Source organism: Limanda limanda, chromosome 22, assembly GCF_963576545.1.
Source record: "Limanda limanda chromosome 22, fLimLim1.1, whole genome shotgun sequence".
NCBI classification, from domain to species: domain Eukaryota; kingdom Metazoa; phylum Chordata; class Actinopteri; order Pleuronectiformes; family Pleuronectidae; genus Limanda; species Limanda limanda.
In genome coordinates this window covers 1,941,652-2,002,599 of record NC_083657.1, presented here as the reverse complement: position 1 = coordinate 2,002,599, position 60,948 = coordinate 1,941,652, and the positions used below count along the sequence as shown (strand labels likewise).

At 43.5% G+C, this 60,948-nt stretch overlaps 6 protein-coding genes across 7 annotated transcripts; 1 reads left to right on the top strand and 5 right to left on the bottom strand.

Annotated features, from left to right (window-relative positions):
• Nucleotides 1-2,379: 2,379 nt before the first annotated feature.
• LOC132996256 (receptor-interacting serine/threonine-protein kinase 3-like) lies at nt 2,380-13,729 on the bottom strand. The gene is made up of 9 exons (XM_061066600.1): nt 13,679-13,729; nt 5,933-6,094; nt 5,674-5,839; nt 5,124-5,279; nt 4,622-4,770; nt 4,471-4,520; nt 3,612-3,773; nt 3,355-3,437; nt 2,380-2,475 (listed from the first exon to the last, which is right to left on the bottom strand). Exons 2-9 carry the CDS (start codon nt 6,085-6,087, stop codon nt 2,380-2,382), a joined length of 1,017 nt encoding a protein of 338 aa, XP_060922583.1. The 5' UTR covers nt 6,088-6,094; nt 13,679-13,729.
• An 832-nt stretch (nt 13,730-14,561) lies between these two features.
• LOC132996127 (protein KHNYN-like) lies at nt 14,562-26,297 on the top strand. 2 transcript variants are annotated; one of them, XM_061066450.1, is made up of 4 exons: nt 14,562-14,623; nt 22,783-23,042; nt 24,639-24,773; nt 26,087-26,297. In XM_061066450.1, exons 2-4 carry the CDS (start codon nt 22,890-22,892, stop codon nt 26,153-26,155), a joined length of 357 nt encoding a protein of 118 aa, XP_060922433.1. In that variant the 5' UTR covers nt 14,562-14,623; nt 22,783-22,889; the 3' UTR covers nt 26,156-26,297. The 2 variants fall into 2 exon arrangements, with proteins under 2 accessions (XP_060922433.1, XP_060922434.1); XM_061066451.1 differs by having other exon boundaries at nt 26,082-26,297.
• A 245-nt stretch (nt 26,298-26,542) lies between these two features.
• Nucleotides 26,543-30,183, bottom strand: LOC132996255 (receptor-interacting serine/threonine-protein kinase 3-like). Its single transcript, XM_061066599.1, has 8 exons — nt 30,002-30,183; nt 29,752-29,920; nt 29,232-29,387; nt 28,734-28,882; nt 28,523-28,572; nt 27,021-27,182; nt 26,764-26,846; nt 26,543-26,641 (listed from the first exon to the last, which is right to left on the bottom strand). The coding sequence occupies exons 1-8, from the start codon at nt 30,181-30,183 to the stop codon at nt 26,543-26,545; spliced, it is 1,050 nt and encodes a 349-aa protein (XP_060922582.1).
• A 286-nt stretch (nt 30,184-30,469) lies between these two features.
• LOC132996254 (receptor-interacting serine/threonine-protein kinase 3-like) lies at nt 30,470-37,410 on the bottom strand. The gene is made up of 12 exons (XM_061066598.1): nt 37,342-37,410; nt 35,203-35,364; nt 34,942-35,107; nt 34,397-34,552; nt 33,903-34,051; nt 33,752-33,801; nt 32,893-33,054; nt 32,636-32,718; nt 32,468-32,531; nt 32,017-32,081; nt 31,624-31,824; nt 30,470-30,481 (listed from the first exon to the last, which is right to left on the bottom strand). Exons 2-12 carry the CDS (start codon nt 35,355-35,357, stop codon nt 30,470-30,472), a joined length of 1,263 nt encoding a protein of 420 aa, XP_060922581.1. The 5' UTR covers nt 35,358-35,364; nt 37,342-37,410.
• A 4,909-nt stretch (nt 37,411-42,319) lies between these two features.
• On the bottom strand, nt 42,320-46,261 carry LOC132996253 (receptor-interacting serine/threonine-protein kinase 3-like). Its single transcript, XM_061066597.1, has 9 exons — nt 46,080-46,261; nt 45,830-45,998; nt 45,099-45,254; nt 44,840-44,988; nt 44,633-44,682; nt 43,697-43,858; nt 43,440-43,522; nt 43,218-43,242; nt 42,320-42,351 (listed from the first exon to the last, which is right to left on the bottom strand). The coding sequence occupies exons 1-9, from the start codon at nt 46,259-46,261 to the stop codon at nt 42,320-42,322; spliced, it is 1,008 nt and encodes a 335-aa protein (XP_060922580.1).
• Nucleotides 46,262-46,799: 538 nt separating this feature from the next.
• LOC132996252 (receptor-interacting serine/threonine-protein kinase 3-like) lies at nt 46,800-52,319 on the bottom strand. The gene is made up of 13 exons (XM_061066596.1): nt 52,171-52,319; nt 51,921-52,089; nt 51,310-51,465; nt 50,814-50,962; nt 50,625-50,674; nt 49,654-49,815; nt 49,397-49,479; nt 49,229-49,292; nt 48,923-48,987; nt 47,895-47,934; nt 47,603-47,778; nt 47,060-47,235; nt 46,800-46,941 (listed from the first exon to the last, which is right to left on the bottom strand). The coding sequence occupies exons 1-13, from the start codon at nt 52,317-52,319 to the stop codon at nt 46,800-46,802; spliced, it is 1,581 nt and encodes a 526-aa protein (XP_060922579.1).
• Nucleotides 52,320-60,948: the final 8,629 nt, after the last annotated feature.

The window sequence follows — 60,948 nt, the reverse complement described above, 5'->3', positions numbered from 1 at the left end:
GGCTGGCCCGACCATTATCCAAAATGGACGTCTTGTAGCTGCTCACCTCTGATGGTCTGTGGGCTCCTGCAAGGCACACGTCACCGACGACAACCCATCCCAGGTCCAGCCTTTGAGCGAACGGAGCGTTTCCTGGACCACTTATCTGTTCATGGGCCTTGTGGACACTGAGAATGTCTCTTCCCAGCAGGAGGAGAATGTCGGCGTCCGGATCGAGGGGTGGTATCATGTTGGCGATGTGCTTCAGGTGAGTATGGTGGCGAGCTGCAGTAGGGGTAGGTATCTCAGAGCGGTTGTTAGGAATTTGGTTGCACTCTAGAAGTGTGGGTAGAGAAAAACTAAGTTTCTCATCTGCTGACTCCACGGTGAACCCACAGGCTCTCCTGCCCGTTGTCTCTTTTTGTCCAGCACATGTTTTCAATGTGTACGGGTAGGAGGACCCTGAGATGTTGAAAATGTCAAAGAACTTGGAGCGTGCCAAGGAGCGGTTGCTTTGCTCATCCAGCATTGCATACATTTTCTTGGCCTCTCCTCTGTGTCCGGCTGGATACACGCTTACGAGGCATATCTTGGAGCATGCTCTGGAGCTTACTCCTTCACCACACACTTGTGTGCACCTTGATGTGACCTGCTGGATGTCCGCTTTGTCTTCCTCCCCGCCATGCTCTGAAGAGGGAGGAGACGTCTTGGATTTCCAGGCAGGTGGTCCTGGGTGGAGTGCTGTCACATGACCTGTGCTGCCACACTCCATACATTGGACTTCAGCTGGGCAGTTTCTGGCGAGATGCTCTGTGGATGAGCAGCAGCGGAAGCATACGTAGTTTTCCTTTAAAAGCTGTTTGCGTTCCTCTAGACTCTTCTCTCTAAAGCTTCTGCATTTCCTTAAAGGATGTGGTTTTTTATGCAGAGGACAATATTTGTTTGGGTCTGCTGATTTCTTATCATCTCTGAATTCAGATCTTTCTGATTGTGAAACTTGTGTCTTGTGCACGTATACAGGCATTTTCACAGGTCTGTCCCATTTATTCTTTCTCTCTATAGAGACTGGCGTGAATAGATTAAAGCTGGGATCAGTGCGAGTTTTTGCTTCTGTGCGAACAAAGTCTACCAATACAGCAAAAGGTGGGAAACTGACGTGATGATCTCGTTTGTACTTTGAACCAAAAAACATCCACTTTTCCTGAATGTTGTGTGGGAGTTTTTCGATGATTGGATTTACCCCCCTGGAGGTGTCCAAGTACAGCAGGCCTGGGAGGGAGCCGTCTCTCTTTGCGGCTTCCAGCTCTAACAGCAGGTCTGCCAGTTCTCTGAGTCTCTGTGGTTCTCTCGTTGTAAACTTGGGGAAGCTTTCCAGCTTGTTGAAGAGGGCTTGTTCAATAGCTTCTGGTGATCCGTAGATTTCCTCAAGTCTCTCCCACGCCATTAACAGTCCAGCATTTGGGTTTCTGACGTTAACTGCTTTGAGTCTTCTCACCTGTTCTGCTGACTCTTTACCCAGATACTTGGATAGCAGGTCGAGTTCTTCACCAGCAGATAGATCTAAACCAGCGATAGCCGTCAGAAAAGATGCTTTCCACGCCCAATAGTTCATTGGTTGGTCATCAAATGTGGTGAGGCCTGAGGTTACTAGGTTGCTGCGTGCAAGATATTTTGCCAGGTCCATAGTTGTTTGGGGCTGATTATAACTGGATCCGCAAGAGGTTCTCAGCTCAGGAAGTGGGGAATGATCATTGATGTTCTGTTGTGGTCGTGATCCACGATCCTGAGGGGCCTGAGATGTTTGATGAGGCGTGGTGTAGGCAGGAGCAGCAGGTTGTGATCTGGAAAAACCTTTGTATGGGGAATGCAGTGTTAACATCATCATCTTCATTGTTTAATTGTGGTTTGCTTTGATGAGGGGCAACAAGGTCATTTATTTTCATAGGTAATTCACCTGTGCTTGTGCCAGCTTGCCATTCAACATAATCAACAGTGCGTTGGTATTTTATTTCCTGAGACACTGGACCAGAACCTCTGCTGGGCACATTAACATCAAGTTCTAATAAACCAGCTTGTAACGTGTTAGCTTCAGCTATGGCAGCATCTCTTTCCTTTTCTTCCTTAAATGCTTCCAGAGTAGCTTGAATGCGTGCCTGCTCAACTTTCAGCTCGATTTCCCTCTTGGAGTGTGCTGTTCTGGCTTGAGCACCGTCAGCTTTTGCTCTGGCCATGGCTACCGCTAAACTTGCCTTGGAGCTGGATGATGCACGTGATGCGTGCGTGCACACGGAGCTGGCCGCTGAGCTCACAGGGTTGTCCATGTCGGTGAAAGTCTGGCTCCGTGTTAGCCGTTTGGCTCCGTGTTAGCCGCTTAGCTCCGTGTTAGCCGCTAGCTCCGTGTTAGCCGTTTAGCTCCCGGCGTAGCTCCCGCAGCTGGATGGCCTGGTCTCCGAGATAGCCGCTTAGCTCCCGGCGTAGCTCTCGCAGCTGGATGGCCTGGTCTCCGAGTTAGCCGCTTAGCTCCCGGCGTAGCTCACGCAGCTGGATGGCCTGGTCTCCGAGTTAGCCGCTTAGCTCGTGGCGTGGCTCCCGAAACTGGATGGCGTGCTCGCGTAGCGTGTTAGCCACTTAGCTCCGTGTTAGCCACTTAGCTACCGGCGTAGCTCTCGAAGCTGCATGTCGTCCTTCCCCGACGGGCTGTGATGCTTCCTTTTTACTGTGCAGGTCTCGCTAGCGCGGGGGCTAGCTATCCAGCCAGCTTAAACACACTCAAAGAAGTCCACGGTGGGTATTTTCATGAACTTTAATGAATTCTGTAAAAAGGAAATGCGTTAGCCGCAGGAGGGCGATACAACTTAAGAGATGCCATCTATAAACAACACAGCAACTAATTTGCGTCACTTCCGGGGGAATCACACTCTGACCCCCGGCAACATCACACACCTGAACTGCCCCAAGGGGGCGCTGTTGCTTAGCTCAACATAACATACATTGTGGGACAGAACAATAACAATATGAATAATTATCATAATTTTGATCAAACTCAAAGGAAGAGATTCATTATCTTCTGCAGTTGGATGAGAACATTGAGTTTCCTCTGCACATGTGAAGCTAAAGCCAGCAGCTGGGTTCTGCTCAAAGTGTTTCATCCAACTCTCGTTTCAGAAAAGTGGATGAAAAATCATCTTTTGAAAGTGAAAGAATTTGTAAAACCTTTGGCCGGAGGGACGCGAAGGCTCTGAAGATCCTCCGTCAGTTTCTCTTGTTCCTCCTGCAAAACAGGAAGTGACGGATCAGTCTCAAGTGGTTTTGATGAGTCATGTTAATGTTGTGCAGCGTCAGCGTGACACGTTTGTGGAGATATTTGATATTTACCAGTTTCTTCAGCACTTCATGGACGGCATCATGAATTCCACGTTTCTGCATCTGATACAGTTTCTCTGTGATCTTTGTACATTCTGCCAGAAAGATTTCATATTAGAGCACAAACGAGTAAAGGTTTAGTATTTGTCTGTGTTTGTTAATCCCCAAGTTCCCACCCAAACTAAACCGTCAAAGTGCACGTTAAATATATTGTATTATTTGTGTTATGCTCAGTAGCTTTCCCAGGCTAAATGAAGTGCTCTTCTCACCCAAGCATGAGGGTCTTTCGGTGGAACTGGTCTCCCAGCATCTTATCATGAGCTCCATCAGTCCCCTCAGCTCTGCCTGGTCTGCAGCCCGGATGCTGAGCTCTTCCAGCGATGGTCGTTGTCCCCTGGGGATCTGGAACATCACAACGCTGGGAGTTGCATCTAGATTAGATGAAATGTTTTAAGAGTCAACTAGAATGTAATTTGATCAAGTTTAGAATAAAAAAAACAACTAATTTAATTCTTGTATTAAAGCTGAATTGACCAAATATTAACAACAGAATAAACACGCCAAAATCTACATTTTAGTTCATCCTGATATAGGATCATTTTTTTACTCTAAACCCTTGTGGTGGAAAAGAAAAGTTTTTCTACAAATTATGAATTTTGAAAGATGTAAAGATTTAAACCCCCCTATTAAAATGTTTTTGTCTAATTAGTTTAATTTGTTCAAATAGTAGTTAATATCAAGAATACATGTGTATTGAATGTTGAATAAAATAAGACTGAAAATAGCAGCACGTCCTCACAAATTTTTTTTTCCTTTAAATGGAATTCAGCTGATTAATCATCAAAACAGCAGCTGATTATTTTTCTGTTGGTCGAATCTCAAACTTATAATTCCAGCTCTGCTAAGATCACTAACATTAACTGACCTTTTTATTTAGATAATTTCCTCAGATCAGTTTCTGCTAAAATCCAAATTGAACAGGCATGACTTCTGGTTTTCAGAACTACAAGTGGTGGGCGTGGTTCACACACGTGAAATCCTGCCGTCCTGGCAGCATGTGGCTCAATGACACACACAGAGAATACAAAGGATGAGAGAGAAGCTATGAAAGAGCAAATCATCACTTACGTGGATACGGTTGTTCCCCTGTGGCGATGGACCACAGCAGGATACCAAAGCTGGAACAAAAAGAAGGTTAAAGACCACGATCACCACACATAACATATCTCCCTTAAAGTTACACAACAAATGAAACAGTTACTCAAGCCTGGTTCCTGACCTGTAGATATCAAAGGCTCGTGAAGGTTTGTAATTGATGTCAAAAGCCTCCGGTGGCATGTAGTTGATCGTCCCTCCCCCGTCTACTTTATCCGTCTTGGAAACCTGAGCCTGAGTCTGACTAGGCTTAGAAAGGCCAAAATCTGTGAGCTGGAGAATAAGGAGCAGTGAGAGACACAATTAGCATTGGGACAATAACAGATGCAAATTACAGCATATAAATTATTCTGCAGAAAAGTAAACATAGTAGATGTTTCTGGAGGTTCAGGAGCTGCCTTTACTACAAACTTTGGGTTTTTCATCTTTGTAGAACTTTTATATTCACTAAAAACCTAAACAACACACGAGAATATCTGAAACAACTACATATGTCTCCAGTGAGGCCTGAAGTTTGTCAAGCTCTTTCACAACATTTTCAGTAATAACGATTATTGTCTCCCTCATATCTTCAGGTCTCCTTAAAAAACCATGCCATAACAATATCAAGTGAACCTCGCACTCACCTTGACATTGAGATCCGAGTCCAGCAGCACGTTGCTGGGCTTCAGGTCCAGGTGGAGGAGGGGAGTGGGGAGGCTGTGGAGGAAGTTTATCCCCAGAGCCACCTGGTGAGCCAGCCTGAAGACCAGCGGTAACGGTGGAACTCTGTCGAAAGTTTTCTGTTCACAAAATGTGAGGAATAAAGACAACTGGGTTCAGTCTCTGATAACAACGAGTCCGCAGGATTAAGCAAAACTTCCATTGAGGCGTATTTGCGTAATCCTGCTGAAAAGAAAAAGTAACAAACAGACACAGGTGAAAACATAACGTCACAAATGGAAGTAAACGCTGGGATCGTCCTGCAGAGCAAGATTCATCCTCGTGGAACCATCACAAGTCCATGTGGAGATGATTCACCAGGTAACAGTGAACTCACGTGATGATCTGACTTAGTAGGACTCGTCCTCTGAACATTTTTACCAAATATCATGACAATCCAACATGGGGAAGACATTATCCCAAAAGAACAAATGTCGACACACACACACTGACATGACTGAAGGAGTGTGTTACCTGTAGGGATTCCAGAGTTCCTTTCTCCATGTACTTCATGACCAGACCCAGCTGGGCTGAGGGTCCAGAGTTCGGTGGTCGACCATTGAAAACGCCGAGGACCTGCATAACATACTCGCTGCTTCCCAGAAGCATCATTTGGACCTCCTGCTGCAAAGCTTGGATCCTTTTTTCGTGTGTCTGTCTGTGTGTGTGCAACGTCAGTAAATCTCACTTATTTTCACTTGCAGACAACAGAAAATCCTCTGTAGCTACTCACTTGTCATCGTTGTGAAGCAGCTTAATGGCCACGTCGGAGCACCACCCTTGATGCCTGGCTTTGTAGATTTCTCCAAAACCCCCGGCGCCGATCAAAATCCAGCCCGTGAGGATGGAGTCCTTGATCACTGGAGGAGGAACTCCTTCAAGGTCCATTGTAATTCTGTAGAATATGTTGGAAGGGAGGTAACACCGAGGGAAGCAGTTCATTAGATAATTTCCACTCTTCACCCTGAACGTCTGAGTTCGATTCAAACAAGAGTTTATCTCCAATAAGGAAACTTTATAAATGTCGCTGTTGGGACTGAGGCCCAGTGATCTGAGTTTTCAACAAAGGCCCATAAAACGTGAGGCCTAAACGCGATCCTGAGACCAGCCCTAGAGTGTTCCGGGGTGTCGACACTCCAACCCCCCCCCAGCAGCAGGCCCTGGTGGGAGATGCTGCAATCAGCTCTGCTGAGATCCAAATGAAACCTGAGATGTCCGCTGAGGGCGAAGCCCGCCCCTTGGGGCCAAATTCTGATAGTTAATTGGCCGGGGGCCACACTGACCCCTGACCCCTCCTCCCAGGGGGGAGTCACCTGGAACATGACTTAAAAAGGCTGTGCTCCCAGAAACCTCTCTCTTTTCCACGCTGCTCAAGTTGTCTTCTGACCTCAAGAGGTCTAACCACACGACTCAGTAACTAAGGAGGCGATTAGACGTTTGTTTAATATCATTTTATTTGAAGTCGTTTCATTTTCTTCTTTCATCTCAGTCAAAGTTTTATCTTGATAGGATTTTTTGCTGTCTTAACTTGAAAGACCGAAACAGGAAGTGCCCCGCTGGACGGACTCCGACACTTCCATAGACTTTTCTTTTTTCCAACGATCCACAAACGGCTTCCACAAAGCCGTTCCCTGCAGAAGCGCGACGTTCATCCCGCTGAGGAGTAAGAGACAATCCAATCCGTTCCTGTAAACCAGCACGTTCTCCGCTGTTACAGAAGAAAGGCGAAGTTTCATTCCGTCAAGGCAGCAAGAAGAATTCGCTTCCTTTTCCGGTCCAGCGGCCGAGCCCGGAGCTCCGCTCGTGAGAGAGACCACGTGATTCACTGGCCCCCGACACATTCGCGCAGACGCGCAGGCACATCGCGAGGGTTGTACAGTAAGAGACTTGATTATCTGGGCAGATACGTAGCATATTGTTTAATATTTGAGTGTATTTGTTTGTGGGACCTCCGTGTCTCATTGTTTAGCCACGACGATTCGGCTACTTCCGGTTCATTTCCGGTTACGGCCTTGTGCCACAGTTTTTAAGCGCCGTGACTAAACGTCTCCGGCTGCACTTGTTCCCGTCTGAAGAACCTTACAGAGATTTTACCGTCAGACTTCAGCACACAACGCCATTTGAGTGCTGAGCGGTAAAGTAAATGTAACTTGTTTCTGACGGTGTTTTTAAGAGCTTCTTTGAACTCTCCTTGCATGCCTTCTCTTCTCTCTCTCTCTCTCTCTCTCTCTCCTTCTAAACCGACCTATACACCCGTTCCGATCTGTATTTAGAATACAGTTCATGTAACAGTTAAATCTATATTTAAAGGGCCTGAAAACATCTGGCCGCCATTTTGAAGCCAAAGCTAAACCAGAACAAAGAATCCTTTGTTCCACCTCCTCCTTTGTGCCTCACACGTGGTCCGGCGGCCATTTGAGATTATTCATCGGTAGACCCGCCCTCAATTCTGGCTCTAAATTCATAACGAACCCGCCATTTTGTTTTGTAGTTTTAAGCCTAACATTGTCGGCCTCCATCTTGGATGTGACGTCACTACGTGACTGCGTAATCGCCACGCCCCCTTCCTTTTCTCTCTCGCTCTCTCACACACACACACACCCACACACACACACACACCCACACAGACACTTTGATAGACACAGACAGATGCACACACACTCAGATACACATAGGTGGATACATGTGTCTTCTAAATTGTGATAAATGCTGCTGCTGTTGTGATCTTTGAAATATGGGAGTTTGTTAAGATGATGAATCATTAAATAACACTAACTTTATTTCACACACACACACATAGACACACACACACAGAGAGACATTTTGACACAGACACACACACACATAGAGACAGACATACATAGGTAGACCGCAGGTTGTCCATGTATTTTCTGAATTGTGATAAGTGCTGCTGCTGTGTTTATCTTTGAAATATTGGAGCTTGTTAAAATGAGGAATCATTGAATAACATTATAACTTTATTTCCCCTTTTTAATAAATACTTTTGTAATTAAAGTATCTGTAGTCTGTGATTATTTGTGCATAAGTGTGTGAATACAGCTGGATTATGATTGCCTGTGCTCGAACTTAGAAGCCTTCACTGTTTATTAAGTAATCGTTAATATTAAAATATTGACATTTATCATTATGAGACTAATAATTATAGCTTGACATCGTTGGTCCCTGGAAACCAGGGTGGTGCCCCCCTTTCTCAATTATTAATATAGATAGTATTATTCTTAAATTGATAATTTTATTGTTTTTGACTAATTATTTTCATTATTCTTGGTTGATAACCTTATCATTGTTAATTGATAGCTTGTACTTTCTAATTGATAATTCCTATTTTCTCATTAGTGGTTTTATTGTTATTTGATTACTGATCATCTTCAATTAATAATTTAATTATTTTTGATAGATAATTTTTAATATTTTAATAATCATATTTCATGATTATTAATAATTAGCCAACGTCAAGTCTACTCCTATTGCACAACATCGCTGACCAGCGTTTGGTGGATTGGACCAGTTTATTCCACATGAGGACGTGAAATTTCTCAATCACTATTTACAATCATATTTGCTGAATGACGTTTGACATATAAATGGTAGATGGAATGAATTCAAGTAGCTCTTTTCTTGTCTTATCGACCAATCTTCACATTCACACACAATAAAGCACTTGAGGCAGTTAATTGTTCAGGTTCTTGCAGATCATGTGACACAAACATATATATGTATTTCTTAATTGGATTATTTCTCAATAACTTCATTCTCTCTATTTATAAAAGGAAAATAACTTAGTTAACTAAAAGAGGCCCATGAAAACTTCCTCGAGCTGATTCCTAACTAAACTGTGAACGACAATCTAAAACCTAAGAACCACAGTGTTGTGCAATAATGCGTTAAAAATATTAATATTAAATCATAACCTTAAGTTGCCTCGGGGCACTGGAAGGATGTGACTGAATAAACTTGTGAACAGCTGTAGAGCTGGTTTTAACACAGGTCTAACCTTCTCTCTTTCTGTTGCATTCGGCACATCGCTTAAGCTGAGATCTAGTAAAGTAATTATCAATGTTGTTATCACAGTTGTCTGGATCAAATTGTTCAATATCTTTTAGCTAGAAACTCAAGCAACTCAAAACCTGGACACTTTGATGTCCGGGTGCTTGCATCACCTGCTAGAGGTCTCTCTGGTTGAGGGGGAGGTGCTAAAACATTCTTGAATGTTGAAGTCCCCCCTTGTGAGAGTTCTGCACAGAAAAATGTGTCATGCATCAGTGGATGAGAAGTATATGAGGAACAATGTGTTCTTGAGGATAAACTACATATGTCATCAATGTCGGTGTCAGAAAGATGGGAAGTTAGGAAGCTGCTACCCCTTCCTGTCAGTGGAGGATCAGAAGGTGACTTAAAGGGCCACTTTTGAAGTGCTTCTTTCTACATGTTAATTTGTGTATCTGGCATGTCTTCCGTCCCAAAAACTCTGGAAAAAAACTCCCACAATTTGTTGTTGTTTCTCTATGTCAGAAACGATACGCTAGAGTACGTTGAATGGGATTACGAGCGAAAAATACGTAATGTTCCAACCATGCCCATGAAGGGAGTCTCGCTACATGGCCTTGGACCACCCCCCACCACCGTCTCGCCGTCCCCAGGGAGACGGTGGAGCGCGTTTGCTCGCTGCTGCTACCCGTCAGACATCTAAGTGGCCGCATAAACATGCCGATCGTCGAGGTGGAGACCCCCGGGACACCTCTAAACGTTGACTCAACAGTGTGGAAGGATGCAGCTTCTGCGCCAGCTCCCACTGCTCCCACCGCGGGCCTGAGCTGGGGAGCTGGGCTCTCGCAGCCAGGCTTCGGCCCACCTGACTCTGGTTCAAAACGATATGGTTGCAAGATTGTATCTTTGTCTCCAGTAGCCATATTTCTACAGAGGTAATGGATAGCTAAAAATCTGGGCGCTTGTATCTCGTGAAGAAGGGAGGAGGGATGGGAGGGGGGCACTCAAAACAGGTCAATCTGAGGAGGTTGGTTTTAGACAGGGTAAAACGTGTGCTGTTTAAATGATCCTTGTGGTATTTTGACAAAAGTATGTTACAGACATTTCATTAAGACCCCAAGGAACCATATCAACTTGTGGTAAAATGGGCATACAATGGGTCCTTTAATTCCCAAAGACTTCGGGTCGAATGGGATTCTGTCCCATCTTGGGTGTGAAGAGGGAGTTAACCGTACACTATCGGAAGAGTTTGAATCGGAATAACCAGAATCACGTTGGTTCAAAATCTGATTTGAGGCCAGTCCTTCTAATGTAAGTTTTAACAATTCCTCCTTGTGTGAAACAGTGTTAATTTCGTTGACGAAAACTATGACGAAAAATATTTGTTAACGAGCTTTTTCCCGTGACTAAGACGAGACGAAGACGTAACGAAAACGGATCTTTGAAAATAAAAACTATGACTAAATCTATTTCAACTTTCGTTGACGAGACGAGACGAAAATGCTGATGGTTGACTAAGTCACAACAATTTTTTAAAAATCATCGTATCAGGCCGTCATAAAGTACCAGGAGCCGGCGAGTGTGTGTGTGTGTGTGTGTGTGTCTGTGTGTGTGTGTGTGCGTGTGTGAGCTCCCAGATAGCGCACTGGCCCCGCGGCTCCGCCCCGCGCACTCGCTCAGAGACACAGTGAGATCAGAGCTCGTTTACGTGAAGCAGGCCGTCACTGACTCACCTGCTGCTTCTTAACTATGGAAACAGTGAAAACACAGAGTTTCTCTGGTCTCAGCTGCTCTGAGATCAGCTCCGCAGCTTCTGGATCAGAGAATATGGGGATGACTCAAATAGCCCTACATAGTTCTGCGTTTAATTTATTTCAAAGTAGACCTACACTTGCCTGTGTATTTTCTTCTCCTCTTCATAAGCATTTGGTGTTTCCTTTTGTTGTAACAGGTAAAAATAGCAGTAAAATGTCAACAGTTTTCTTTATTTTTGGTATATAATTTCATAAATGCAACAATCTACAGTTTAGTATAGTATAACTTTATATAAAACTTTATTAGCTTTGTTATCAAATATGTTTTGCGGCTCCAGACAAATTTTATTTGGGGGAAGAGGGGGCAAAATGGCTCTTTTGATAGTAAAGGTTGCCGACCCCTGCTATAGACCTATAGGAGGGACATCTAATGGACAACCTAAGTACTGCAAGCTAGACTAGTACGCAGTTGTAGACACAACACAGGGGGTCCCTGGACCTGAGAAGGGAAGATAAAGAGTTTAATGTGGCTATTAAATGTGACTAAAACTAGACTAAAATGTAATTTGTTTTCGTCGACTTAAACTAGACTAAAACTAAGAAGGATAAAAATGACTAAATGTGACTAAAACTAATATGCATTTTCATCTAAAGACTAAGACTAAATCAAAAATAGCTGCCAAAATTAACACTGGTGTGAAAGTAGATCTGATTCTGCTGAGTGCAGGTCTTCCAAATAGTGCAGAGTTTTCTTACTAGCGGTCTGAACCTCCTGGAGGAGAAAAGCATTTTGTGCTCGTAGGGCATTTACCTCTTGTTCCATGGCTGCTTTGCTCTGACAGGCAATTTAGAATCATACATCTCAACAATGGACCCTTTGATGCTGTTTGTGCATCACATGTCATTAAGAAGTGAATCTATTTCTTTATTGCAATCATTGGAGTTCAACTTGCTGATGAATTCAGGATAGCCAGGGGTCAGGCTCTGTGCTAGGCAAGAAACAAATTGTTCTACACAGGGGTTCTCCTTTGTTGGATCTGAAATTTAAGGATTCGATTTTAGATTTAGTTTATGAATCAAAAAGCAGTGTGGTTGACTGGTGATGAACTGCCAGACACCTTGTAGTGTGGATTATATCTTACACTAGCCTAACCAAACTATGGTGGGTAAAACAGTTCACCAAACTTTTATGCTATGTCTTAATTGAAAAGCATTTAACAGTTACAGGAAATTTCACAGCTTGACCAGTTAACATTGAATATGTGATATTCAAATGTTAAAAGAAATTCTTAAAATTTCAACAAAAAACATTCAACTACAATTATTAGCAACAATAGCAATCTTTTAGCGTACCACTTTGAGGACTTAATGGGAGTTATAAATAATTAATTATTAATAAACATTTAATTTATGAATAAATCAAATGTCACCACAATGCACTTGTTTGTAAATATGGTTGAATGTCTACTCCGTTGGCAGACTAGTGGAATTGAATTCAAACCTTTGGCTTGACTGAAAATTTAAAATTTTCTGTTATTTCTGGCGTTGGCCAAAACTGAAAAACACATATATATTGCATGATTATGAACTTTTGCCAACTTTACTCTGCCTCACGCGGGGCGTCAAAAATGTTGAAAGTTAAAAATTAAAATGTATATTTAAACAACTAAACAATTACTAAACAAAGATGTGTATGTGAGTGTGTGTGTCTATGTAAATCAGAGTGCTCCCAGATGGCGGCTGGCCAAAACGATAACACCTTCCTGTGTGCTACTAAAATGGTGGCTTGCCACCCAAAAGATAACACCCTCCTCCTTATTGGAATGTTTACGAAAGGTAGCAGGGGCAAAGATAAATAGGTGAAGGATCATACGTGTGTCTGTGCGTCTGTGTTGGTGCTAAGTCCGAGAAAGAGTGTTGACTGAAATGCAAAGAAAGACTGTGAAGAGCCTAACAAACTAACCTTACTTTCGAAGAACTTATAACCCAAAATATCACAACACCTATCAAACTCGTAAACATCACACAGAATCGAATTAACAGTCTTGCTTAGCCTAGTATAATTATTAAGCCCAGTTGTGTTACCCGTCCGTGGAAAGTGGGAAAAGGAAGAGTTTGACAGACCTTCGCGGTCTGTCGAGCTGTGGGGCTCAGTTGCTGGTTAAAGTTCTCCTGCAGGACATCGAGTTGATACTAGGAGTTTGCCTTTGGTTTCACAAAAAACATGTCCCAACAGCAGAGAACAGGAAATCCTTAAGTTCTAGACCCAGAACCAGAAAATATTGGGCATTCTTTGGTTGTTGATTGACCTTAATAACCAAACGTAAAATATGTTGTTGAGAATCTCAACATATAAAAAACCTTTCTTTAACTCGTCCCCCCCCCCAAAATCTGTCATAATCTCTTTCTGTCAGTTCATTTCAGGAAGTAAATAACCCGAATCACAGTTTATGGTGTCATGGTGAAAAACATAATTTTTCCTGTTTTTTCCGACTCTTGAATCAAGATCGGGGGGGAAGAAAGGATGACATGACCTTTAGATTCTTCTTCTGAGGCCCGTTTCTAAATGTTGGGTGGTTTCATATTCAACGTTCTGTTTCTATAAGCAGTTATTACAGATAGAAACAACCTCACAGTTGGATTTCCTGATCAGATCAAAGCCGCAGACACTGATAAGAATATGAATATGATCTGTTAAGAACAGGGAAAGAACTCACCCTCGTTGAGAAAACCCTCCTGCTCGGTGATTCTCTCTCTCTCTCAGCAGCAGCTACATGTGAACAGATTAAAGCAGAAGAGAGAGAGAGCGACTCAGATCCATCCCATAACATTTCCTTTCACTTTTGCTCCTGGTCTGAGGTGTGTGTGGTCGCCGTGGTGACAACAGCATTTTCTTTTCTGATTTGATGTCTGTATCTCTCTCTCTCTCTCTCTCTCTCTCTCTCTCTCTCTCTCTCTCTGTCTGTCTGTCTGTCTGTCTGTCTCTCTCTTTTTTTTCTTGTTATCTAATCCTTTTAAAACTCCACTCCTTTACTTTGACAGAAACGTTTCGAGCAGCGCATGAAGTTTAATATTTCGCCAGCAGGGGGCAGAGTTTGTAATGACTGACAGTGGATTTAATAACATGTGATAAGCAACAGTAAACTTGTGCAGCACTACTGCAGTGCTCACTTTATTAGGAACACCTGCACCTGTGCTCCACAGTTCAACTAAATTAATAAACCAGAAGGACGTCATAAAGCTGAGGGTCGTTCTTCTCTGTGATTTGTGGACAATAGAAACAACAGAGCTTTGACAGACAGGAAGTGGAGGTCACACGTCTCTTCCTGTTCGAAAGACAAACTCGTTCCTCGTCTACCAGGAGACTTTCAAATCATAACATGGCTTTAAATAGATATTATGATATTATATATTATATTTATTTCTCTTTTTTATCTACAGAGTGATTTCAGAATCTCTTTTCATGCTGTAAACATGTGTTACTGATGTGTGTGACGTGTTTTAAACATTATGTCTTTAAGTCACAGAGTCAAACACAGAGAGACAGGAAACCCCCTTGTGACGTCAGTGGTGACCCCGGTGACCCCGCCCCCACCCCCCCGGGGTGGAAGACTGAGGCGGGCATCGACCCGTCTCCCGGTGAAGAGCGATCGAGCCTCGACGTAAGAACAACACACACAACAAGTTGTTTCCACACTTTTCCTCCTCGCAAGGCAACACAACTGTGTGTGTCCGTGTCTGTGCTGCACTTCCTGCTCTGGTTGCTCTGTTTCTACTGGTTTCTATTTCCTCTGTAGTCACACAGATCAGGGTGGAGATAGAGTTACAGCCTCAAACATCTACACACGAATTATGACATTTCAGATTTATTCCACCACGTTATGTTTCAAGAATACTTATAAGATCCAACACGTGTGAAACTCTGATCGTTGTGAACCCGCTGGTTTGTTGTGTGTTGTTGTGTAAAGGCTCTTATATACTACTACGTGTCCGTTTCTCGGAGAGGTCTCAGCGGGGGGCAAAGAGTCTTTTTGATTTTTACTTCTCCGTCAGTCTACGTCGGAAAAAATTCACCGCCAAACCCATAGGTGGCGCAACGGAAGACGAGCTCAGAGAAGCCTACCCCATTTGGGAAGAAGAAGTCCACGTGTCTCTGTTTACATGTCAGCTTGCGTCCCACACACTGAACCATGGCAACTAACAGAACTAAATAAAGTGACACCCAGCGGGTCAAGATGCTGATGTAATCGTTTCTTAGCGCAGCGGTTCCCCGGTCTTGTTTCCGAACTGTGTTGCTGATTCCACAGCTTGAATCTGCTTGAGGCTACATGTAGCTAGAAGCTACCCGGACCTAGCTCCCCCCAGCTTCCACACACAGTCAGCAGGACTCCCGACACTAACTACTACTATCCAGTGTTTGCTTCTAACCTGACGGTATTATAGAAACAGTGTCATGATAGAAGTGGAATTAAAGTCGTGACGGCAGGTTCTTGCACTGTTATCACCGCAGTTAGCATGGTGGCTAGCCTAGCCCGCTAGCCTAGCCTGCTAGCGCCGTTTTGAAAGCTCGTTATAACCGTCTGTGACCGTGCACACATGCCCTCAGTGCTCTAACGAGCCACCGTCAGCCGGACAACTCCGCTGGCTTAACACACACGTCACATTAATCGTAGAATCATAGTTGTGGTCGTGTTTGTTGCTACACGTAAACAGGAAGTTTGAGGTCCGGAAATACGGAAATGACGTCATACGGAAATGATGTCGTTCGCGGACCAATCACAGCCAAGAGCCGTCCGTCGGGTCTCCAACATGAAGACGGATAGTTAGAAAAATCAGACGTGTACGAAAAGCTGTCCGAAGCACTCGGAGAGGGCGTTTCACGACGGATAGGGCGGTCTTATCTGTCCGTAATAGAAACAACGGAGAGGCATAAATTGGCCTTTAGAGAACACAAACCCTCCGGTGGCTCATTTCCACAAAGTGTGAAGCTCTGGGATCAAACTAAATAATATATAACTTCATAAATAGTACAGGATGATAGAAACTGTTCATGTTATCTATGAAAGCTAGTTTACAATTTAACCATAAATTTGATTATTGTTACGGCTCCAGGATGTTAGCTTGCTACGTCTAGGGGGGGAGTAGGGGAACCATAACACATGTTACTGTTAGGCTGACTCGGAGAACAACAAAACAGGGCACAACAGCAAACTGGATCAGTAAGTGTGTTTTATTTAGCCAGCGATCCGCCAAGGGGAATAGGGAACTATAAGCGGAGCCAAAGCAAAGAAAACAAGATAAAGTGACAACTAACTAGTGCACACATACAACCTAGCTAATACATACAGAGGGTGGCCCCGCTCCTAACCTGATGTGATAACAGAGTATGGTCTACGTGATGGCAGTGTAAACCCAAGGGTGTCTTACCTATTCACCTAAACCCCGGTGGCATCTCACAAACAAAAGGCAACAGCTCCACACAGCCCACACACAGGCAGACAATGGCCTCTCTCAATGGAGACAAAACAGGTGCAAGTTATCAAGGCCTGACGACACTAATTGGCCAACAGACAGCTCCCAGATTGGACAGGGGGTTGGACGATGGTGGAGGAACAGCCAATGGTGTGAGACCTGCAGAGAATGAGAGGGGAGACACAGGAAAACAACCACACACGTAACACCCCCACCCATAAGAGCAAACATCACACACGAGAAAGGGCATCCGCACACATATTCTCGGAGCCCTTCTTGTGACGAATCACCAGGTTGTACCCCTGCACAATCAGCGCCCACCGCATGAGGCGCTGGTTCTGATTATACATCCGGTGGAGAAAAACCAGCGGATTGTGATCCGTGTAGACCACAATTGGCCTAGAACTCGATCCCAAATAAACTTCAAAAAACTGGAGTGCCATCAGCAAAGCCAGAGCTTCCTGCTCAATAGTAGAGTACCGTGTCTGGCACTCATTGAACTTCCGTGAGAAGTAGCAGACCGGATGGTCCAGCCCGTTGGAATCCTCCTGGATAAGAACGGCACCGGCACCTACATTGCATGCGTCTACCTCCATCTTGAATGGCTTCTCAAAGTCAGGAGCCACCAGAACAGGGGTACTACATAGCAGAGTCTTAACAGAAACAAAAGCGTGTTGGCAATCTGGAGACCACGCAAACGGGACCAAGGGGCTCAGCAGACTAGTCAGAGGGGCGACAACAGAGGAAAAATTCCTACAGAACCCACGATAATACCCAGCCATACCCAAGAAGCGGCGCAGCTCACGCCGGGTGATGGGCACTGGGAAGGCAGTGATAGCAGTCACCTTAGCCTCCACGGGGCGCACCTCACCACCCCCAACCTGTTTACCAAGGTAAGTAACGGTAGCCCTACCAAACTCACATTTTGCCAAATTCAGCGTCAAGGAAGCCCTCGCCAAACGCTGGAACACTGTTGTCAAGGTATCTACATGAGCAGCCCAATCAGACGAATACACAACTACATCATCGAGGTAAGCAGCACAGTGTGGGACGTCAGCTAAAACAATATTCACTAAGCGCTGGAAAGTGGCAGGTGCATTCCGCATCCCAAACGCCATCACTGAGTACTGCTGAAACTTGTCTGGAGTGACAAATGCGGAGATCTCCGAAGCACGAGCAGTAAGTGGGACTTGCCAATATCCCTTTAACAGATCCAGCTTTGTCACATACCGGGCAGACCCAATGGTGTCCACACAATCATCAATACGCGGCAACGGGTACGAGTCAGGAACCGTGACTGCGTTCACCTTCCTATAATCCGTACAGAAACGGAACGTGCCATCAGGCTTGGGTACCAAGAGGCATGGTGAACTCCAAGGACTAGAGCTCGAAGACGCCAGACTATTCTCTACTAAATAAGACACCTCCTGCGACATGATCAACCTTTTCGTAGCGTTAATGCGGTATGGATGCTGCTTGATAGGTGCTGCACCTCCCACATCTATATCATGCTTCAAAACGTTGGTCAGGGAAGGAACATCACCGAACAGACAAGGGAACCCACGTATTAGGGCTACCATGTCAGCCCTACGTTCCTCATCCAGATAGGCCAGATGCGAGTCCAGAGATGACAGCATCCGAGAGTTCAACAACCGAGGGGTCTGTTGAGGAGCACCCCGCAACTCCAATCCATCCTCGTCACCCTCAGGAACCTGGTAGGAGCCTGGAACCAATACAGCTGGAACGGCAGACTTGACTGTGGGACCCGTAGACCCTTCTACGGAGTCCTCAGGAGGAGTAACTTTTGCATGATACAACTTAAGCATGTTAACATGGCAAACTCTTGTCTTGCGCCTCCGATCTGGGGTCTGTATAACATAATCTGTGTCACTCAACTTCCGTCCCACACAATAAGGACCGGAGAAACGGGCAGAGAGGGAGGATCCGGGAATGGGAAGCAGAACTAGAACCTGGTCACCCGTCTGCAGTGAACGTGGGACAGCCTTCTCATCAAAGTGACGCTTCATCCGCTTCTGTGAGGCGGACAGAGCTTCCCTAGCGAGGGCACAGGCACTGTGCAACCGTTCACGGAACCGGCTCACATAAGTTAACACATTTTGAGAAGAAGCACTACCCGAGATAAGCTGGTCTTTCAGAACTCTGAGAGGGCCGCGTACCGTATGTCCAAAAACAAGGTCAGCCGGACTAAACCCTAAGGACTCCTGAACGATCTCACGAACCGCAAACAAGGCAAAAGGAACACCCTCATCCCAGTCTCTCCCGGTCTCGAGACAGTACTTTCGCAGTATGGATTTAAGCGTTTGGTGCCAACGTTCGAGAGCACCCTGAGACTCAGGGTGGTAGGCACTGGAAACTCTGTGTGTAATAGACAAAGATGTCAGCACCTGCTCAAAAAGGTTAGAAAGGAAATTACTTCCTTGATCAGTTTGCACCACTTTCGGGAGCCCAAACGTCGAGAAAAACTTAACCAAAGCCTTGACCACTGCCTGAGCAGTGATTTTCCGAAGGGGAATAGCCTCAGGATACCGTGTAGCAACACACATAATCGTCAATAAAAACTGGTTACCAGTCTTAGACTTAGGCAATGGGCCAACACAATCAACTAACACGTGCTCAAAAGGCTCACCTAACGCGGGTATCGGACAGAGAGGAGCGGGTGGAATAACCTGGTTTGGTTTTCCTGTGACCTGACAGGTATGACAAGTACGACAGAATGCAGCTACATCACGTTTCAGTCCAGGCCAAAAGAAGTGCCTTAGAATCCTGTCATAGGTTTTCGTGATACCCAAATGACCAGACCATACGTGACTATGAGCAAGTGATAGAATATCCTGTCGATATGCAACAGGCACTACAATCTGATAGATCACACTCCAGTCACGTTCTGAATCAAGAGATGAAGTCCACTTACGCATGAGAAGAGCATTATCTAGGAAGTAACCCACCTTACCGTCGATATCCCCACCCGGAGTAACAGCCTTCCCATAACACTGCTCCAGTGTAGAATCTATCTTTTGCATAGCAACCAGCTTATCACGAGTTATCGGTAGAGGCAATGGGTCGAGACTAAGGCCAGCACTCTCAACGGCACTGTTCTTATCAGGCTGTGGAGGGGGCACAGAGGTAGAACCAGTAACCTCATTTACGTCCCCCACTGGGACAAGAAAGGAGTCAGACAGGTCAACCACATTACTCAATGGTCGGGACTGCGCCCGTGTAACAGCCCCCACCGGAAAAATCCCAGGGAATCTCTCGGCTAACTCATCCTCAGCGTTAGCTTCGGGACAGTCCAATACCTCCAACATAGGCAGCACTCTGCCTCCAGCAATATCATTGCCCATGATAAACTGAACGCCTTTTACCGGCAGGTTATGACATACCCCGACTTTGAAAATTCCACTGACTAAATCACATTTTAAATGTATCAGGTGCAAGGGGACTGGCACAAATCCCATCTCTATGCCCTGAACCAAAACACTGGAACCACAGAATGAATCACCTGACAATGGCACTGCATCAGAGAGGATAAACGACTGGGCCGCCCCAGTGTCACGGAGAATCTGAACCTTTTGCTGTTCCTTTGGATCACCGGTCAGTGACACAAGACCACTCAAAATGAATGGTTTGTAGCTGGGGTCAGGAAGGTCAGAAATGCACACATTCGGCATAACTGCCACAGAGCGAGAAACTGTACTTATCAACCCAACCCCCTTTTGTTGTTGAACGGGCGGTGGATGATTTCTCATACGAAGCTGACAGTCAGCAATTAAATGGCCAAATTCATGACAATAATAACACTCCCGTTCCTCCCTAGAACGTAAAGGTAGCGAAACTGACCTGCGAAACTGAGTGGTTGGAGAGGTAGAGAACGAATGAGCGGGCTTGTGGGTGAGTACAAACTCGTCCGCTAATACAGCTGCCTGGGACATTGACACCACTTTTTGCTCATTCAAGTATGTTACTATACGTTCTGATACACTATTCTTGAATTCATCCAGCAGGACTAATTCTCGAAGAGAGGAAAAATCTGTAGTTTTAGTGGCGGTGCACCACCGATCAAACAAGGTGGCCTTCTCTCGAGCAAACTCCATGAAAGTACGATCAGGAGACTTTTTGCAACTCCTAAATTTTTGTCTATATGCCTCAGGTACTAACTCATACGCACGAAGAACAGTGGTTTTAACAATTTCGTAATCTAGACTGTCCGCCAACGAAATGGACGCCAACACCTCCTGAGCTTTACCAGTTAGTTTACACTGAAGCAAGAGGGGCCACACCTCTTTAGGCCACTGCATAGAAACTGCGATGCGTTCAAACACACCAAAATAAGAATCGATTTCCGATTCCCGGAACTGCGGAACCAACGCCATTTGTTTAGTCACATCCAATGTGCAAAATGAGCTAGCTAGTGGAGAAGAGAGGGTGGTTTGGGGTGAACGTGCTGCACTTGCAGCCTCCAATTCCAACCTCCGTAGTTTCACCTCCTTCTCTGCCTCAATCCGTCGGATCTCCAGATGGTGCTCACGCTCAGCTTGCCTCTCTCCACGCTCAGCCTCCATTTGCAAGCGGGCCAACCTTACTTTCAGACGGGCGTCCTGAGACGACATTAATAAAGTAGGTGACAACGGATTAAAGCGTGGTAAGGTAGCGGGTGGCTTAGCCTCTGCCCCAGCCTGCATGTCCTCCCTATCATCACTACAAGGAGAAGCCGCATTCACACCAAGCACCTCCTTGCCCACCAGCATATCCACGACACACTCCTTAAGTCTCGCTTTGAGCAGGGTCCCCTGAACTGGAAACTCAAAATGAGCCGCTATGGCATATAAATCAGCCTTCCGGCATCTGTCAATTCGATCCATAGACGGATCAGCCAAAAAGACACCCAAATCAAAAGCCTCCATAACGAGCCCTACAAAAACAACTACTGCCTATCTTATACACACAAACCAGCTACACTATGTGCACACCTGCATCGAACACCTCTAAGCCAGCCCGACGTGGAGTCCTACAATGAGGATCCCGGATGAGCCCCCAAATATGTTACGGCTCCAGGATGTTAGCTTGCTACGTCTAGGGGGGGAGTAGGGGAACCATAACACATGTTACTGTTAGGCTGACTCGGAGAACAACAAAACAGGGCACAACAGCAAACTGGATCAGTAAGTGTGTTTTATTTAGCCAGCGATCCGCCAAGGGGAATAGGGAACTATAAGCGGAGCCAAAGCAAAGAAAACAAGATAAAGTGACAACTAACTAGTGCACACATACAACCTAGCTAATACATACAGAGGGTGGCCCCGCTCCTAACCTGATGTGATAACAGAGTATGGTCTACGTGATGGCAGTGTAAACCCAAGGGTGTCTTACCTATTCACCTAAACCCCGGTGGCATCTCACAAACAAAAGGCAACAGCTCCACACAGCCCACACACAGGCAGACAATGGCCTCTCTCAATGGAGACAAAACAGGTGCAAGTTATCAAGGCCTGACGACACTAATTGGCCAACAGACAGCTCCCAGATTGGACAGGGGGTTGGACGATGGTGGAGGAACAGCCAATGGTGTGAGACCTGCAGAGAATGAGAGGGGAGACACAGGAAAACAACCACACACGTAACAATTATAAATAACCTTAAGTTAAAAGAATATAAAGATGGTAAATTTAAACATAACATCATCTCTGCGTTGTTTATACTGTTATATACTGTATATATATATATATTGTGATGGTTCCACTAAATGAATAGATTATGTATATATTACATACTACGTAATAGTATGCCATTTTCAGCCATTTTCTAAATGTCGGTGGGATGTTTCGAAACATGAGTGAATATTATATTTATTTTAGTTTATATTTTTACTATATTTACCACCAAAGTATAATATATAACTTCATAAATAGTACAGGCTGATAGAAACTGTTCATGTTATCGAACCCTTATGACAGATAATTTACAATTTAACCATGAATTTGATTAAAATTAACCTTAAGTTAAAAGATAACATGAATAAACAGATGTTAAATTTAAACATAAATGCACATCATCTCTGCGATGTTTATTTTGTTATATATATATTTTGGTGGTTCCATGAGATGAATATATAATATATATATTGTATACTATATAACAGCATGCCATTTAAAACAATGTAAAGCCTGACTGATCATAAGAAACCTACTTTACTTTGTTTTTAATATCAGCCATTTATTTTTATGTCAGGTGGATGTTTCAAAACATGAGTGAATATTATATATATTAGTTTATATTTTCTATATTTACACCAAAGTGTGAGGACATTTCCTAACCGATGTGTTCTTGGCAGAATGTTCCAGCCTCGGCCGCTGGACGCAGAACGAGTGATGGACGCTGAGCGAGCGGACGGAGGAGGCCGCCCCCCCCGAGGTGGAGGATGAGTTTGCGTGTGCCGGGATGCTGCGGGGGTCTCTCACCTCGCTGCACCGCACCGTGGAGAGGATCTTCACCGTGGCGTTCGGCATCGGTGAAGACGACTTGCCCCACGGCAACAACGGGCAGATCTGGCTCAAACTCCGAGGGCCGAGTCACAACGTGAAAGCTGCCAAAGTAAGAAATGTCTCCGGTTTTATCGTCAATTATGAGTCAGAGGTTGAGATCAAAACAATATCCTGCACACGGGGGATTCCATCTTGAGCTTTTTACGTTATCTGGAGCCAGTCTGTGATGCAATCACGGCTCAGTATATAGACACATTTCAGCGTGTTTTCATATCATCCAATAACTTATTAAAACCAAACTTACCTAAAAAAAAAAACATGACAGAAACCATCCTGAACGTATTGAATCTGTATTTCGACCCTTCGGTCTGGCCCATGTCCCATCTGCGAACATGGAGGAGGCAGGTTAATGGCCTCTACTTCATGTTATTGTTTATTAAAAACCAGTAGTAGCCTGTGATTGAGGCGTTTCTTGTATTTCTGTATTCGTGTGGATCTAGTTTCACTCCTTATGTGTGAACTAGTTTCTGACCAGGCATGGTTCAGGGAGGAAGTGACTCATTCAGATGAATTGATTTAAGAGACTGAGTTCTGTTATCTGATCCACACACACAAGTGCTTTGGCTCTGCTGAACAACATCCAGCCTCAAACAACACAACACTTGACTGAGCTGCACGCACATGTACTTCCTGTTTGCTCCGAGCTGCGTGGATCCTGATGTTTTCCGTTGCTTTGCATCTGTGCTTGTTACGTCCTCTGGTGGCTCGTAGCTGGACATAACATAAATGCAACAGGTCTGAATAAGTGAGGGTGCAATCACACAAAAGACCAGATATAAGATAAAGACAGTATTTATTTAGACAAAGCAACACAGGGATCAACAAGGACTAACAGTGGCACCAAAGAAAAAGAACACAAAGAAATCCCCCCCCCCTTTACAGGTGCTTAGCACCCAAAAGTACAGCGGGTGGTGCTCACTCTAACCTGAGGTATTAACAAACAGTAAACCTACGTGAGTGTGATATGTAAACCCCGGAGTATCTTACCTGTCCTTGTAGTCCCTGTGCGCACAACAAACAAAGTCAACAAAGACAAAAGACAAAACAAAAGTAGGCTGCTTCAACTTAAACAACTACTGGTAAAAACTAACTCAAGACACCAGTCAACATCAGGACCAAACAAAACAATCAGCGCTCTGACACAGCTCACCACAAAAGCCTCCTCTCGCCAACAAAACAAACACAGGACTATTTAAAGGGGAAGGGTTGATTTGGAGATTGGATGCAGGTGAGATGAGCGGCCATGATGCTTCTTCTTCTGGCCACTTCACTGGCGCGTCCTGCCCGAGAGCTCCCCCTTCCAGTCACTGGAGGCATCACCAGTCTATAAGGATGTGGGAACAAAACAACAACACAAGACAGAACACAACACATGTATACATACAGGACATACAGAACACTGTCCGTAACAGTGCTCCTTTCTTGTTTCTCTCTCGAGTTCCTTGATCGACTTTGCAGCTCATCTGCCAACGAAGATCATGTGATACGGTCAAAAGCTCCGGAAACAAGTGTGCACCATGTGTTTGTGATATTATTCATCTTACTGTGACGATGACAAACTAATATTTTTCCTTCACAAGCTTCACTATTTCCATGTTTAACAGCTCAGCCATGATGGTGAAACAGTTTCCCCTCCTTCTTGTAGTTATTCGTGAGAGGAGTCGTGAACCAGGAGGAGCAGCAGGAGGTGTCCTACCCCGGGGTCCTTCACTGCGTCTTCTGTGGAGCCAGAGGACTGTTCATGGGCTGCCTGATCAAAAGCACCTCCGCACACATTCTGGTGGGTGTTGTGTGTTCCTGCCCTTTTTATTTACTCACTGGGATTAGTGGGAGTGCTGGTAGTGGTTTATGAACTATCCTGCCACCAGCCACCAGGGGGCGATCAAATGATTTCATCCTCATGTCCTCCTTTTTATTTCTACTCTTTTCTATACATTTGCCTCTGATGAATTTTTCCCCATCAGCCACTTGCTGCTTCCTGTGCCTCTCATGACAGATGTAGTATCGATATTAATGTGCTATTATGGGATTATGTTTCATTATTAGTCAATGTCCCTGTTACGTCAGCAGTTATTTGCAGCTTTAGATATTCATCCAAATGAATTCATCCGTCGTCTACTGGATTATTTTTATTTGTGACAACTGAATGTATGAGAAATTAGTTTGGAGTATTTATGCGAAGAATCGGGTTCATGTGAGTAATAAACTCCACAGAAAAAAAAACAGTTGTGATACAACAGTTGCAGAAACCAAGAAACTCCAGTTATTAATTACAAAACATGTTTTTATGACTGTTTATATTCTCGATATCTTTTATTTCCACTTAAGTACATTTAGAGGACGATTCTGTCAAGTATTCAAATCCGCTATTACATTAATCACAAAATACTGGATGTCTGAATCACTTATGATGGATTCAAACTGGTTTATGATTTTCATAGAATTTTGATTTAAAATGAACTTTTGAAAAAAAAACAAATACAAACTTTAACTGGGTACAGATAAATCCACAAAAAGATCCAAAAGTATTGTAGCAGCCGATTGTCAAACAGATAAAAGTATCAAATCAAACTTCAAATTATACTAATCAAAGGGCCACTGTTGCACCATGGGTTGTGGTGTACGCGGATGGGAAAAACATAATGTCCAAACAGATGTCCAGTTTCAACAAAAGGCGTGGTTTATTTAACCACACAGCGAGCAAACAAAGAACAAAGAAAATTCCTGTGCCTCTCCCGCTCCGGTAAAAAAACATTTGCCCACCCAGGTGCATGCTGGTCCCTTACCGACAGCCTACCTATATAACTTCAGGTGCCCCCCTACCGTGCCCAAATGAAACAAAACACAAATAATAAACAAGAAACACCTAAAGTAAACAAATAATAAACTAGAATACTAATAGAAATCTAATCATAATGAAATCAAGCAAATTGACTGAGAATAACCAAAAACTAAATACTCACTAAACAAAATAATAAACTAAACAGCACTAAGTACTACAACTAAATAAATAGCTCCAACAAGTATAAAAAGAAACCAAATTGATACCAATGCAGAAATATGTTGGTGATACAATTCTGTATTTCAGTGCAGATGAACGTGGCTTGCAGCAAAACCTCTGTTCCACTAAAGAGCTGGAGATTCCATCTGGGAAAAGACTGAACGTGAGATTTCCATCAACCATCACACGTGTCCTCTACAGTTGATTCATCTGTTGAGAATAAAGTTGGGAATAAAGCCCCATGAGACGAATTGTTATTTGTGAATGTGGGCTATACAAATAAAACTTGATTGATTGATTGATTGATTGAATAAAGTCAAAATGCTGATAATGATACTAGAGCGGAAATGTCGAGAATAAAGTGGAAATGTTGAGAATCAAATCAAACTAAAACAGGAATGAAGTTGGAGTTTGCAGCGACTGACAGCCATGTTCTCTACAAAGCCTGAATACAGGTGACCTCACTGTGAATCTCGATTTCAGCGATAATCTACACATTTTGTAGACGCAGTCATACATGCTCACTCCAGTAGTTTAATTAATTAAAATCATCTTTTGAAAGTGAAAGAATTTGTAAAACCTGAGTCCGGATCAACGCGAAGCCAGTGAAGATCTTCCGTCAGTTTGTCTTGTTCCTTCTGCTCCCGCTAAACAGGAAGAGAAAAAAATGAATCAGGAAGTGACGGATCAGTCTCAAGTGGTTTTGATGAGTCATGTTAATGTTGTGCAGCGTCAGCGTGACATGTTTGTGGAGATATTTGATATTTACCAGTTTTTTCAGCACTTCAAAGACGGCATTATTAATTCCATGTTCGTGCCTCTCATACAGTTCCTCTGTGATGTTTGTACATTCTGCCAGAAAGATTTCATGTTAGAGCACAAACGAGTAAAGGTTTAGTATTTGTCTGTGTTTGTTAATCCCCAAGTTCCCACCCAAACTAAAACGTCAAAGTACACGTTAAATATATTGTATTATTTGTGTTATGCTCAGTAGCTTTCCCAGGCTAAATGAAAGGCTCTTCTCACCCAAGGATGAGGGTCTTTGGTTGGCCCTGGTCTTCCAGCATATTTTCATGAGCTCCATCAGTCCTCTCAGCTCCTCCTGGTCTGCAGCCCGGATGCTGAGCTCTTCCAGCGATGGTCGATGTCCCCTGAGGATCTGGGATATCACAACGCTGGTTGGTGCATCTAGAGCAGGGGGGAGATTATAAAAACAGGTTGTGATGACTGTGTCCTGTTGAGATTAGATGAAATGTTTTAAGAGTCGACACTTTAAAGGGACTCTTACCTTTGTTGCATTTGAGAATTACAGCACATTCAAATCATCCCGCCTTCCTCCAATGCCCCACCCCCTCGTTCCCATCCGCGGTGTTTTTTCTTTTGTTTTTCCCCCTGGGAGCGGCTGTTTCAGTACGCCGTGGACCACTTTGGTCTGCCATCGTCAGTCGCTACGGTCGATTCGGTCGCTACTCGCTACTGTCTGCCGTGGAATCAAAACAAACCCTCTAGTTGAGGACGCGCCTTGATGACGCGGGCCCGAATGCGCCACTAGAAGCAGACGGGCTTCCTGTGTGTTTCCATGCAGCAAACAGACAGGTCTGTCGGCCAATAAGGTCCTTCGGTCCGAAGAATTTTATTGGTTGAAGTTTTCACTAAATATTATGAGAGTGAAATAATTGTTTGTTTTTACTCCTGGTGGGTCTGTCTTGCATTTTAGAGTGTCATTACCTTATTAATACCAATTTAACCTTATCCACAAAAAGTGTAAAAATGCAACAAAGGTAAGAGTCCCCTTTAATGTAGAAATGTAATTTGATAAATTTAGAATTAAAAAAAAGTCTAATTTAATTATTGTATTAAAGCTGCCTTGACCAAATATTAACAATAGAATAAACACGGCTAATAGACCAGATGACAAAATCTGCATTTTAGTTCATCCTGATATAGGATCATTTTTTCACTCTAAACTTTGGCACTCCCTTGTGGAAGAATAGAAAGTGTGTAATAATTAAGAAACTTGATTTTTCTACAAATGATGAATTTTGAAAGATGTAAAGATTTAAAACCCCAATTAAATAAATTTGGTCTAATCAATTTGGTTTGTTCAAATAGTTGTTAATTTCATGAGTATGTGTATTGAATTTTGAATAAAATTAGACTGAAAATAGCAGCCCGTCCTCACAAATGCTTATTTTTTCTTTAAATGTAATTTTACAGATTAATCATCAAAACTGCTGCTGATAATTCTTCTGCCTCGGTCGAATCACCAACTAATAATTCCAGCTCTGATAAGATCAGTGTAACATTAACTGGACCATTTTTCTTTAGATCATTTCCTCCTCCTTTGAGATCAGATTCTGCTAAAGATCCAAACTGTTCAGGCACGACTGTTGTTTTTCAGAACTACAAGTGGTGGGCGTGGTTCACCCACGTGAAATCCTGTCGTCCTGGCAGCATGTGGCTCAATGACACACGCAGAGAATACAAAGGATGAGAGAGAAGCTATGAAAGAGCAAATCCTCACTTACATGAATACGGTTGTTTCCCTGTGGCGATGGACCACAGCAGGATACCATAGCTGAAGAGAAGTAGAATGAATCAATCGTCAATTGTTTTCTGAACATTAGACCATGAAAACATTTAAGTAATAACACTAATTAAAACCTGAATATGAGCATAAAACGTCTCCCATAAAGTTACACAACAAATTAAACAGTTACTCAAGCCTGGTTCTCGTACCTGTAGATATCAAAGGCTTGTGAAGGTTGGTAATTTGATGTAAAAGCCTCCGGTGGCATGTATCTGACCGTCCCTCCCCCGTCTTCTTTATTCCTCTCGGAAAACAGAGCCTTATTCGGAAAAGGCTTACAAAGCCCAAAACCTGTGAGCTGGAGAAGAAGCAGTGAGGGACACAAGCAGCATTGGGACGATAACAGATGCAAATTCCAGCATATAAATTATTGTGCAGAAAATTAAACGTAGTAGATGTTTCTGGAGGTTCAGGAGCTGCCTTCACTACAAACGTTGGGTTTTTCATCTTTGTAGCACTTTTATTTTCACAAGAAACCTAAACAACACACTAGAAGAACTGAACTAAACACGTCTCCAGTGAGGCCTGAAGTTTGTCAAACTCTTTCACAACCTTTTCAGTAATAAACATACATTGTCTCGCTCATATCATTAAGTCTCCATAAAAAAACCTGCCATAAAAACAAAAAAAGTGAGCCTCGCACTCACCTTGGCATTGAGATACGAGTCCAGCAGCACGTTGTTGGGCTTCAGGTCCAGGTGGAGGATGGGAGTGGGGAGGCTGTGGAGGAAGTTTATCCCCAGAGCCACCTGGTGAGCCAGCCTGAAGACCAGCGGTAACGGTGGAACTCCGTCTAAAGTTTTCTGTTCACAAAATGTGAGGAATAAAGACAGCTGGGTTCAGCCTCTGATAACGAATCCACAGGATTTCGCAAAACTTCGGTTTAGGCGTATTTGCGTAATCCTGCTGAAAAGAAAAAGCAACAAACAGACACAGGTGAAAACATAACGTGACAAATGGAAGTAAACGCTGGGATCGTCCTGCAGAGCAAGATTCATCCTCATGGAACCATCACAAGTCCATGTGGAGATGATTCACCAGGTAACAGTGAACTCACGTGATGATCTGACTTAGTAGGACTCGTCCTCTGAACATTTGGACCAAGTATCATTATGATAGTTTCTACTGAGCCACACACACACTGACATGACTGAAGGAGTGTGTTACCTGTAGAGAGTCCAGAGATCCTTTCTCCATGTACTTCATGACCAGACCCAGCTGGGCTGAGGGTCCAGAGTCCTGGGGTCGACCCCTGAAGACACCGAGGACCTGCATAACATACTCACTGCTTTCTTGACGCATCATGTCGACCTCCCGCCACAAAGATGAACTGGTCCTGTGTGTGTATGTGTGTCACGTCAGTAAATCTCACTTATTTTCACTTGCAGAAGACAGAAAATCTTCTGTAGCTACTCACCCGTCATAGTAATGAAACAGCTTAATGGCCACGTCTAGGCACCACCCCTGATGCCTGGCTTTGAAGATTTCTCCATATAACCCGGAGCCGATCAAATCCCAGCTTGTGAGGTCGGAGTCTTCAATCAACACTGGATCTGGCAGAGCCATGTTCACTGGAGGAGGAACTCCTTCTGGGTCCATTGTCATTCTGTAGAATATGTTGGAAGGGAGGCAACACCGAGGGAAGCAATTCATTTAAATCATTTCCACTCTTCACCCTGAACGTCTGGGTTCGATTAAAACCAAAGTTTATCTCCAATATGGAAACTTTATAAATGTCGCTGCTCACCAGCATTTTGGGGATTTGACCAGTTTATTCCAAATGAGGATGTGAAATTTCTCAATCACTATTAACAATCAAATTTGCTGAATGACAGTTGACATGTAAATGGCAGATGGAATGCATTCAAGTAGCTATTTACTTGTCCTATCGACCAATCTTCACATTCACACACAATACGGCACTTGAGGCAGTTTATTGTTGAGGTTCTTGCAGACTGGACGAGTGCTTGAAATACTTCTTGAACCAGTGAAATTATCAAATCCTGTTAATCCTGATAGTCATACGTGCTCACTGCAAGAGTTTTGAATTATTCTTATAAGCTTGACTTTGATCTCGAAAAATTGTTCTATTCTTTACTTTTTCGATTCTGATCTTGTTTTTTTTTTATGTCTGTTCCCAACTGTTTGGGAACAGGTTCGATTATAACTCGACCGTGTTTTTGCGCCTGATGGTGCCGGCGCTGCCACCGGGGATATCGGCTGACTACAGCTCGTTAAAAACCACATGATCGGACTCGGCTCCTGTTTTTCTGCTGACAGGGCAAAAGAGAGGTGTATGGAATCTATGGAAGCCCATTTCCGCCACTGTGATGAAGAAAATAAAAATCTCATAATTATGAGTTATTATCTCATAATAATGAGATACAGATTTTTATTTTCTTCATCACAGTGGCAGAAAGGGGCTTCCATAGAGGTGTGAGGCGTTTCTGTCTGGTGAAACATTTTCAAAACAAAAGAAGCAGAATATATTCCCCAGAAATACCAAAACCTAATTTTAAAAGCCTGCATGTCACCGGATCTGAATCGTGTTCAGAAGTGAACCTCCTCACCTGTTCTTCCTCCTTCGTAGAAGTGGGGATGGGGGGTTGACAGGAGAGGGCACTGCTGGGTGTCGCCTCGGCTCCTTGTTGATGTACAGGGTGTTGTTGTTGCCGCAGTGGAAGTGAAAACAACAAACGAACCAAATGGGTTCAAAGTAGAGAAGAGATAAGACAAAAACTGTGATCAGGCTTTAAAAGCACAGTTGAAAATGTCTAATACCGATCCAAATATATTAGTATTTAATCCACATTTCTGTAATTCTTCCTGGATATTCAAATATTTCTCACAAATATAATGATCTTTATAATTATACAAGTTTTGCGTAGTATTGTACTGAATAAAGTGTGTGAAAGCACGATATAGAAGACGTAGGGTCACTTCTCTACTGTGATTGGTTATTCATTCTCTGATGCATGTGATTAAGGATAAATGTGAGTTCTTAAGTTTGGAGACATTATGGTCATTTCTTAAATCTACCTGGAACGGTTGAGGGGGTTTCTTAGCTGCACTGGCCTGAGGTGACCTCGTGGTGAAATGAGGCGCCGGAGATTCACCGATGGGATGAACGGAGGAAGCTTTGGGTTTATGGTCGTAAACTAAAGTTCCCACTCCAGCTCCAACGCCAACTTCCTGTTTACATTTGACCCTTTGATTTGAGATCATCTTGGGGGCCACTTCCTGCAACAGAAGGAAGTAAACGTTCCGTTTGTGAGTTGTTTACGATGAATCACTCAACCATTAAACTGTAAAACGACCAGTTGCATATTTTAATAGATTGGTTTCCTACTGAGAAATATACATGCTCATCCCTGAAAGAGACGTTTGCTTCCGATAATCAAAACTCAGCCGACGCTTTATATTGTTTTTCACCTGAACGGGCGGAGGTCCCGTCTTCACATTATCCTGATTGTTCGCCGCTTCCACTCTGGGAGGGCCTGGAAGGAAAAGATGGATTCAATGACACAAAATGAAACCTGTGTTGTCTGCTCACAGTTCTCTGGTTTCACAGACTTGATCAAACTTTGTTTAACTACTAACAAATAACCTGAACTTGTTCCAATTACCTCAGGGACAGCATTAGATGCATTTAAAGGCTGCTGTTGAGAGGTTTATAATAACAATATGAATATTGATCATAATTTTGATCAAACTCAAAGGAAGAGATTCATTATCTTCTGCAGTTGGATGAGAACATTGAGTTTCCTCTGCACATGTGAAGCTAAAGCCAGCAGCTGGGTTCTGCTCAAAGTGTTTCATCCAACTCTAGTTTCAGAAAAGTGGATAAAAAATCATCTTTTGAAAGTGAAAGAATTTGTAAAACCTTTGGCCGGGGTGACGCGAAGCCACTGAAGATCCTCCGTCAGTTTGTCTCGTTCCTTCTGCTCCTGCAAAACAGGAATTGACGGATCAGTCTCAAGTGGTTTTGATGAGTCATGTTAATGTTGTGCAGCGTCAGCGTGACACGTTTGTGGAGATATTTGATATTTACCAGTTTCTTCAGCACTTCATGGACGGCATCAATTATTCCACGTTTCTGCGTCTCATACAGTTTCTCTGTGATCTTTGTACAATCTGCCAGAAAGATTTCATGTTAGAGCACAAACGAGTAAAGGTTTAGTGTTTGTCTGTGTTTGTTAATCCCCAAGTTCCCACCCAAACTAAAACGTGAAAGTGCATGTTAAATATAATGATTTATTTGTATTATGCTCAGTAGCTTTCCCAGGCTAAATGAAAGGCTCTTCTCACCCAAGGATGAGGGTCTTTGGGTGGGACTGGTCTCCCAGCATTTTTCCATGAGCTCCATCAGTCCCCTCAGCTCTGCCTGGTCTGCAGCCCGGATGCTGAGCTCGTCCAGCGATGGTCGTTGTCCCCTGGGGATCTGGAACATCACAACGCTGGGAGTTGCATCTAGAGCAGGGGGGAGATTATAAAAACAGGTTGTGATGACTGTGTCCTGTTGAGATTAGATGAAATGTTTTAAGACATTTAATGTAGAAATGTAATTTGATCAAGTTTAGAATAAAAAAATAATCTAATTTAATCCTTGTATTAAAGCTGAATTTACCAAATATTAACAACAGAATAAACGCGCCTGATATGATAGACCAGATGCAAAATCTGCATTTTAGTTCATCCTAATATAGGATAATTTTTGTACTCTAAACTTTAGCACCCCCTTGTGGTAGAAAAGAAAGTGTAACAATTAAAACACTTTGAAGTTTTTCTACAAATGATGAATTATGAAAGATGTAAAGATTTAAACCCCCCAATTAAAAAGATGTGGTCTAATTAGTTTAATTTGTTCAATTAGTAGTTAATATCAAGAATATATGTGTATTGAATTTTGAATAAAATAAGACTGAAAATAGCAGCACGTCCTCACAAATGTTTTTTTCTTTCTTTAAATGGAATTTAACAGATAAATCATCATCAAAACAGCTGCCGTTGATTATTTTTCTGTAGGTCGAATCTCCAACTAATAATTACAGCTCTGATTAGATCACACACGTGAAATCCTGCCGTCCTGGCAGCATGTGGCTTAATGACACACGCAGAGAATACAAAGGATGAGAGAGAAGCTATGAAAGAGCAACTCATCACTTACATGGATACGGTTGTTCCCCTGTGGCGATGGACCACAGCAGGATACCATAGCTGGAACAAAGAGAAGGCTAAAGACCACGATCACCACACATAACACGTCTTCTTAAAGTTACACAACAAATAAAACAGTTACTCAAGCCTGGTTCTCGTACCTGTAGATATCAAAGGCTCGTGAAGGTTTGTAATTTATGTCAAAAGCCTCCGGTGGCATGTAGTTGATCGTCCCTCCCCCGTCTACTTTATCCGTCTTGGAAACCTGAGCCTGAGTCTGACTAGGCTTAGAAAGGCCAAAATCTGTGAGCTGGAGAAGAAGGAGCAGTGAGGGACACAATTAGCATTGGGACAATAACAGATGCAAATTCCAGCATATAAATTATTCTGCAGAAAAGTAAACATAGTAGATATTTCTGGAGGTTCAGGAGCTGCCTTTACTACAAACTTTGGGTTTTTCATCTTTGTAGAACTTTTATATTCACAAGAAACCTAAACAACACACTAGAAGAACTGAAACAACTAAACGTGTCTCCAGTGAGGCCTGATGTTTGTCAAACTCTTTCACAACCTTTTCAGTAAAAAACATTTGCTCATATCTTTAAGTCTCCATAAAAAACCTGCCATAACAATATCAAATGAACCTTGCACTCACCTTGACATTGAGATCTGAGTCCAGCAGCACGTTGCTGGGCTTCAGGTCCAGGTGGAGGAGGGGAGTGGAGAGGCTGTGGAGGAAGTTTATCCCCAGAGCCACCTGGTGAGCCAGCCTGAAGACCAGCGGTAACGGTGGAACTCCGCCTAAAGTTTTCTGTTCACAAAATGTATAAAGACAACTGGGTTCAGCCTCTGATAACAATGAGTCAGCAGGATTAAGCAAAACTTCCATTGAGGCGTATTTGCGTAATCCTGCTGAAAAGAAAAAACAACAAACAGACACAGGTGAAAACATAACGTGACAAATGGAAGAAAACGCTGGGATCGTCCTGCAGAGCAAGATTCATCCTCATGGAACCATCACAAGTCCATGTGGAGATGATTCACCAGGTAACAGTGAACTCACATGATAATCTGACTTAGTAGGACTCGTCCTCTGAACATTTTTACCAAATATCATGACAATCCAACATGGGGAAGACATTTTCCCAAAAGAACAAATGTCGACACACACACACTGACATGACTGAAGGAGTGTGTTACCTGTAGGGATTCCAGAGTTCCTTTCTCCATGTACTTCATGACCAGACCCAGCTGGGCTGAGGGTCCAGAGTTCGGTGGTCGACCATTGAAGACGCCGAGGACCTGCATAACATACTCGCTGCTTCCCAGAAGCATCATTTGGACCTCCTGCTGCAAAGCTTGGATCCTTTTTTCGTGTGTCTGTCTGTGTGTGTGTGCAACGTCAGTAAATCTCACTTATTTTCACTTGCAGACAACAGAAAATCTTCTGTAGCTACTCACCCGCCATCGTTATGAAGCAGCTTAATGGCCACATCATAGCACCACCCCTTATGCTTGGCTTTGTAGATTTCTCCAAACCCCCCGGCGCCGATCCTTTCCCAGCCCGTGAGGACGGAGTCCTCGATCACTGGAGGAGGAACTCCTTCAAGGTCCATTGTAATTCTATAGAATATATTGGAGGGGAGGAAACACCGAGGGAAGCAGGTCATTAGATAATTTCCACTCTTCACCCTGAACATCTGGGTTCGATTAAAACCAGATTTTATCTCCAGTAAGGAAACTGTATAAATGTCGCTGCTCACCAGCGTTTGGGGGATTGGACCAGTTTATTCCACATGAGGACGTGAAACTTCTCAATCACGATGTTGGGACAGTGTTTCTGTGAAACTAAAGAACTTCTCTTCGGCCTATACGTGTAGTCAAAAGCCTGAAAACAAGCATGGTCCCTTTATTCAGGAGAACTACGAGGAAGCCAAGGAACTCAGACTCCCAGAATGCCGTATGTACTTTGTTCCGGACATCTTCACACAGAGGTGTGAAAAGCCACAAGGCTCACCTCCTATTGGTCACTCTGGCCCCATGACCTGTGAGGTCACCGGGCCGATATAAGGCCAAGTCTCCCCCAATTCTTTCTCGTTCCACCAACCTTCCAAGGAGGAGGCGGTCAGCTTCTCTTTTGTTTTGATACCCAAATTTATTGAATGCCTAAAGGCACACCATTCTATGGTATCACTTTTTAAGCATTATTGTACAACAACTATTAACAATCATTTTTGCTGCATCACAGTTGACATGTAAATGGTAGTTGGAATCTTTCAAGTAGCTCTTTTCTTGTCCTATCGACCAATCTTCACATTCACACACAATACAGCACTTGAGGCAGTTTATTGTTCAGGTTCTTGCAGATCATGTGACACAAACATATATGTATTTCTTTATTGGATCTTTCTCAATAACTTGATTCTCTCTGTTTATAAAAGGAAAAGAACTTAGTTATCTAGAAGAGGCCCATGGAAACTTCATCGAGCTGTGAACCACAATCTAAAACCTAAGAACCGCAGAGAACAGGAAATCCTTAAGTTCAAGACCCGGAACCAGAAAATATTGGGCACTTTTTCGTTGATGATTGATCTAAATAACTAAACGTAATATATGTCGTTTAGAATCTCTGTTAATAATCATTTCTTTAACTGGTCTGCATCTGTGTTTTTTTCCTGTTCCCAAAGGAAAAATATCTCTAGGAAATATCTATCTAAATATCTAAAATATCTTTATCCTCTAGGAGCAGAGTCTGAGGGCTGTTTTTTTTCTCTCCTCACTCCCCTCATGTTATGCTGTAATCTTCTGTAACTGATCTGGAATTTCATTGCCTCTGTACCTGTACTCTGTGCATATGACAATAAATTGACCTTGACCTTGGTCTCCCCCCCCCCCAAATCTGTCATATTCTCTTTCTGTCAGTTAATTTCAGGAAGTAAATAAATCAAGTCACAGTTTATGGTGTCATGGTGAAAAACATAATTTCTCCTGTTTGTTCCGACTCTTGAATCAACATCGGGGGGGAAGAAAGAATGAAATGACCTTGAGGTTCTTCTTCTGAGGCCCGTTTCTAAACGTTGTGTTTCTGCAAGCGGCTGCATTCACACGCACACTCACAGACTTCACAGGAAACCACATGTTGTTCAGGCTAGTTGGTGGAATGAATACCAGTAACTCCTGTTCAACCACTTGAAGCGTTCACAAATACTTTCAGTTGCTTTATTGAATGTTAATTACATTTCATTTATATAATTAATAATTAAAATTAAAATATAAAAATATTAAAATATAATTATAATAATTTATACATTAATATTATATAACATCACAGACGAGGCTACCTGGCTTAAGTCCACGCCTCGACAATAAAGCTTTTTACACATTTGGTTTAAAACGTTAAAGAAACAAGAATTTTTAAATCTGAACCTTTGATTAAACAGCAGATTCACATCGCTTGTGATAATGAGTCAAGTAAGAAACACAACATTAGAGATGGAAACTACCTCACAGTTTGATTTCCTGATCAAATCAAAGCCCCAGACACTCATGACACTGATAAGAATATGAATATGATTTGTTAAGAACAGGGAAAGCACTCACCCTCGTTATGAAAACACTCCTGCTCGCCCAGTGACTCTCTCTCTCTCTCAGCAGCAGCTACATGTGAACAGATTAAAGCAGAAGTGAGAGAGAGCGACACAGAGGTGTGTGTGCGTGTGTGTGTGTGTGTGTGGTCGCCGTGGTGACAACAGCATTTTTCTTCTTTGATTTTCTGATTTCTCTCTCTCTCTCTCTCTCTGCATATCTATATGTCTATCTGTGTCATCTATCTGTCTGACTTTCTGTCTCTCTCTCTCTCTCTCTCCCTCTCTCTCTCTATCTCTCTCTCTCTCTCTCTCTCTCACACACAATCTATCTATCTGTCTCTATATGTATCTCTCTCTCTGTCTGTCTGTCCGTCTGTCTGTCTGTCTGTCTGTCTGTCTGTCTGTCTGTCTGTCTGTCTGTCTGTCTGTCTGTCTGTCTGTCTGTCTGTCTGTCTGTCTGTCTGTCTGTCTGTCTGTCTGTCTGTCTGTCTGTCTGTCTGTCTGTCTGTCTGTCTGTCTGTCTGTCTGTCTGTCTCTCTCTCTCTCTCTCTCTCTCTCTCTCTCTCTCTCTCTCTCTCTCTCTCTCATGAAGTTTAATATTTCGCCAGCAGGGGTCAGAGTTTGTAATGACTGACAGTGGATTTAATTACATGTGATAATTGACAGTAAACGTGTGCAGCACTACTGTAGTGCTCACTTTATTAGGTACAGCTTCACCAGTGCGACCCCATGCAACTGTTGTGCTCCACAGTTCAACTAAAGTAAGAAACCAGCAGGACGTCATAAAGCTGAGGGTCGTTCTTCTCTGTGATTTGTGGACAATAGAAACAACAGAGCATTGACAGACAGGAAGTGGAGGTCACACGTCTCTTCCTGTTCGAGAGACAAACTCACTCCTCGTCTACCAGGAGACTTTCAAATCATGACATAGCTTTAAATAGATATTATTATATTATATATGATATTTATTTCTCTTTTTATCTACAAGGTGATTTCAGCATCTCTCCCATGCTGTAAATATGTGTTACTGATGTGTGTGACGTGTTTCAGACATTATGTCTTTAAGTCTGTGTCACTGAGTCAAACACAGAGAGACAGAAACCCGCGTCAGTCACAATTTTGTTTGTATTTCACCCTTCGGTCTGGCCCATGTCCAATCTGGGAACATGGAGGAGGCAGGTGTGGTATATTCAGCTCGAATTTATCATTTTTGCATGTGTTTCAATAATGACAGGTTTACCGCTTTGGGGCCCTTGTTCCTGGACTCTCAGAATTCCTAAGTATTATTCCATATGTTACACGTTAAGTTTTCTCCCTCGGAGAATGCTCTTAGACCGATTCATAGAAAGGTCTGCATCCCTGTGACGTCATTTTATCTCAAGTATTTGGCGTAAACATCTTCCCTATAAGAAGCCTTGTCTGGCAACGGCGAGGCAGACCTCTGCAGTGGCTGGGAACGTCTCTGGGTATACTATGGTACCCGTCCTGAGCTGTGACTTCTGTGTAATAGATCTTTTTATGCAAGCAAGAACGGTGTCCGCGGAGATTCCTTAATCATCACCTTCAACGTCACTGCTAAAAATATACAACAAACTTGGCGTCATGAACTCCGGGCGTGCTGTGTTCTGCGACAACTAACACAGAGGACTTCACACACAGTGAGCATTTCTCACGAGGCTGTTGTCTGCTTGATCACACCGTAAAGATCCAGTTTTTTGTGGACGAGTCATGTTGTGTTGATGTTTGAAGTGAAGCGCACAACGCAAAAAGGGGGGAGTATTGTAGAAATAATGAAAAAGTGAAGGAAAGAAATAAGGTAAAGGTGAGCTTAATAACATTGTGCAAGATCAACGGAGATTGGGCCCTCAACTTCTTAACGGTAAGACATGTGTATATTAGTCACTGTGTTACAGTTGGCTTTGGCATAGTCAGGAATTGAGTTAAAAAGAAAAATTGGGATAAACCTGGATCCAGGGAATTTGAATAAATCAATATAAACAGTCGTAAGGGACAGAGTAATGAGAGGAAAATAGGATTAAAAAGATGAACATGGAATGAGCCCCTGAATTTGTATATTAAAGCCCTCAGGGAGGAGCTGTTAGTTGTGCCGTGGTGTTGAATGGACAAAATAATACTTTTCCTTCACAAGCTTCACTATTTCCATGTTTGACAGGAGGAGCAGCAGGAGGTGTCCTACCCCGGGGTCCTTCACTGCGTCTTCTGTGGAGCCAGAGGGCTGTTCATGGACTGCTCAAAAGCACCTCAGCACACATTCTGGTGGGTGGGGTGTGTTCCTACCCTTTTTATTTACTTACTGTGACTAGTGGGAGTGCTGGTAGTGGTTCATGAACTATCCTGCCACCAGCCACCAGGGGTCGATGAAATGATTTGGTCCTCATGTCCTCCTTTTTATTTTGACTCTTTTCTATACTGTTGGGGGGAGAGCCCTGAGTGCTGACCATCAAACAATGACTTGTAAATACTTGAGGCCTACAAGGCCCAGCTGAAACCAGTTCAACCAGTTTCACTCTTAATTCACACCTTCCTCAGACAGCCTGGAGCCTCGCCTCAGTGGGGGAGCATCTCGGATGTCCTTCAGGGACCCCCACTGGGATCCTGAAACGCCCACTGAGGTCGAATCCCCCCCCACTAAGGTCGGAACCCTGACATCTTGTTGGCTGAGAGCCAACTGGAACCCCTGACCACTTCCTGAGGAGTCTGGACCTCCCAGGTACTACAAAACAGCTGAGACCCCTCAGATCTTTCTCTTTTAACTTCACTGCTCAAGTTGTATCCAGACCTCCAGAGGCCTAACCACACGACTCAGCAACTAAGGAGGCGATTAGACGTTTGTTTAATTTCATTTTATTTGAATTTGTTTCATTTCTTCTTTTATCTCAGTCGAAGTTTTATTTTAATAGGACTTTTTACTGTTTTAACTTGAAAGACCGAAACAGGAAGTGCACCGGACTCCGACACGTTCCACAGACTTTTTCTTTTTTCAACGATCTAAAAACGGCTTCCACAAAGCCGTTCCCTGCAGAAGCGCGACGTTCATCCCGCTGAGGAGTATGAGAAAATCCACTCCGTTCCTGTAAAGCAGCACGATCTCCGCTGTTACAGAAGAAAGACGAAGTTTCATTCCGTCAAGGAGCACGAGGAAATCCGCCCCCTTTTCCGGTCCAGCGGCCGAGCTCCGGAGCTCCGCTCGAGAGACCACGTGATTCACTGGCCCCCGGCACATTCGCGCCGAGCGCAGGCACACCGCGAGGGTTGTACAGTAAGAGACTTGATTGTCTGGGCATATACTAGTTTTAATACGTAGTGTATTGTCTTTATTTGAGTGCATTTGATTTGGGAAACCTCCGTGTTCTCATTGTTTTAGCGGCGACGAGCCGACGACTTCCGGTTCATTTCCGGGTTCCGTGTGTTTACAGTGTTTAAGCACCGCGAGGGAAGCCTCCGGCCGCGCTGTTTACGTCCGGGTAAGTCTGCAGTGATTTCACCGATCAGAACGTCAGCCCACAACGTCCGCTTGGGGGCTGAGTGGTTAAATCACTGTTTACTTATCTCCGGCGTGTTTTAAGAGCTTCTTTGTTATCTTCTTGCATGTTTTCTCTCTCTCTTCGCCCTCTCTCTCTTTTCTCCTAAACCTACGTATACACACGTTCCGATATGTATTTATAATACAGTTCATGTCACATAGTTAAATCTATACTTAGAGAGGTATAACACATCTGGAAGCCATTCGGCCCAAAGCCAAGCAGAGATCAAGAATTCTCTTTGTCTGAAATTTCCTTTGTGTAATTCATGTGGCGACCGCCATTGTGAGCTCAGGCCACATGGTCATTAACATAGTCTCCATTTTGGATAACGTTAAGTTAAACCACCATTTTGAGAGTCTATTATTGCCACGCCTCCTCTCTGTCTCTCCTCCCATTCTGGCTCTAACTTCCAAAGCGGCTCCGCCATCTTGTTTGTAGTCAAACCACCATTTTGAGAGTTTTTAGGCCTAATGATTCCTTGATTCATTGTCGGCCGCCATATTGGATGTGACAAGACCCCGTCACCACGTGACTGAGTCATCGCCCCTCCCCCTTTATCTCTCTCTCTCTCACACACACACACACACACACACACATACACACACACACACAGAGAGACACTTTGACACAGACACACACACACACACAGAGACAGACGTACATAGACCACAGGTATTACATGTATTGTCTGAGTTGTGATAAGTGCTGCTGCTGTGGTTATCTTTGAAATATTGGAGTTTGTTAAAATGATGAATCATTAAATAGCATTAACTTTATTTCCCCTTTTTAATAAATGCTTTTGTAATTAAAGCATCTGTAGTCTGTGATTATTTCTGCATATGTGTGTGAATACAGCTGGATTACGATAGCCTGTGCTCGAACTGAAAACCCTTCATTGTTTATTAAATAATCATTAATATTAACTATTGAGAATCGTTGGTCCCTGTAACCAGGGTGGTGCCCCTCTACGATAAGTAATGATAGCCTTATCATTTTTAATTATTTTTAATAAATAATTTTCATTATTTTAATAATCATATTTCATGATTATTAATAATTAGCAAACGTCAAGTCTACTCCTATTGCACAACAATACATTTGACTTGAATTATCCCCCATCAGCCACTTGCTGCTTCCTGTGCCTCTCATGACAGATGTAATATTGGTATTAATGTGATATTCTGGGATTATATTTCTGTTATGTCAAGAAATTACATAATTAGTCAATGTCCCTGTTACGTCAGCAGTTATCGCCCTTATGAAGAAACAGATGCTTGTGTCAAACAGAAATTGGAATTTTTTATGAACATGTTTGCTCATGGATTTTTTATTTATTTTCAGCAACTTCCCTTTTCACAATTCGCTGCTGCCTGTTACTATGAATATTTCGGAATTACCTGTCAATCATGATGTCGTAGCCACTGAAAGACTAATTCTATTTCCCTCTCATGGAACCAGGTCGATATCCATGTAGAAAACTGAAAAACCCACACAACAACAGAGATGGACTCAACAATAAAAGTTCAGTAGAATATAATTGCAGCTTTAGATATTCATCCACATGAATTCATCTGTCGTTTAGTTGATTATTTTTTATTTGTGACAACTGAATGTATGAGAAATTAGTTTGGAGTATTTATGCGAAGAATCGGGTTCATGTGAGTAATAAACTCCACAGAAAAAAAACAGTTGTGATACAACAGTTGCAGAAACCCAGAAACTCCAGTTATTAATTACAAAGACGGTTTTTACGACTGTTTATAGTCTAGATATCTTTCATTTCAAGTTCATTTAGAGGACCATTCTGTCAAGTATTCAAATCCGCTATTACATTAATCACAAAATACTGGATGTCTAACACACTTATGATGGATTCAAACTGGTTTATGATTTTCATAGAATTTTGATTTAAAATGAACATTTGAAAAAAAAACAAATACAAACTTTAACTGGGTACAAATAAATCCACAAAAAGACCCAAAAGAGTTAAAAGAAACCAAATTGATACCAATGCAGAAATATGTTGATCCAATTCTGTATTTCAGTGCAGATGAACGTGGCTTGTAGCAAAACCTCTGTTCCACTAAAGAGCTGGAGATTCCATCTGGGAAAAGACTGAGCGTGAGATTTCCATCAACCATCACACGTGTCCTGTACGGTTGATTCATCTGTTAAGAATAAAGTTGAGAATAAAGACGAAATACTGATAATGATACTAGAGCGGAAATGTCAAGAATAAAGATATAATGTTGAGAATCAAATCAAACTAAAATGGAAATGAAGTTGGAGGTTGCAGCGACTGACAGCCATGTTCTCTACAAAGCCCGAAAGCAGGTGACCTCACTGTGAATCTCGATTTCAGAGATCATCTACACATTTTGTAGACGCAGTCACATACTCATTGTAAAACCTGAGTCATCAGAGAAGCGAGAGAAACTCTCCTCTCTGTCTCGTTCATTCTGCTCCTGTGAAACAGGAAGTGACGGATCAGTCTCAAGTTTTGATGAGTCATGTTAATGTTGTGCAGCGTCAGCGTGACACGTTTGTGGAGATATTCGATATTTACCACATTCTTCAGCACTTCATGGACGGCATCATTAATTCCACGTTTCTGCATCAGATACAGTTTCTCTGTGATCTTTGTACAATCTGCCAGAAATATTTCATGTTAGAGCACAAACGAGTAAAGGTTTAGTATTTGTCTGTGTTTGTTAATCCCCAAGTTCCCACCCAAACTAAAACGTGAAAGTACACGTTAAATATATTGTATTATTTGTATTATGCTCAGTAGCTTTCCCAGGCTAAATGAAGTGCTCTTCTCACCCAAGGATGAGGGTCTTTGGGTGGGATTCCCCCCCCAGCATCTTATCATGAGCTCCATCAGTCCCCTCAGCTCTGCCTGGTCTGCAGCCCGGATGCTGAGCTCGTCCAGAGATGGTCGTTGTCCCCTGGGGATCTGGAACATCACAACGCTGGGAGTTGCATCTAGAGCAGGGGGGAGATTATAAAAACAGGTTGTGATGACTGTGTCCTGTTGAGATTAGATGAAATGTTTTAAGATTCAACACTTAAATGTGGAATGTAATTGAATAAAGTTAAGAATAAAAATAATCGAATTGAATTAAAGCTGCATTGACCAAATAATAACAGAATAAACACGCCTGATAGACCAGATGAGAAAATCTGAATTTTAGTTCATCCTGATATAGAATCATTTTTTTACTCTAAACACTGGCACCCCCTTGTGGTAGAATAAATTGTGTAATAATTAAGATAATTTTGAAAGATGTAGAGATTTAAACCCCTAAATTAAATAAATTTGGTGTAATTAGTTTGTTTTGTTCAAATAGTAGTTAATATCAAGAATATATGTGTATTGTATTTTGAATAAAATAAGACTGAAAATAGCAGCACGTCCTCACAAATGATTTTTTTTTTCCTTTAAATGTAATTTAACAGATTAATCATCATCAAAACAGCAGCTGATTATTTTTCTGTAGGTCGAATCACAAACTAATAATTCCACCTCTGATAAGATCACTAACATTAACTCGACCCTTTTTATTTAGATATTTTCCTCGGATCAGATTCGGCTAAAGATCCAAATTGAACAGGCACGACTGTTGTTTTTCAGAACTACAAGTGGTGGGCGTGGTTCACACACGTGAAATCCTGTCGTCCTGGCAGCATGTGGCTCAATGACACACACAGAGAATACACAGGATGAGAGAAGCTATGAAAGAGCAAATCCTCACTTACATGGATACGGATGTTTCCCTGTGGCGATGGACCACAGCAGGATACCATAGCTGAAGAGAAGTAGAATTAATACTCAATCGTCAATCAATTGTTTTCTGAACATAAGAGCATGAAAACATTTCAAGTAATAACACTAATTAAAACCTGAATATGAGCATAACACGTCTCCCTTAAAGTTCCACAAAGCCTGGTTCACTGCTCTCGTACCTGTAGATATCAAAGGCTCGTGAAGGTTTGTAATTTAAGTCAAAAGCCTCCGGTGGCATGTAGTTGATCGTCCCTCCCCCGTCTTCCAAATCCGTCTCGGAAACCAGAGTCTGAGTCTGACTAGGCTTAGAAAGGCCAAAACCTGTGAGCTGGAGAAGAAGGGGCAGTGAGGGACAAAAGTAGCATTATTGTCTCGCTCATATCATCAAGTCTCCATAAAAAACATCCCATAAAAATATCAAGTGAGCCTCGCACTCACCTTGACATTGAGATCTGAGTCCAGCAGCACGTTGCTGGGCTTCAGGTTACGGTGGAGGAGAGCTTTGGAGAGGCTGTGGAGGAAGTTTATCCCCAGAGCCACCTGGTGAGCCAGCCTTAAGACCAGCGGTAACTGTTGAACTCCGTCTAACGTTTTCTGTTCACAAAATGTGAGGAATAAGGACAACTGGGTTCACACTATGTATCTCAGCTACTGTATAGATAAAGATGGAGGTTGATCTTGGTTCAGCCTCTGATAACAACGAGTCCACAGGATTAAGCAAAACCTCCGTTTAGGCGTATTTGCGTAATCCTGCTGAAAAGAAAAAGCAACAAACAGACACAGGTGAAAATGGAATGGAACAAATGAAAGTAAACGCTGGGATCGTCCTGCAGAGCAAGATTCATCCTCATGGAACCATCACAAGTCCACGTGGAGAAGATTCACCAGGTAACAGTGAACTCACGTGATAATCTGACTAAGTAGGACTCGTCCTCTGAACATTTGGACCAAATATCATGACAACCCAACATTTTTCCAAAACAAACAAATGCCGACAACATGGGGAGAGAAATTATCTTCTTCTTTGTTTGATTTGTTGGCTGGAAAACCAGTGTCAAGGTGCATTAGTTTCAATCCACTCGCTAGCTAAGAGCTTCAGTCGGGTGATGGATCAACAGATGTTTCTACTGAGCCACACACACACTGACATGACTGAAGGAGTGTGTTACCTGTAGAGAGTCCAGAGATCCGTTCTCCATGTACTTCATGACCAGACCCAGCTGGGCTGAGGGTCCAGAGTCCTGGGGTCGACCCCTGAAGACGCCGAGGACCTGCATAACATACTCGCTGCTTCCTTGACGCATCATGTCGACCTCCCGCCACAAAGATGAACTGGTCCTGTGTGTGTATGTGTGTCACGTCAGTAAATCTCACTTATTTTCACTTGCAGAAAACAGAAAATCTTCTGTAGCTACTCACCCGTCATCGTTATGAAGCAGCTTAATGGCCACGTCTAGGCACCATCCTTTATGCCTGGCTTTGTAGATATCTCCAAACCCCCCGGCGCCGATTGAAACCCAGTCCGTGAGGCTGGAGTCTTCAATGATCACTGGATCTGGCAGAGCCATGTTCACTGGAGGAGGAACTCCTTCTGGGTCCATTGTAATTCTATAGAATATGTTGGAAGGGAGGTAACACAGAGGGAAGCAGGTCATTTAAATCATTTCCACTCTGAACGTCTGGGTTCGATTCAAACCAGAGTTTATCTCCAAAAAGGAAACTTTATAAATGTCGCTGCTCACCAGCATTTGGGGGATTGGACCAGTTTATTCCACATGAGGATGTGAAATTTCTCAATCACTATTAACACTCAAATTTGCTGAATGACAGCTATTTTCTTGTCCTATCGACCAATCTTCACATTCACACACAATACGGCACCTGAGGCAGTTTATTGTTCAGGTTATTGCAGACTGGACGAGTGCTTGAGATACTTCTTGAACCAATGAAATTATCAAATCCTGATAGTCATACGTGCTCACTGCAGTAGTTTTGAATTATTCTTATAAGTTTGAATTTGATCTCGAAAAATGATTCTATTCTTTACTTTTCGACTGATCTTGTTTTCTTATGTCTGGTCCCAACTGTTGGGAACAGGTCAGATTGTAACTCGGCCTGTGACTCACGGTCCTTCTGGCGTTAAGTCGTGTTTTTGTGCCTGATGGTGCCCGGCGCTGCCACCGGGGATATCTGCTGACTACAGCTCGTTAAAAACCACATGATCGGACTTGGCTCCTGTTTTTTGCTGACGCGGCTAAAGAGAGGTGTGATGCGTTTCTGACTGGTGAAACATTTTCAAAACAAAAGAAGCTGAATAAACATACAGAAATACCAAAACCTAAATTTAAAAGCCTGCATGTCACCAAATCTGAATCGTGTTCAGAAGTGAACGTCCTCACCTGTTCTTGCTGCTTCCTGGATGCGGTGATGGGGGGTTGACAGGAGAGGGCGCTGTTGGTTGTTGCTTCCTCTCTGATGGCTCCAAGTAGATGTACAGGGTGTTTTCGTTGCCGCAGTGGTTGCAGACATAAGGTGTCGGTTGTATCGTAGAAGGAGTCGGGCTGGAAAGCTGACGCTGCAGATGTAAAAACAACAAACGAACCAAATGAGTTCAAAGTAGAGAAGAGATACGACTAAAACTGTGACCAGGCTTTAAACGGATAGTTGAAAATGTCTAATACTGATATACAAAATATATAAGTATTTCATTCACATTTCTGTAATTCTTCCTGGATATACAAATATTTCTCACAAATAAAATTATCTTTATAATTATACATGTTTTGCGTAATAATGTACTGAATAAAGTGTGTGAAAACACGATATAGAAGACGTAGGGTCACTTCTCTTCTGTGATTGGTTATTCATTCTCTGATGCATGTGATTAATGATAAATGTGTTTTCTTAAGTTTGGAGACATTGTGGTAATTTCTTAAATCTACCTGGAACGGTTGAGGGGGATTCTTAGCTGCGCTGGCCTGAGGTGACCTCGTGGTGGAAGGAGGCGTCGGAGATTCACCGATGGGATGAAGGGAGGAAGCTTTGGGTTTATGGTCGTCTGTGGACGAGCGGGTCGAGTCACCATCACACACGTTTGCTTGTCGGGAGGCCGGCGGGTCTGAGAGGGAACACACGAATGTGAAAACCTGAAGCTGTGGTAGATGATTTGTTTGTCTTGATCGTGACCTTAAACCAAAGTTCCCCCTCCAGCTGCAACGCCAACTTCCTGTTTACCTTTGACCCTTTGATTTGAGATCCTCTCGGGGGCCACTTCCTGCAACAAAAGGAAGTAATTATTTTACTTAGTTAATTATTTATTAGTTGTTTACGATGAACCACTCAACCATTAAACACTAAAACGACCAGTTGCATGTTTTAATAGATTGGTTTTCTACTGAGAAATATACATGCTCGTCCCTTAATGAGATGTTTACTTCTGATAATTAAAACTCAGCCGACGGTAACGTACATGAACTTGTGTTTTAAAAGACACACTGAGAATAAAACTATTCCTGCAAATCAAAACATAGAAAATACATATTTTAAAAAACACAGATTGTCCTCCGTTGTATTAGAGCTGATTGGAGCCATGTATGTGGGGACTTCATCCTTTTCATCGTTGAGTTGTTAAATACTTCAATTAAATAAAAAATGCCACATAATCACTTTAACAATACTAAGAAAGGAAAAGTAATTAATTTGTAAGTTTTAGCAAAATACAATCAAAGAATCAGAAGGAAAAATCCTTGTTTCGCAAAAAATGTATAGGTTATTGAATTTAAAACATGTAATATTCAGCGTGATATGTATGTAATAGTATGACATAAATTAAATATATATGCACATTAATATATGATATATTTACAAGCAAATTGATACATTACGATTTATGTATTTTGATCCAATACGATATACAAAATAAGAAAAAAGTAATCATTCGATTGTTGATGTGTGTATATACATATATAATCTTAATTTCTATATAAATTCCTTCTCTGATTGAACTTGACACAAACTCAATGTGGTGCAGCAGGAAGTGATGCATGTAATATTTCCCTGAAGCAGCAAAAACACACGTCGTGAAGAAACATCACAGTATTGACTAATCTGTGGCAAAGGGAAACCATTAAAATACCTCAGAGACCAGTGAGTCACTTCATGATTTATAGGAAATAAAGTAATTTCCTCCAGTGAGGAACCGAACGATGCAGCAAGGGTCTGAACTCTGATCATATCTAATATCTCTTCATATTGTTTCTCACCTGAACGGGCGGAGGTCCCGTCTTCACATGATCCTGATTCTTCATCGCTTCATCTCTAGGAGGACCTGGAAGGAAAAGATGGATTCAGAGAGGTTTATAATAACAATGTGAATAATGATCATAATTTTGATCAAACTCAAAGGAAGAGATTCATTATCTTCTGCAGTGGGATGAAAAGATCGAGTTTCCTCTGCACATGTGAAGCTAAAGTCAGCAGCTGGGTTCTGCTCAAAGTGTTTCATCCAACTCTCGTTTCAGAAAAGTGGATAAAAAATCATCTTGTGAAAGTGAAAGAATTTGTGAAACCTTTGGCCAGAGTGACGCGAAGCCACTGAAGATCCTCCGTCAGTTTGTCTTGTTCCCTCTGCTCCTGCAAAACAGGAAGTGACGGATCAGTCTCAAGTGGTTTTGATGAGTCATGTTAATGTTGTGCAGCGTCAGCGTGACACGTTTGTGGAGATATTTGATATTTACCAGTTTCTTCAGCACTTCATGGACGGCATCAATAATTCCACGTTTCTGCGTCTGATACAGTTTCTCTGTGATCTTTGTACAATCTGCCAGAAAGATTTCATGTTAGAGCACAAACGAGGAAAGGTTTAGTGTTTGTCTGTGTTTGTTAATCCCAAAGTTCCCACCCACACTAAAACGTCAAAGTGCACGTTAAATATATTGTATTATTTGTGTTATGCTCAGTAGCTTTCCCAGGCTAGATAAAGTGCTCTTCTCACCCAAGGATGAGGGTCTTTTGGTGGGCTTCCCCCTCCAGCATTTTTCCATGAGCTCCATCAGTCCTCTCAGCTCCGCCTGGTCTGCAGCCCGGATGCTGAGCTCGTCCAGTGATGGTCGTTGTCCCCTGGGGATCAGGAGCAGCACGTGGCTGGGGGTTGCATCTAGAGCAGGGGGGAGATTATAAAAAGAGGTTGTGATGACTGTGTCCTGTTGAGATTAGATGAAATGTTTTAAGAGTCGACACTTTAATGTAGAATGTGATTTGATAAAGTTTAGAATAAAAAAAAAATCGAATCCTAATTCTTGTATTAAAGCTGCATTGACCAAATTTTAACAACAGAATAAACACGCCTGATAGACCAGACGACAACATCTGCATTTTAGTTCATCCTGATATAGGATCATTTTTTTACTCTAAACTTTGGCACCCCCTTGTGGTAGAATAGAGAGTGTCTAATAATGAAGACACTTAATTTTTCTACAAATGATGAATTTTAAAAGATGTAGAGATTTAAACCCCCCAATTAAATAAATTTGATCTAATTAGTTAGATTTTTTCAAAAAGTAGTTAATATCAAGAATATATGTGTATTGAATTTTGAATAAAATAAGACTGAAAATAGCGGCACGTCATCACAAATAATTTTTTTTCCCTTTAAATGTAATTTAGGTGATAAACATCAAAACCGCTGCAGATTATTTTTCTGTAGGTCGAATCACAAACTAATAATTCCAGCTCTGATAAGATCACTAACATTAACTCGACCCTTTTTATTTAGATAATATCCTCGGATCAGTTTCTGCTAAAATCCAAATTGAACAGACACGACTGTTGTTTTTCAGAACTACAAGTGGTGGGCGTGGTTCACACACATGAAACTCTGCCGTCCTGGCAGCATGTGGCTCAATGACACACACAGAGAATACAAAGGATGAGAGAGAAGCTATGAAAGAGTAAATCATCAATTACATGGATACGGCTGTTCCCCTGTGGCGATGGACCACAGCAGGATACCATAGCTGAAGAGAAGTAGAATTAATGCTCAATCGTCAATCAATTGTTTTCTGAACATTAGAGCATGCAAACATTTCAAGTAATAACACGTCTCCTTAAAGTAACACAACAAATTAAACAGTTATTCAAGCCTGGTTCTCGTACCTGTAGATATCAAAGGCTCGTGAAGGTTTGTAATTTAAGTCAAAAGCCTCCGGTGGCATGTAGTTGATCGTCCCTTCCCCGTCTCCAAAATCCTTCTTGGAAACCTGAGCCTGAGTCTGACTAGCCTGAGAAAGGCCAAAATCTGTGAGCTGGAGAAGAAGGAGCAGTGAGGGACACAATTAGCATTGGGACAATAACAGATGCAAATTACAGCATATAAGTTATTTTGCAGAAAATTAAACGTATTAGATGTTTCTGGAGGTTCAGGAGCTGCCTTTACTACTAACTTTGGGTTTTTCATCTTTTTAGAACTTTTATATTCACTAGAAACCTAAACAACACACTAGAAGAACTGAAACAACTAAACATGTCTCCAGTGAGGCCTGAAGTTTGTCAAACTCTTTCGCAACCTTTTCAGTAATAAACGTTTATTGTCTCGCTCATATCATTAAGTTTCCCACATCCCATTACAATATCAAGTGAACCTCTCATTCACCTTGACATTGAGATCCGAGTCCAGCAGCACGTTGCTGGGCTTCAGGTCCAGGTGGAGGATGGGAGGGGAGAGGGTGTGGAGGAAGTTTATCCCCAGAGCCACCTGGTGAGCCAGCCTGAAGACCAGCGGTAACTGTTGAACTCTGTCGAAAGTTTTCTGTTCACAAAATGTGAGGAATAAAGACAACTGGGTTCAGCCTCTGATAACAATGAGTCAGCAGGATTACGCACAACAGGTGAAAACATAACTTCACGAATGGAAGTAAACTCTGGGATCGTCCTGCAGTGCAAGATTCATCCTCGTGGAACCATCACAAGTCCACGTGGAGAAGATTCACCAGGTAACAGTGAACTCACGTGATGATCTGACTTAGTAGGACTCGTCCTCTGAACATTCTGACCAAATATCATGACAACCCAAGATGGGGAACGATGAAGCTCAGTGAGAAAAAGGATCTTATTTTTTGTTTGATTTGTTGTCGGCTGTAAAACCAGTGTCAAGGTGCATTAGTGTCAATCCACTTGCTAGTTGAGAGCTTCAGTCAGGTGACGGATCAACTGATGTTTCTACTGAGCCACACACACACTGACATGACTGAAGGAGTGTGTTACCTGTAGAGACTCCAGAGATCCTTTCTCCATGTACTTCAGGACCAGACCCAGCTGTTCTGATGATCCAGATTTCGGCGATTGACCAATGAAGACGCCGAGGACCTGCATAACATACTCGCTTCTTCCTCGACGCATCATTTTGACCTCCCGCATCAAAGATGACCGGGTCCTGTGTGTGTATGTGTGTCACGTCAGTAAATCTCACTTATTGTCACTTGCAGAAAACAGAAAATCTTCTGTAGCTACTCACCCGCCATCGTTATGAAGCAGCTTAATGGCCACGTCGTAGTCCCACAGCGGATGCTTGGCTTTGTAGATTTCTCCAAACCCCCCAGAGCCGATCGAAACCCAGTCCGTGAGGTCGGAGTCTTTGATCAATACTGGAGTTGGCAGAGCCATGTTCACTGGAGGAGGAACTCCTTGAAGGTCGATTGTAATTCTGTAGAATATGTTGGAAGGGAGGTAACACCGAGGGAAGCAGGTCATTGAAATCCTTTCTACTCGATTAAAGTCAAAGTTTATCTCCAATATGGAAACTTTAAAAATGTGTTTGGGGGATTTGTATTTCTTTATTGGATAATTGGATTATTTCTCGATAACTCTCTTTCTGTTTATGAAAGGAAAAGAACTTAGTTAACTAAAAGAGGCCCATGGAAACTTCCTCGAGCTGATGCCTAACTAAGCTGTGAACGACAGTCTAAAAGCTAAGAAACACAGAGAACAGGAAATCCTTAAGGTCTAGACCCGGAACCAGAAAATTATAAGAAAACTGTGACGTACGCCTTAGAAATAATTCAAGCAGCTGCTTCTGACAGGCAGATAGAAAGGAGTTGATTTGTTTGGAGGATGCGAATGTTTACACAAACAGAACATACAGCCGATAGAGCAGGAACACAATATTCTTTACTCTAATGAACGGCAACACCGATCCAAAAGGCGTCAGGCGAGTCAGAGCTTGTTGGTGGAATGAATACCAGTAACTCCTGTTCAACCACTCGAAGCGTTCACAAGTACTTCCAGTTGCTGTATTGAATGTTAATATTATACAACATCACAGACGAGGCTACCTGGCTTTAGTCCACGCCTCGACAATAAAGCTTTTTACACGTTTGGTTTAAAACGTTAAAGAAACAAGAATATTTAAATCTGAACCTTTGGTTAAACAGCAGATTCACATCGCTTGTGATAATGAGTCAAGTAAGAAACACAACATTAGAGATGGAAACTACCTCACAGTTTGATTCCCTGATCAGATCAAAGCCGCAGACACAAAACACTGATAAGAATATGAATATGATTTGTTAAGAACAAGGAAAGCACTCACCCTCGTTGAGAAAACCCTCCTGCTCGCCCAGTGACTCTCTCTCTCTCTCTCACTCAGCAGCTACATGTGAACAGATTAAAGCAGAAGTAAGAGAGAGTGACTCAGATCCATGGGTGTTTTCCCCTCACCAGCGTCTGGCTGGTGGCGTGGCTGCCGCCATGGCCAGCGGGAATTTTAAATCACTGACAAGGAAGCACAGGGTTAAGATCTGTGTGAGTTTCCCCTGCAACCCCCCCCCCTGCAGCGTGGAGAGCATCGGGCTCGCTGTGGGGGGGCAGGTGGGTCACAGCGGCGTGGTGTCGGCCGCTTTGATGAACAGCGCCGTGGTCGTGTTCCTGGACCGGGTGGAGAAGGTGAACTCCGTGGTCGAGACAGGGATCACCGTGAACGGTTGTTTTGTACAGGTGCTGCCTTTGTCCCAGCCCGCTACCAAGGTGGTCCTGTCCAATGTCCCTCCGTTCATCACCGATGAGTTCCTCAGTAAAGAGCTGTCCAGGTACGGGAAGGTAGCGTCCCCCATACGGAAGTTGTTATCTGGATGTAAGTCTCCATTACTGAAACACGTAGTGTCTCACCGCAGACAGGTCTATATGATACTGAACAACCGGAACGAGGAGCTCAACCTCTGCTTCCACGTTAAAGTAGATGATTATGATTACGTGATTTTCGCAACAACAGCGGTGATGAAGTGCTTCGGGTGCGGAGAGGAGGGACACAAGGTGAGATCCTGTCCGAGGCGGAGTGACCCGGCTCCGCCCGGTCCTGAGGCGGCTGCGAGCGCTGGGGCGGGAGCCCCCGCTGCTCCTCCTCCGGTACCGGAGCGGCGGGCCCCCGCTCCGCGGCGGCCGGTCCCCCCGGGGAGCCGGTCGCCCGCCCCGCGGTGCCGGCCGGTCCCTCCGGGGAGCCGGTCCCCGCGGGGCCGACCCCCGTGTCCCGGGGCCAACAGCAGCTCCACGGGCTTCTCCGCCAACACCAGCGCGGAGAATCAAGGCTGTGACCGAGCCAACACAAGGGGTGAGTACAGTGAATACACCGGGTGTTGGGGGGGATGTGGTGGGTGAGGAAAGGGAGGTGGGAGGTAAAGGGGAAGAGGAGGGTGGTGTAAGTAGAAAACAGGTGGAGAAGAGGTCAGAGCAGGATGGAGGGGACAGTTTAGAAAAAGGAGGAGAAACAGGTGAATGCAGGATGACGTGGAGTGAACAGGTGGAGGAGGAGGAGGAGATGGAGGAAGAAGCAGTCAAATCAAAGATATCAGTAAAGCGCAGGAGGTTCACCAGGACGGTTTTAAACGAAGCAAAGAGTATCAGAATGGAGAGTGATGTGAGTGAGTGTGAGAATGAGTGTGTGTCTGACAGCAGCGACGTTCCACTTTTTAACAGCAGTCAGAAAAGGAAAATGTTCACAGTAGATAAATTTAAATCCTTTTTACAACACACAAAAAATCAACAGCTGAAACTTGAAGAACACTTCCCAGATCTCGGTCTTTTTATTTCCTCGGCCAGACTCCACATGAGCCAGAGGGAGGAGTCTGGCCTCACAGACCAGGAAGTTTTTAGACTTAAGAAGCTGGTGCTCAGAGCCAAACGCCAACTAACTCGTGATGGAAAGGACAGCAATGTGTGTTTTAATTAATTTATTGTTTTCTGTTTTAAACGTGAACGGTGCAAGAGCGGAGACTTTACAGCGGCTGGTGGATGCTGTGGGGCCGGTACTCACCAGCTCCCAGGCCCTGGGCTCCCTGCTGGGGCTGCAGTCCACCCTGGTGGCCGAGAGGATCCAGAAGCTCTGGACCCAGAGGCTCTCCACACATGAGAGGGACCTCCTGAGGGCCGACCAGATGGGGGAGACCGAAAGAGACACTGCAGAGCGGGAAACCATCCTGAGCCCAGGCCTGGGGGAAAAGACCGGCCCCCTACTAACAGAAACAAACGAACACAAACAAACGATCAACATGAACTGTGTCGAAAGCATCCACCAGACCGGACTGAACCACAGACCCCCTACTGTGTGGTCCCGGAGGGGGGGAGAACTTGGACCCAGCCCAACCTTTTATCGTTTAACTGTGGTTTTTAATGTTTCAACGACATCCTCTGCACCGTCACCCACAATGAGCTCATTCCTTTTCCACACTTTTTAGCAGACTGAGTTTTTTACAACATCATTTTTTTTTGTGTATGTAATGAATAATACTGTATGCAGGTGTTTTGAAAAGTGTTTTAACAGACTGAGTTTTTATTAACATCAGCACTCTTTGTTTATTTATTTAAATTATAATACAAGCAAGTGTTTTGTAAAATGAAGAAAATGAAAATAAAGGTTTTTGTGAAAAATCAAAAAATCTCTCTGTCTGTCTGTCTGCCTGTCTGTCTCTCACTCGCAATGTCAGCAGAGATTTAACTGGACAATGAGAGATCTGGAGAGACAGGTAGAAGAATTACAATCTTTAGTAGCTTCTACAGGAAATCAAGGGCATTTAGATTCCCTCAAGACCAAACAGCTGGCTATAGCCAACCTGCTGGGCGTCTCAGCACAGGGAGCTCTGGTCAGGTCCCGGTTTATGAACATCTCGCAGATGGATGCCCCCTCCCAGTTCTTCTTTGGTCTGGAGCAGAAAAATGGGCAAAGGAAGACCATTCACTGTTTACGAACGGGTAGCGGCTCTGAAGTCTCAGACGTGTCTGAGATCAGGAAGTGTGCTACCGGTTTCTATAGAGACCTCTTTAAGAGTGAGTGGTCAAGTAATCCAGATGTGCACAGCAGCTTTCTGAATGGTCTCCCTCAGGTAAGCAGGAGCAACAACACGGAGCTAGCCGCACAAATTACAAAGGAAGAGCTGCACAGAGCCACCATGAGCCTGCAGAGCGGCAAAGCTCCGGGGATAGACGGCCTTCCTGCTGATTTCTTTAAGTCATTCTGGGAAATCGTAGGACAAGATCTGCTAGAGGTAGTAAATGACAGTTTACAGAACGGAAGGCTACCTCTGAGCTGCAGGAGGGCCGTCATCACCCTGCTGCCGAAGAAGGGAGACCTACAAGAGCTAAAGAACTGGAGGCCGGTCTCTTTGTTGTGCACGGATTACAAAATCCTGTCCAAAGCTCTGGCCCTCAGACTAAGGGAGGTAATGGCGTCCGTCATCCACCCTGACCAGACTTACTGTGTGCCCGGCAGGCTCATAAGTGACAATGTCACTTTGATTCGAGATGTTTTGGACCTCTCCAGTTCATTGGCAATAGAGACTGGTCTTATTTCCATAGACCAGGAGAAGGCTTTTGACCGGGTTGAACACCAGTACTTATGGCAGACCTTGGCTGCTTTTGGGTTCAACCCAGGCTTTATAGCCATGATCCGGGTTTTCTATACAGACATTGCGAGTGTTCTTAAAATAAACGGGGGGCTGAGTGCTCCTTTTGACATTAACAGAGGGGTGAGGCAGGGCTGCTCTCTCTCTGGGATGTTGTACTCTCTGGCCATCGAGCCTCTGCTCCATAGGTTAAGGAAGGTTTTAAAAGGCGTGTGTTTCCCCCGGTGCAGTGTATCTTTTAAATTATCTGTGTATGCAGATGATCTTATTGTTCTTGTAAATGCACAAAAAGACATCGATTTTTTATCTGATACTGTAAATGATTTTAATTTGATCTCTTCTGCAAAGGTGAACTGGGGAAGAGCGAGGCTCTGATGGTTGGAGAGAAGCTGGGGGATCGGCTCAGGTTGCCTGGAGGTCTGGCCTGGAAGAAAGGAGGACTCCAATACCTTGGAGTCTTCCTGGGAGCTGAGACCCACATGACGAAGCATTGGGACAATGTCCTTCAAAAGGTTAATGGTAGATTAAAAAAATGGAAGTGGCTGTTGCCAAAAATGTCGTACAGAGGACGGACATTAATTATAAATAACCTGGTCTCATCTACCCTGTGGCACCGGCTGGCCTGTGTTGATCCTCCACCTTCTCTCCTGGCAGAGGCACAACGGGTTTTAATAGATTTCTTTTGGGGCAGGATGCACTGGATCCCACAGAGTGTCCTTTTCCTTCCTACGGAGGGGGGGGGGGCAGGGCCTGGTCCACCTGGCCAGCAGAGGCACTGCCTTCCGCCTTCAGTTCGTCCAAAGATTACTGACCGGGCCAAGGGACGCTCTGTGGAGACCTCTATCCCGGTGCATCCCGTAACATTTTAACAGCCTAGGTCTGGACTTTAGCCTGTTTTTAATGAGCGATAACAACACAGTCTCACCATCTCTTCCTGGTTTTTATAAGAGTGTGTTTAAAGTCTGGAACCTTTTAAAAAAAGAGCGAAGGTTACAGGGGGACTCCCTGCACTGGCTGCTGCAAGAGCCTGTCCTGTATGGGACCATTCTAGATCCCCCCCGCTGGGCACAAGGCACCCTCTCCAGACTGCTGCAGGCTGCCGGGATCTCTACGCTGGGCCAGGTGGTGGAGCTAACTGGTCCTGAACTAGAAGATCCCACAGGGCTGACCAACAAACTGGGGACCAGATCAGAGCGAACTATGAAGAGGGTGCTGGACCACTGGACGACAAGACTCACAGATCAAGACATCTTGCTTTTAAACTCCTTTAAAGATGGGTCCATTTCTCCCAATGTTGAGGACCCTTTCCCCGCCACTTTTCTGGCACTGGATTTAAAGGAATGTTCTGGACCTCTGATACAGCCGGCTTGCCCGGTCTCCCTGGAGGGAGCTTCGGGAAAAAATCTATACAGACTATTGGTAAAAACACTTAACATTAAAAAACTGGACGGACGGAGAGACACTCCTTGGAGGAGCTACTTTGCTGGAGCCCAGGAAACCGGACCTGAGTGGAGGTCGTTGTATAAACCTCCACTGAGCAAGAGACACGGAGACCTCCAGTGGAGGTTGCTCCACGGCATCATGGCGGTGAACACTTTCTTATCAATAATCAAGAACACAGTGGAAGACAAATGCCCATTTTGTGGTGTAAAGGAAACTCTCTTTCACTGTTTTTATGAGTGTCACCGTCTCTCTGGTTTGTTTCTGTTTTTACATGTTGTTTTTACCAGTTTTAAAGAGGTTTTCAACAAGCAGGGTTTAATTTATGGTTTTAAATACACTCGCCAACAAAAATACAAAAGCCAGCTTTTAAACTTTGTTTTAGGGCAGGCTAAGATGGCCGTGTATATAACCAGGAAGAGGAATTTATGGCCAAATGTGTATTTTAAAATAACTTATTATGTGTTTCAATGTGTATTGTTTTGAAAAATAGTACCTAATAAAGTTATTTTTTCAAAAATCAAAAAAATGTCTCTCTCTCTCTCTCTCTCTCTCTCTCTCTGTCTCTCTGTCTCTCTGTCTCTCTGTCTCTCTCTCTCTGTCTCTGTCATGGCGGAGTGAGCATGGAGCTGAGAGCTGTGTGTGAGTGTGAAAGATATTGTGGGGTTAAGTTCAACTTTACTGAGCTTTATCATTTAGGTGTATGTTTATTTGTTTCGTCTTTAGTTGTCTAGCTGTTGTTTTTTTTTCTGTTTAGAGAGTTTAGAGTAGTTTGCCGAGTGAGTGTGTGAGTGTGGGTGCGTGTGTGCTAACAGGCAGCATGCCTTTGGCAGCAGCAGTGGCAGCAGACTTTGAGAGTCTGACTCGCCGACATGCCATTAAGCCGATCCCCGCAGTGGCATGCAGTGTGGCAGAGGCTGCGCTGGCTGTGGGGGGGGGTGGTCGGCTGTGACTCAGTCATGTCGGCCTCCCGGATGAACGGGGCCATTATGTTTTTAGATAGCACAACAAAGGTGAACGAGGTGGTGGAGATCACTAGACGAAAAGCAGTATTATTGTCACAGTGAACCTCTACGGACAGGCCTAATCCCCTGCTGTAACCAACTGTTTCCATGATGTTACCTCGGCGTTCGCCAGTGACAATAAGCTGGGTCTATCGGCGTTTGCGGACCTTAAGGGGGATATGGAGAACAAAGGAGAGAGCCGCGGGGGGGCTCGCTCCGCCGCGCGGACCGATCGCGACGTGTGATCTAATTAGCATATGAATCGGAGTCCAGCCGCTGGCTAGAACCTCTCTCTACTCACCATTGGAGGATACCACAGACCCTTGAAACTAATGTCACTCGTGATTGGTTGGTAGAAGTGTTGCTATTGGTCACCTTATGGGTCATTGCAGTGCACACTTGGGGTCACAGCATTCCGCACGTGGGGTAAGGCCCTCCCACACAATATTAATAATAAAAATGTATATGTTAATATTTATTATTATTTATTAGTAAGCCTTTACCAAAAGCACTGCAGTTAATTAAAACTAAACATTCATGTGATGCTTGATGTTATAGGTGAACATATTGTACAGGGAACAAATGTGAACAAGGTATATGTGGAGTCAAAGCTTTATTTACATACAGCAAAAATATTGTACAAAAACTCAGGTGAGGCTTGAAATGACATGACTTCTGTCAGGCCTGGACTGGAATGAGGACTCAGAAGCAGAGAATATCACGTACCAGCACACTTTATTGATTTCAGAACCTCAATGCAGAGTGACAAACAAGAAGGCTATGAAAATCTCACTAACTATATCTATATAATAATATAATACTTGGCAAGCAATAACTGGGAAAAAGAACTTCCTAATAAATACAAAACATACACTAGAAAAAGAAAAGGCTTTTAAACATAAACCACTCCCGAAGGAGGACAAACAAATGGAAAGAGCAAGAAATCAAAAGCGCTCCCGAAGGAGGAAAACCAAACTACTAATAAATGGGGCAAAAGAAAAGGCTCACCTAAACAGGAGGCTCAACAAACTAACTAAATCTCTCTTAACATAAATCGCTCCAAAAGGGAGGAAGAAAAACAGTTTACAAACAACACAAAACAAAGCTAAACTGGAAAACTTTAACAAACAAAAAATCACACTCAAGGAGGAAACCGAAAACAACTTACGTGGCGTAGCAAGAAACTCTATGGCAAAAACGACAATGACTGTGGGTAAGGCTTAGGTGCACGAACAAGAACGAAACACTTCGGCACAAGACAAAGGGGAGACGCAGACTATAAGCACATGAGGGTGAAGGGAACAGGTGGAAACAATCAGAGACAATCAGACCGGTGACACATGAGGAAGGGCAAGTGACCTGAAACGAGAGGAGAGTTAGGATTTCAAAATAAAACAGGAAGTTACGAGACAAAAACCCCAAGACAAGACAAACCTCACCGCGGTGTGACAGTACCCCCCCCCCCTAGGGCCGACTCCTGACGGCCCAGGCTGGTCAGGGTGGTCCCTGTGGAAGTCTGTAATGAGTGTAGAGTCTACAATGTGACGAGACGGAACCCACTGCCTCTCCTCAGGACCATATCCTACCCAGTCCACCAGATACTGTTTACCTCGACCCCTGTTGCGAACCGCCAGCAACTGCTTGACCTTGTATACCGGACCGCCTTCAATCACTTCTGGGGGTGGCGGAGGGGTAGCGGCTGTAACCATTAAACTCTCCTTGACGGGCTTGACCCGGCTCACATGGAAGGTGGGGTGAACACGGAGGGATCGGGGCAAGCGAAGGCGAACTGCTGCAGGACCGATGAGCTTGATGATGGGAAACGGGCCCACGAACCGCGGCGCCAGCTTCTTGGAAGGGACTTTAAGGTGTAGATCTCTGGCGGAGAGCCACACTCTCTGTCCTGGCTGGTAGGCGGCGGCAGGTCGTCTCTTGCGGTCCGCCGTTTTCTTCACTCTG

What these genes read in the sequence shown, in the direction of transcription:
- LOC132996255 (XM_061066599.1), bottom strand. Translation starts at nt 30,183, where the DNA reads ATGGACCCAGAAGGAGTTCCTCCTCCAGTGAACATGGCTCTGCCAGAT. An exon ending in ACTCGTATCTCAATGCCAAG is followed by an intron (nt 28,883 to 29,231) that starts GTGAGTGCGAGG and finishes CTTCTTCTCCAG; the next exon opens with CTCACAGGTTTTGGGCTTTG. An exon ending in CCAAAGACCCTCATCCTTGG is followed by an intron (nt 26,847 to 27,020) that starts GTGAGAAGAGCC and finishes TCTTTCTGGCAG; the next exon opens with AATGTACAAACATCACAGAG.
- LOC132996254 (XM_061066598.1), bottom strand. Translation starts at nt 35,357, where the DNA reads ATGGACCTTGAAGGAGTTCCTCCTCCAGTGATCGAGGACTCCGTCCTC. An exon ending in CTGCTTCATAACGATGGCGG is followed by an intron (nt 35,108 to 35,202) that starts GTGAGTAGCTAC and finishes ACACGAAAAAAG; the next exon opens with GATCCAAGCTTTGCAGCAGG. An exon ending in GAACTCTGGAATCCCTACAG is followed by an intron (nt 34,553 to 34,941) that starts GTAACACACTCC and finishes TTTTGTGAACAG; the next exon opens with AAAACTTTAGGCGGAGTTCC.
- LOC132996256 (XM_061066600.1), bottom strand. Translation starts at nt 6,087, where the DNA reads ATGGACCTTGAAGGAGTTCCTCCTCCAGTGATCAAGGACTCCATCCTC. An exon ending in GAACTCTGGAATCCCTACAG is followed by an intron (nt 5,280 to 5,673) that starts GTAACACACTCC and finishes TTTTGTGAACAG; the next exon opens with AAAACTTTCGACAGAGTTCC. An exon ending in ATGAAGTGCTGAAGAAACTG is followed by an intron (nt 2,476 to 3,354) that starts GTAAATATCAAA and finishes CTCGGAGACCAG; the next exon opens with GCCATCCAGCTGCGAGAGCT.
- LOC132996253 (XM_061066597.1), bottom strand. Translation starts at nt 46,261, where the DNA reads ATGGACCCAGAAGGAGTTCCTCCTCCAGTGAACATGGCTCTGCCAGAT. An exon ending in ACTCAGATCTCAATGTCAAG is followed by an intron (nt 44,989 to 45,098) that starts GTGAGTGCGAGG and finishes CTTCTTCTCCAG; the next exon opens with CTCACAGGTTTTGGCCTTTC. An exon ending in CGAGCCTTTGATATCTACAG is followed by an intron (nt 44,683 to 44,839) that starts GTACGAGAGCAG and finishes ACTTCTCTTCAG; the next exon opens with CTATGGTATCCTGCTGTGGT.
- LOC132996127 (XM_061066450.1), top strand. Translation starts at nt 22,890, where the DNA reads ATGCTGCGGGGGTCTCTCACCTCGCTGCACCGCACCGTGGAGAGGATC. An exon ending in ACAACGTGAAAGCTGCCAAA is followed by an intron (nt 23,043 to 24,638) that starts GTAAGAAATGTC and finishes TCCTTCTTGTAG; the next exon opens with TTATTCGTGAGAGGAGTCGT. An exon ending in GCACCTCCGCACACATTCTG is followed by an intron (nt 24,774 to 26,086) that starts GTGGGTGTTGTG and finishes ATTTCAGTGCAG; the next exon opens with ATGAACGTGGCTTGCAGCAA.
- LOC132996252 (XM_061066596.1), bottom strand. Translation starts at nt 52,319, where the DNA reads ATGGCTCTGCCAACTCCAGTATTGATCAAAGACTCCGACCTCACGGAC. An exon ending in ACTCGGATCTCAATGTCAAG is followed by an intron (nt 50,963 to 51,309) that starts GTGAATGAGAGG and finishes CTTCTTCTCCAG; the next exon opens with CTCACAGATTTTGGCCTTTC. An exon ending in CTCAAATCAAAGGGTCAAAG is followed by an intron (nt 47,779 to 47,894) that starts GTAAACAGGAAG and finishes GTTCCCTCTCAG; the next exon opens with ACCCGCCGGCCTCCCGACAA.